We start from the raw sequence: 72,089 nt of genomic DNA on the forward strand, positions 1-72,089 counted from the left end.
AAGTCTCAAACCAGGGGACATTACAGAAGGGAACATTCATTTTAAAACAAAATGTAAAGATTTTTTTTTCTCTCAGTGAATTGCAACAATTTTCCAGCCCAAGGAATTGTGAAAGCTAAATGTGGTAGGCGAATGGGTCTTGGTTTACTCTTTGGAGGGTCAGTGTGGCTTGTTGGGCTGAAGGGCCTGTTTCCACAGAGTAGGGAATCTGTGATTCTAGACAATAGACAATAGGTGCAGGAGCAGGCCATTCTGCCCTTTAAGCCTGCACCGCCATTCAATATGATCATGGCTGATCATTCCTAATCAGTATCCTCTTCTTGCCTTATCTCCATAACCCTTGATTCCACTATCCTTGAGAGCTCTATCCAACACTTTCTTAAATGAATCCAGAGACTGGGCCTCCACTACCCTCTGGGGCAGAGCATTCCACACAGCCACCACTTTCGAGGAGAAATGTCTTCATCCAATCTCTGTCCTAAATGGTCTACCCCGTATTTTTAAGCTGTGTCCTCTGGTTCGGCACTCACCCATCAGCAGAAACATGTTTCCTGCTGCCAGAGTGTCCAATCCTTTCATAATCTTATATGTCTCAATCAGATCCCTTCTCGGTCTTCTAAACTCAAGGGTATACAAGTCCAGTCGCTTCAGTCTTTCAGTGTAAGGTAATCCCGCCATTCCAGGAATTGACCTTGTGAATCTACGCTGCACTCCCTCAATAGCCAGAAGGTCTTTCCTCAAATTTGGAGACCAGAACTGCACACAGTACTGCAGGTGTGGTATCACCAGGGCCCTGTACAGCTGCAGAAGCACCTCTTTGCTTCTACACTCAATTCCTCTTGTTATGAAGGCCAGCATGCTATTAGGTTCTTCACTACCTGCTGTACCTGCATGCTTGCTTTCATTGACTGGTGTACAAGAACACCCAGATCTCTCTGTACTGCCCCTTTACCTAAATTGATTCCATTTAGGTAGTAGTCTGCCTTCCTGTTCTTGCCACCAAAGTGGATAACCATACATTTATCCACATTAAACTGCATCTGCCATGCATCTGTCCACTCACCTAACTTGTCCAGGTCACCCTGTAATCTCCTAACATCCTCATCACAGTTAACCCTGCCACCCAGTTTTGTATCATCAGCAAATTTGCTAATATTATTGCTGATGCCATCTTCTATATCATTAACAAATATTGTAAAAAGCTGCGGTCCCAGCACTGATCCCTGCGGTACCCCACTGGTCACTGCCTGCCATTCCGAAATGGAGCCGTTTATCACCTTGGTTATGGAGAGAGATAGGTGCGCACAACAAGGTAGATTTTACAATTGGGGAAGGGAAATTATGATGCTGTAAAACAGGATTTGAGGAGCATACGTTGGGAGCATAGGCTGTCAGGGAAGGATGTGGTGGAAATGTGGAACTTTTTCAAAGAGCAGATACGACGTGTCCTTGATATGTATGTACCTATCAGGCAGGAAAGAAATGGTCGTGTGAGGGAGCCTTGGTTGACGAGGGAGGTTGAATGTCTAGTAAAGAAGAAGAAGGAGGCTTACATAAGGTTGAGGAAACAGGGTTCAGACAGAGCAGTGGAGGGATACAGGATAGCCAGAAGGGACCTGAAGAAAGGGATTAGGAGAGCTAAGAGAGGGCATGAAAAATCCTTGGCGGATAGGATCAAGGATAACCCCAAGGCATTTTATGCGTATGTGAGAAACCTGAGAATGACGAAAACGAGGGTAGATCCGATCAAGGACAGTAGTGGGAGACTGTGTATTGAGTCGGAAGAGACAGGAGAGGTCTTGAACAAGTACTTCTCATCAGTATTTACGAACGAGAGGGACCGTATTGTTGAAGAGGAGAGTGTGAAATGGACTGTTAAGCTAAAAGAGATACCTGTTAGGAAGGAAGATGTGTTGGACATTTTGAACAACTTGAGGATAGACAAGTCCCCCTGGCCTGACGGGATATATCCTAGAATTATGTGGGAAGCAAGAGAGGAAATTGCAGTACCGTTGGCAATGATCTTCTCGTCTTCACTGGCAACGGGGGTGGTACCAGGGGACTGGAGAGTAGCGAATGTTGTGCCCCTGTTCAAAAAAGGGAATAGGGATAACCCCAATTACAGGCCAGTTAGTCTTACTTCTGTGGTAGGCAAAGTAATGGAAAGGGTACTGAGGGATAGGATTTATGAGTATCTGGAAAGACACTGCTTGATTAGGGACAGCCAGCACGGATTTGTGAAGGGTAGGTCTTGCCTTACAAGTCCTATTGAATTCTTCGAGGAGATGACCAAGCATGTGGATGAGGGTAGAGCAGTGGATGTAGTGTACATGGATTTTAGTAAGGCATTTGATAAGGTTCCCCATGGTAGGCTTATGCGGAAAGTCAGGAGGCATGGGATAGAGGGAAATTTGGCCAATTGGATAGAAAACTGGCTAACCGGTAGAAGGCAGAGAGTGGTGGTAGATGGTAAATATTCAGCCTGGAGCCCAGTTACAAGTGGAGTTCCACAGGGATCAGTTCTGGGTCCTCTGCTGTTTGTAATTTTTATTAATGACTTAGATGAGGGAGTCGAAGGGTGGGTCAGTAAATTTGCAGATGATACGAAGATAGGTGGAGTTGTGGACAGTGAGGAGGGCATTTGTCATTTGCAAAGGGACTTAGATATGATGCAGAGCTGGGCTGAGGATTGGCAGATGGAGTTCAACCCTGCCAAGCGTGAGGTTGTCCATTTTGGAAGAACAAATAAGAATGCGGAATACAGGGTTAATGGTAGGGTTCTTAGTCAGGTGGAGGAACAGAGGGATCTTGGGGTCTATGTACATAGATCTTTGAAAGTTGCCACTCAAGTGGATAGAGTTTGTAAGAAGGCCTATGGAGTATTATCGTTCATTAGCAGAGGGATTGAATTCAAGAGTCGTGAAGTGATGTTGCAGCTGTACAGGACTTTGGTTAGGCCACAGTTGGAGTACTGTGTGCAGTTCTGGTCGCCTCACTTTAGGAAAGATGTGGAAGCTTTGGAGAGGGTGCAGAGAAGATTTACCAGGATGTTGCCTGGAATGGAGAGTAGGTCGTACGAGGATAGGTTGAGAGTTCTCGGCCTTTTCTCGTTGGAACGGCGAAGGATGAGGATGAGGGGTGACTTGATAGAGGTTTATAAGATGATCAGAGGAATAGATAGAGTAGACAGTCAGATACTTTTTCCCCGGGTACAACAGAGTGTTACAAGGGGACATAAATTTAAGGTGAAGGGTGGAAGGTATAGGGGAGATGTCAGGGGTGGGTTCTTTACCCAGAGAGTGGTGGTGGCATGGAATGCGCTGCCCGTGGGAGTGGTAGAGTCAGAATCATTGGTGACCTTTAAGCGGCATTTGGATAGGTACATGGATGGGTGCTTAATCTAGGTTAGAAGTTCAGCACAACATGGTGGGCCAAAGGGCCGGTTCTGTGCTGTATTGTTCTATGTTCTATGTTCTATGTACCCTTTGTTTCCTATCAGCCAACCAATTTTCAATCCAGTCTAGTACTTTGCCCCCAATACCATGCACCCTAACTTTGCTCACTAACCTCCGATGTGGGACTTTATCAAAAGCTTTCTGAAAGTCCAGGTATACTACATCTACTGGATCTCCCTCGTCCATCTTCAGAGTTACATCCTCAAAAAATTCAAGAAGATTAGTCAAGCATGATTTCCCCTTCATAAATCCATGCTGACTCTGTCCTATCCTTTTACTACTATCCAGATCTGCCGTAATTTCATCCTTTATCATAGACTGCAGCATCTTTCCCACCACTAAGGTCAGATTCTATCTCAAATTATTTTAAAAGAGGGCAGATACATTTTTGAAACATTGAGCAGTTGAGGGCCATGCGAATCAAGCATAAAAGAGGTGTTGAGGCCTGGGTTGGCCCAGCCATGATCTGACAGAATGGGGGAAACAAGCTGAAGGGGATGAATGCCGTACTCATGCTCTGATTCCTTGAGCCTCCATTTCATGCTTTTTGTCTCCAAAGAAGAGCATGATACAATGTGCTAAAGATCTCAGATGTTGTGAAAATGGGGTGTTTATGTATTGATTCATCAATCACAGCGATACAGACATGAGTAGGAAGGGAATTCCCTCCATGAATAAAGGAAATCTACTGCAGAGCTCACACAAAGGGAATTCTTCCCTTCAGAGCAGAAAAGTGTGTTGCTGCAAAAGCACAGCAGGTCAAGCAGCATCCAAGGAGCAGGAGAATCGACGTTTTGGGCATAAGCCCTTCTTCAGGAATGAGGCTGGTGGGCCAAGTAGGCTAAGATAAAGGGTAGGGAGGAGGTACTTGGGGGAGGGGCATTGGGAGTGCGATAGGTGGAAGGAGGTCAAGGTGAGTGTGATAGGCTGGAGAGGGGGTGGGCGTGGAGAGGTCAGCAAGAAGATTGTAGGTCAAGAAGGCGGTGCTGAGTCTGAGGGTTGGGACTGAGATAAGGTGTGTGCAGGGGAAATGGTTGAGGCTGATATAAGGTGGGGGGAGGGGAAATGCACGAAACGTTGATTCTCCCGCTCCTTGGATGCTGCCTGACCTGCTGCGCTTTTCCAGCAACACATTTTTCAGCTCTGATCTCCAGCATCTGCAGTCCTCACTTTCTCCAATTGTTCCCCTCAGTAAACTCTCCCATCACATTACCCAACATATCAGCTCAAGCAGGATGCACTGCGCATGCTCTTGCCAACAAAGGGACCCCGGGTGATTGATGTCAGCACGGGACCAATGGAAGGACGGTGGGCGGAGCTGGAGGTCCTGGCTGGGCGGTTGGTCCTCCAACCAATCAAAGTGAATGATGGGCGGAACTGGACTAAACCACGTGATCACCCTTACGCGCGGCGCAGAGTCGATGTAATGAATACTCGGGAAGTTATGGACCGAAAGGATACGGTAAAGAAAGAAATAAACTGTGTTCCTATGAGAGGCGAAGTTTTATAAACAAATTGTGCACGTCGGAAAACACAAATTTGAACGTCCCAGTCCCGTGTTTGCAGTCAACGGGGAATTGCCTCAGCGCAGCTCCAGGGCTGAGTGAGCGCCGCCATCTTTATTCGGGGCAACGATTCACTGGACACGTGCGGAGCCGCCATCTTTGTAGGGGGCAAGGTGCAGCGTTTCTCTGGTAAAAGTCATAGGGCAGGATTTACACAGAGCATATTCAAACCTAGAGAGATGGGTGTTTATTTCTGGATTTGTTTCGTCATTCAATTAAATGATTTGGATGTCAACATAGGAGGTATAGTAAATAAGTTTGCAGGTCATACAAAATTGGAGGTATTGTGGACAGGGAAGAAGGTTACCTCAGAGTGCAATGGGATATTGATCAGATGGGGTTTAATTTAGATAAATGTGAGGTGCTGCATTTTGGAAAAGCAAATCAGAGCAGGACTTATACACTGAATGGCAAGGCCCTGGAGAATCTTGCAGAACAAAGAGACCTTGGACTGCAGGTTCATAGTGTTAAAAACAAAATCAATAAAATTTAGACGAGACCACCAAAACTGGAAACGAGACCCATTTATTCTACGATCTTGCAAGAATCTGACTCCAGTTGTACAGAACAATTGAAGTGAGGAAAAATTCAAATTACTACACCAGTTGTATCTTTGAGTTGTGTGAGGTCATCTCTACCGACTATGACTGGCTCCTATACTACCCAATCTTTTTTTATTGATTTCTATTAATGCCTAGCTATGCTCCACCCTTATTGCCCCCTTCTCTCCAAGTTGGCAACTTTCCCCTCTGTAAGTGCTGACACAAGGCTAAACCGCTATCTTGATGTTCCTTCTCACTTGTCCATTGACCATTATCCATAGGTACATCATGATCTGGTTCAACATTTTGTATCAACTCTCCTGGCACATTCCATCCCTGCATATTTCATTGTCTTGTATAGCTCAAACATTTTGGTTATCTCAGCGTTTTGCTGAAAACACGAGTTTTAAACAAAACTGATTTGAACTTTATTTTAAACATTGAACTTATTTGAAACTTATAATAATTACACACAAAAATTAGTATTTAATTAACCATAATTATAGATTCTCTTCCCTAAATACTTATAGAGTTAATAGTTCTCTTGCTGTACCCCTTTTTCTATATCTGCAAAAACAACACTTTTCCCCATTTCTAACAATAGTTCATTGCCAGTCAAGTTGCAGGTAGATAGGATAGTGAAGGAGGTTTTTAGATTAGATTAGATTACTTACAGTGTGGAAACAGGCCCTTCGGCCCAACAAGTCCACACCGCCCCGCCGAAGCGCAACCCACCCATACACCTACATCTACCCCTTACCTAACACTACGGGCAATTTAGCATGGCCAATTCACCTAACCTGCACATCTTTGGACTATGGGAGGAAGCCGGAGCACCCGGAGGAAACCCACGCAGACACGGGGAGAACGTGCAAACTCCACACAGTCAGTCGCCTGAGGCGGGAATTGAACCCGGATCTCTGGCGCTGTGAGGCAGCAGTGCTAACCACTCTGCCACCGTGCCACCCACTGAGATGTTCAGTATATTTTCCTTTATTGGTTACAGCATCGAATATAGGATGTGGGAGGTCATGTTGCTGTACAGGACATTGGTTAGGCCACTTTGGAATATTGTGTGCAACTCTGGCCTGCCTCCTATCAGAAGGGTGCTGTTAAAGTTGAAAGGTTTCAAAAAAAGATTTACAAGGATGTTGCGAGGTTTGGAGGATGTGCTACAGGGTGAGGCATGAAAGGCTGAGGCTGTTTTTCCGGACTACCATAGGCTGAGCGGTAATGTTATGGAGGTTTATACAATCATGAGGGGCATGGATAGGGTAAATGAACAAGGTGTTTTTCCTCGGGTAGTGGTGTCCAGATGTAGAGGGCATTGCTTTAGGGTGAACGGGGAAAAATTTCAAAGGGGCCTAAAGGCCAACTCTTTAATGCAGTGGGTGGAATGAGCTGCCAGAGGAAGTAGTGAAGGCTGGTACAATTAAAACATGTTAAAGGCCTCTAAATAGATACATGATATGATTAGGAAGCGTTTACAGGGATATGGGCCAAGTGTTGGCAAATGGGAATAGATTAGGTTAGGCTATCTGGTTGGTATGGATGAGTTAAACCGAAGGGTATGTGTCGGTGCGAGACAGCTCTATGACTGTGGGATCATAACAGCTAATATTGCTCTGATTCACCCCTGGGCTCCCTCATGGCCACTTTGTCAAAACTAGCTTCCTCAGTCTTGAACAATAAGTGTATTTTTGGTCTGTTTAGTATTTTACTATTACTTTAACAGAGATTCTTGTAAGTTAATTTTTCACTGCTGCCCAGCCCCTGACCATGTGCTGCTCTATTATCAGATTATTTTTTTCTAGAAAAACTTTGACAGTCAAGAATTCTTTTTTTCAATAAGCACGTGTATTTTCCTTCCGTTTCTGACTATCACATTCTGCACCATTTTCATTCCCTGTAATCCATTTTGCACTCCCTGAAACATCAACTGTGTTCCTCCTTCCACAGATACCAGTGATTAATGCCAAAGCCCTGTTGCCTGTGGAGAGGGTGATGTTTGGCTTTCTTGTACAGCTGCAGTTTGTGTGGTGAAGGTGCTCCCACAATGTGGTTGGGTCAGAGACATTACAGAGTATTCATTACAGCAACAGTGATGATTTGAAGATAATGTCCAAATCAAGAAGATGCTTATAATTTCACAAAAATATTATTGGGAACTTTAGACATGAGGCCAGAGAAGGATGATATTAGGTCAGGTGACCAAAACCATTGCCAAATAAGCAGGTTTTGAGGAAAGTCTGAAAGGAGGAAAACAGATCTGTGAGGTTTGGACTGCGAATTTCAGACCTTGTTGCTTTAGCAACTGTAGAAACAGCCACACAGGTGAAATAATGATTTAACAAATCGTTGGGAGTCTCGAACAGAATGGGTTGTCGAGGTCTCAAAGGGTGTGTGATGCAGCGAGCTAGGAATTAAATCAAGGGTGAGAATTTTAAATTGGAGGATGTGGGCCGGGTGCTGACAGGTGAGACTAGATTGGGATATCTGGTTGGCATGGATGGGTTGGATTGAAGGGTCTGTTTCCATGCTGTACATCGCGGTAGCTCTATGTTGTTGATTATGAATAGGAGCCTTTTTATTGATCAACAATTTTTGGTACAAGGGAGTACTTGGGCAGCAGAGATTTAGGTTTTCTTGCGATTACAGGGAGGTTGAATGTGGGAAGCTGGCCAGGAGTGTGGTTGGATAATGACGTCTGGAGATAATACAAGGCAGATGAGAGTTTATGAGCTGAGATGAGGGTGGAGTCAGCTAGTAATAGTGGTCTTAGACTTGGGACTGAGCTATCACACTCTCCTCACCTCTGGGATTCAGCTGGTTGTCAGGTTGTGAATCAGGGCAGTATCACAATTGGGAGCTGAGTGGCCCTGGTGGAGCCTAAAATGAGTGCCGCTCAGCTGCTGGTTGATAGCCCTGTTGATGACGTCTTCCATCACTTTACTGCTGATCGAGTATGGACTGATAGAAAGAAATTGTCTGGGTTGGATTGCCCTTTGTTTTTTGTGTTGAACATCCCTGTTCTACATTGTTGGTCGATGTCAGTGCTGGAGGGGTACTTGGCTTGGTGGGTGGCAAGTTCTGGAGCACAAGCCATCAGTATTATTGCCAGAATATTGGCAGGGCCCATAGCCTTTGCACTACTTAACCATTTCTTGATGTTATTCAAACTGAATCGAAATGGCTTAAAACTCACATCTGTGATGTTGGAAACCACTGGAGAAGGCTAAGATGGATCATCCACTTGACACGTCTGGCTGCAGATTGCTGCAAATGCTGTCATCTTATCTGGTGCATGGGGTGTGAGGCCCCTCCATCAGTCAGGGTGGGGATATCTGTGATGCTTCCTCCAGTGAGTTGTTTAATTGTCCATCACCGTTCACAACTGGGTGTGGCAGAACTGCAGAGCTCCGATTTGTTCCATTGGATGTAGGATCACTTAGCTCTGTTGCTTGCTGCTGATGCTGTTTGAAATGCAGATAGTCCTGTTTGGTAGATTCAACAGGTTGGCACTTCATTTTTAGGTATGCCTGGTGCTGCTCTTGGCATGCCCTCCTTTACTGTACATTGTGATGGGTGAGAGCGGGATTTACAAACCCATGAGATTATAGATTGTGCTGGAGTACAGTTCTGCTGCTGTTGATGTCCCACAGTGCCTCAGAGATACCCAGTTTGAGATCCTACATCTCTTCAAAGTCTATCCCGTTTAGAACGGTGATAGTGTCACTCAACACAATGGAGGTTTTTCTCAACTTTAAGGCAAGACTTCTGTCTCCAAAAGGAATGTGTGATGGTCGCTCTTACCAATACTGTCATGGACAGATATATCTGCAGCTGGTCAATTCATAACAATGAGATCAAGTATGTTTTCCCCTATTGTTGGTTCCCTCAGCACCCGCTGCAGACTCAGTTGAGCAGCTATATTCTTTAGGACCTGACCAGCTCAGTCAGTAATTCTGTTGCAGAGTTAGTCTCGATTGTGGACATTGAAATCCTGTACCCAGAGTACATTTGACACCATTTTATTGCCTCAGTGCTTCCTCCAAATGTTGTTGAACATGAAGGAGGAGTGATTCATCCTCCAAGGGAGGACGGTACGTGGTAATCAGCAGGAGCCATGAGACTTCCTGGTCACCGGAGTCAATGCTGAGTACTCCCAGGGCAAATCCTCCCTGTCTGTACACCACTGTGCCACCACCTCTGCCTGGTCTGTCCTGCCGGTGGGACAGGACATATCCAGAGATTTCAGGAGAAAGTGAAGACTGCAGATGCTGGAGATCAGAGTCGAGAGTGTGGTGCTGGAAAAGCACAGCAGATCAGGGTGATGAAGGGCTTAGGCTCGAAACGTCGATTCTCCTTCTCCTCGGATGCTGCCTGACCTGTTGTGCTTTTCCATCACCCCACACTCTATCTAGGGATGGTGATGGTGGTGTCTGGTCATTGTCTGTAAGGGGTTACTCTGTGAGTATGACTATGTCAGGCTATCCCTTGATTGGTCTGTGAGACAGCTCTGCACATTTTGGCCCCAAAATCCAGATGTTAGTGAGGAGGACGTTGCACCATCGAGAGGGCTGATTCTGTGGTTGTATTAAATGGTGCCTTGATAGATACCAAGCGGTCTATCCAGTTTCATTCCTTTGTTGAGACTTTGCAGTGATTAATACAGTGAGTAGCTTGTTGGGCGACTGTCGGGTTGGCAGGGCTTTTTTCGCCATTGACAATGGTTCCATGGAGATCAGGAAATTCCTAATTCCAGTTATTTTTTTCTTGAATTCAGACTCCACCATCTGCCAAGATGGGATTCGAACCAGGACTTCAGTCGTTTGTTTTAATATTCTGGATAAAAGTTAAATACATCAGGTTTGTTCACTCACTTCAAATATCACTTACCCAGGTTTTGTTTCTTTGTGAAACACTGTCCATCGTCCTGTCTCCTCCAACATTCTCTCCAATAACAAGAGTTTGGAGCACATGTAGTTTCTCTGTCACTAAGACTGAGATAATCCGATCTGTTGCTTCCCTCCCTCCCACTAACCCACTGAGTCAAAGTGCATCACGTAGTGTTCCTGGTTTTTGTCCTAAACTTACATCTTTGTCCAATCTCATGTCAAGCCTTATCAGAGCTCATCTTGACCCTTTACTCTAATCTCACTAAACTACAGACTTTCCAACTCCCTTTCCTCCTCCTCCTTATCAGTCCCCCTCACCGATTCACAGATATTGTTCCTTGTTCTGTCTTTTCTGGTTATGCCCTTCTCTTCCAAAATCCTGCTCCATCTCCACTCTCCAACTCCTTTCTGAATTTCTTGCATTTGGTGTCCTTGGTCCCTCCTGTATCTCACATACAATACCAGGAAGTGTCATTGTGCAAAAGCACCGTGTTAGGTTTCACATGTACACTGACGATGTCCAGCTCTCCCTCCCCATCATCCCTCTCCATTACTCCAATGTTACTCAGTTATCAAACTGCTTACTTGATTAGCTGCAGTTTCCTCCAATGAAACATTGTACTGGTTAAACCCATTGCCTTACAAATTCCTTTCCCTTATTGCTGAGCTCCTCCCTCTCACTGGGAACTGTCTGAGGTAGAACTACACTCTTCACAATATTCCTCTCATATCTGACCCCAAGCTGACCTTCTGATCAGACATCTACACAATCAAAAACATCAGGAATTCCAATCTCTTGAACGTTGTTTGTCGCCTCACCCCAGCTCCATTGCTACTGAAACCCCTTACCCGCGTCGGTGTCGCCTTAAACTTGATGAATCTGAAACGGAACCCTTGATTCCGTGATGGGAAATATCCTCTCACTATTTATCCTGTCAAACCCCTGAAGAATCTGGTGGTGGAGTTTGATTGTAGGTGGTGGAAATGGCAGAGGATGATGTGTTTTATCTGGGTGGATGGTAAGGATTTGGGGAGGGTTCTATCCTTGCAGTTGGAAGTGTGGATTTCAAAGACAGAGGTGCGGGAAGTGGAGGAAACACATTCGATTGTATTGACTACGTGGGAGGGGAAATTGCAGTCCTTGAAAAACGGGGCAATTTGGTATGTTCAGGCTTTACTGGAACACAGCAGTAAGCGTTAGACAGAGATGTTGGCCAGGGAACAGGCTCGTGTGTTAAAGTGGCAGGCAGCTGGAAGTTCGGGGTTTGTTTTTGCAGCAGAACGTAGATCATCAGTCGCCATTTCCGCCACCTCCACTGAGATGCTGCCAGACACAGGTTCCTGTCCCCTCCATTAACAGCTATGCACCCCCCCAGCCAGAACGTAATCCACTCCTTTGTCTTTCCAAATGTTCAAGTCTCTCTTTGGGTTTGGTCCCTGCCTATTATTTACTCTTTAACCCCTATCTCCTGCAATACAAAGATCTGCAGGTTAGTTGAATTGGCCAAGCTACATTTCCCATAATATTCAGGGATGTGTGGGTTAGTTGCATTAGTCAGGAGAAATGTAGAGTAATAGGGTAGGGGAATGGGTCTGGGTGGGATACTCTTCGGAGGGACGCTGTGGACCTTTTGGGCCGAATGGCCTGTTTCCACACTGTCAGGATTCCAGTTTTCCCAGCTCCCATCGGTTCTGAGGAAGGGCCACTGGACAGATTTCTGTTCCCAGATGCTGCCAGACCTGCTGAGCTTTCCCAGCACCTTCTGCTTGTTTTTCCTGATTGACACCATCAATACACCTTCCGGGTTTAATTCAGATAGGGGGAGGATCCCACCACTGACCTCACAATGGGGTCCAGCTGATTGATGGCAGCTTCAGACCAATAGGAAAAGGTCGAGGGACTGGTGGACCAAGTGGAACCAGCTGGTCATCCAAACAATGGGAGTGATTGAGGGGCGTGGCCAATGGGATGACACGTCACTAGTAATTCTGCTGATGCAGTGCCACGTGACACGGCCGTTGGTGAATGTGGGAGTCGCAAACAGGGAAGGGGAGAGTGGCCTCGGAGACGGAGATAATGAGTCACTTTAGACTGGGAAGTTTTAATTACTCTGTGCGGTTCGTTAGTCTGAATTAGAAACTCTGGGTCCCGTGTTTGCAGCAGATGGGAAAACGGCTGCGGCCCTCAGGCGGTGATAGGACCTGGGATATGGTCGCCATCTTTATTCGGGGCAAGGTACAGGTGAGGCGCATGTGCATGTCCCCTTCCTAGGATGGGGGCTGCGATTTGAAGAGAGGCATTTACACATCAAGCACATACCAAGAGAAAAGTATGTCTTTACTATTGTTCCTGCACTGACTGTGAGTTTTGTTTTGTGAATTCATTTCATAGGATATTAAATCAGAATAATTGAGGCTGGGATGTCAAAGCAAATTTTTGCAGTCAATGGAGTCATCAGGATCTGAACATCATTGGCATTTAACTGTGGAAGGAGAAGGGTTTGTTCTGTTTGCGGGAAAATATTTTTGTTAAGCAGAAAGATGTACAAATTCGTGGTTGGATCACCCTTTGGGTATGCGCTGCCTCCTGGGCCCTGCAGCTGAGGAAGGAGATATTGGCCTGAGAGGGAGCACGTATTTATCCAAGCTACACCTCGTCTCTTTTTAAGAACTGTCAGATTTCGATCCAATCACCCACTTCATGATGTTAACCTATAAAATCTTTATTTTCAATCACCTGCAAACTTCTCATTAAAACTCCTTTTGGACTCAAATTCCAGCACCTTTCCAGGTGGAATGTTCCAGATTCTACCAACTGTCCATTCATCCAGAAACTGCTGAGGTCCATGTTGACTCTGGGGTTACAAAGGGCTGAATTGAAAGATGAGGTGCTGTCCCTGAGCTCCCATTGAGATGCATTGGAACAGGACAGGAGGCTGAGGGTAGTGTAGGTGTGAGCAGACAATGAAAATGACAGGGCTGCACTGTGAGGGCTGCTTGGCTCAATGAGTGGGTTTTGGAGTTGGGTGAAAACAGAGGGAGATGAGACAGGGAGAAGGTGATGCTGAAAATCAGTTTTGGTTCAGGCCATTCAGAAACTCACATGATCCCAATGGGAACAGCCAATTTTTAAGTGATACCTGCGGAGTATTTCTTAACAGTTTTTAAAGTAAAGCATAACAGGCTAAGTAAAGATTGGTGCTTTTGATTTTAATAGAAATGTTTGTGTGAAGGAAGGTTGCTAGTTCATTTAAATTCTCTTAATGGGAGTAACTAAATGAATAAAGAGAGACATTGAGATAGGAGCCCTCAGACCCGTGGTGTGCTACTCTTGCACAATGTGGGAAATAAGGGCCGCTTCCAGTATCCCTGACGGCTATGTATGCAGGAAGTGGACCCAAATGCAGCTACTGGGAAAGTGCTTTTCAGAGCTGGGGCTGTGAGTGGAGTCACTGTGGAGCATCTGCAATACTGAGAATGTTATGGTCAGCACGTTTAGTGAGCTAGTCACACTGCAGGTGAGGGTTACACAGGCAGAAAGGGAATGGGTGACCATCAGATCAATAAAATAGATAGGAAGGGTGTGCAGGAGTGCAGGAGTCCCCAGTGGTTATCCCCTTCTCAAACAGGTACACATATACCACTTGGGATTCTGTTGGGAGGTTACGGGTGGAGTAGCCTCTCAGGAAATCAGCAACAGTCAGGTTCGTGACACCACAGAAAGGTCTGCTGCACAGAGTGGGAGGAAAGAGAGTGGCAGGGCTAGAGTGACAGGGGATTCAATAGTCGATGCACAGACAGGCACTTCTATGGCCACAGACATGAATCCAGGATGGTATGTTACCTCCCTGGTTCTAGGATCCGCAATAGCTTGGATAGGCTATCGGACATTGTGGAGCTGGTGGGTAAACAGCCCATGGTGGTGGAATCTTCTCACTATGAAGACCATGGATCATTTACATACTCCACTGCTTCCCACTCCTATCTGCTTCGAAAAGAGAGAATCACAGAGAAACACGGAATAAAATGGGGTCAGTGTCTCTGATATAAAACTGTTTAACACAGTGCCCCCATCTTATCCATATTGGTCATCAAGCACACATACCCTGTATGATCATCTAATACCTTTTGATATTAGAATAGATGATACATGATTAGTTAATGTTTTGATGAGGAAAATGAGCAGAGAGGTTTAGTAATTTCTGGAGCTCAGGGTGCATGAATCTGAATTAAAAATGGGCTATCCTCAAGGCTGGAATTAGAGAAAGGCACTTAGCACAGAGATTTGTGAGACTCGAGGAGATTACAAATACAAGGAGGATTGTGAGAATGGATGATGTTACAGAGACAGATGTTTTGTGATACCAGAGATAGTGAGGGTTCTGAGGCTGGAGAGGAATTACAGAGATAAGGAAGAGATGTGAAGCTGATGAAGTGACAGTGATAGAGAGAGTTATGAGCATGGAGCAATTTACAGAGACACCGAGAGTTAGAGTCTTAAAGTTATTCAGCATGGAGACACACCCTGTGGTCTAACCAATCCATGTCGACTATAATTCCAAATGAAACTAACTGCACCTGCCTCCAAATATTTCCTATTTATGAACTTTTGCCCATGGTCTTTTAAAGATTGTAATTGTATTCACAGCTACCATTTCCCCTTGCAGTTCATTCCACAAATGTAAAAATATCCTAATATCTGTTAGGATATCTATAAAACATCCTAAAATCTATTTAAAACCTTTCTCATCTCTCTTCAAAATGTATGCACCTGAGTCTTCAATCCCCCTGCGACCCCCCGGGCATTCATCTTATCTACACTCTCCGTGATTTTATAAACCTCTAATAAGTTCACCCCTCAACCTCCTATACTCCAGTGACAGAAATCTCAGCCTATCCAGCCACTCCTTCAACACGACCCCTCCATTCATGGCAACATCCTGGGAAATATCTTCTGAACCTTCTCTAATAACATCCTTCCTGTAACGGGGAACCAGAACTGGACGCAGTATTGCAGAAAAGGCCTCACCAGCATCCTGTACAGCCTCAATATTATGTCCCAACTCCTCTACCTAAAGGTCTGAGCAATGAAGGTATGTGTGCTAAATACCTTCTGAACCACCCTGTCTACATATGACAAGACCTGAAACACTCGGTCTGTTTGTTCTTTGTCACTACTCAAGGCCTTACTTTTAATTAGTGAAATTAATTAATGAGGCTAAAGGTGATGTCTGTTTTATCAAAATGTAATAGCTTACATTTATTCAAATTAAACTCTGTCTGCCCCTCTTCAGCCCATTCACCCAATTGATCAAGATCCTTTTGTAATCATAAATAACCTTTGTTACTGTCCACTTTAACAGTTTTGATGGCACCCACAAACAAACCATACTTTGTATATTCTTACCCAAAACATCTACACGCATGGCAAACAAAAATGGACCCAGCACCAATTCCTGTAGAACACTACTGGTTACAGGCCTCCAGTCTGAAAAGCAACCCTCCACTATTACACTCTGTTTCCTACTGTTAAGCTAGTTTTGTATCCAGTTGGCAAGCTCTTCCTGAATCCCATGTGATCAAACTTTACAAATCAGTCTCCCATGCAGAACCTTGTGAAAGGCTTTACTAAAGTCCAAATAAACAATGTCTAACGCTCTGCCCTCGTCGATCTTCTTGGTTACTACCTTAAAAAGCTCAATCAAGTCTGTGAGACACCCTCTTGTGTAACCATGTTGACTGTCCCTAATCATTCCTTAAATCTCCAAATAGATGTAAACCCTATCCTTCTGAATGAGCTCCTACAGGTCACCCACCACTGAAGTCAGACTCCGAGGTCTACAGTTCCTGGGCTTCTCCTTCTATCCCTTCACAAGCAAAGGTACAACATTATCCACTCTCCAGTCATCAGGTAGCTCACCCGTAGTTATCGATTATCCAAATATTTCTCCATGGTGCCCACAATTTCCTCCCACCCAAACTGTTCCCATCCTATCACTTCAGTCACTTGCCCTGTCTGATCAGCCAAGAAAAGCTCAGGTGTTGCTTGCTTTCTGATAGGAATATTTACATATTGATAAAGAACATTTTCTTGGACTCGTTTAACAAATTCTTTCCCAACCAAACCTTTCACACTATGGTCGTCCCAGTCAATGTTTGCAAAATTGATTCGTCTACTATTACCACCTTATTATTCTGACTTTATATCTGAGATCTCTCTGTATGTTCCTTTAGTTCACTCTGATTATTGCGGCATCTGTAGTGCCATCCGACCAAGGTGATCATTTTTTTAAATTTTGAAAACACAATTTTATTTTTAAAAAGCTCTCCTCCGCGATTTAAAAATAAATCTCTTTTTGTTTATTCACTCAGTTGATGTGGGTGCTTACCTTGAGGGCAGTTGAGAGTTAACTACATTGCTGTGGGTCTGGAGTCACTTGTCGGCCAGACCAGGTGAGGAAGACAGTTTCTTTCCCTAAAGGACATTAATGAATCAGATGGGTGTTTTCTAACAATCGACAATAGTTTCATGGTCATCATTAGCCTTTTCATTCTCGATTGTATTGAATTCCGATGCCACCATCAGCCATGTTGGGATTCTAACCCTAATCCTCGGAACATTACATATATTACTCGTCTAGCAAGAATACCATCTGGCCATTACCTCCCTTTTTAGCAGAGTTTTTAAAAAAAAAGTTCCCTCATTCTACATGTATAATTTGTGATAAAATACTCAAATGTCCATGTGTCGGCCTCTCCAAAAGGTCACTCAACAGAAATCTGTTTGGGTGGAAAATATTTCACTCTTTTTTTTTGTCGGGGGGGGGGGGGTTATTTTTCATTTTTGAGGTAAAAGAAACAGCAATGAATCCAAATAAAAATCTTACATCAAGGACATGTAATTTCTGAAGCTGGAGGGGGATTACAGAGACAGGGAGGGTGGTGAGGCTGGAGGGGGATTACCGAGACAGGGAGGGCAGTGAGGCTGGAGGGGGATTACAGAGACAGGGAGGGTGGTGAGGCTGGAGGGGGATTACAGAGACAGGGAGGGTGGTGAGGCTGGAGGGGGATTACAGAGACAGGGAGGGTGGTGAGGGTGGATGGGGGATTACAGAGACAGGGAGGGTGGTGAGGCTGGAGGGGGATTACCGAGACAGGGAGGGTGGTGAGGCTGGAGGGGGATTACCGAGACAGGGAGGGTGGTGAGGCTGGAGGGGGATTACAGAGACAGGGAGGATTGTGGGGCTAGAGGGTGATTGTTGTCCAAATATCACTGTGGTGTACATGGACTGCAGCATTTCAGGAAGACAGTCTACCACCACTTTCTCCAACACGAAGGTGGTCAATCAATACTGGTCTGGGCAGCAAAGGCAACCCCCAGTGAATAAAACCAAGCAGTGACCTCTCTGAGCTGACTGGCTGTGAAGTTATAAACATCTCTGGAAATGGAGTGGACAGAGAAGAGAAACAGTGACATTTCACAGCTGCCCTCAGAGAGTCCTCACCCTTGGAAGTACTCAGAGCCGGGTATCAGCTCAGTGGGTTTCAGTATCTTCAAACATCAATCTTAGTCTGCTATACTTTATTTAATCTACAATAGTGAGTAAGGTGAGGGTTTCTTTTTAAGGTCTTACAGTCTCTTGATTAAATGTTTAAAATATAAAACATAAGCATTGTTATTCTCGGGCAGTATTTTTAGAGCAGTAAGACTGTGCCTTTTTCTTGGTCTGTAGATTCTTAAGGCCGAGAGGTGGCCTGTTGTAGAGTGGCGTGCTGTTCCTGTCGGATGTGGGCGATTAGGGAGAATCTCCATGATCCTGTGGTTATGTCTGCAGGAAGTGTGATTGTAAATCCAATTGGATCGCATGTATTGGTGGAGGAGTGATTAAAGGCAGTGAGGAATTGACAGGAGGCCTGGGGGTGTGATAAGGGGCAGTCTCAGGATTGCAGGATACTGCAGATACAGTCAGGTAGGTGGGTTACCTCCAGGAAAGCTAGGAGGGGTAGGCAGGTAGTACAGCAGTCTTCTATGGCTATCACCCCTCTCAAACAAGTATACTGTTTTGGAAAATGTAGTTGGTAATAGACTTTCAGGGGAATGTAACACTGACAGTCAAGTTACTGTGACTGAGACTGGCTCTACTGTAATGTGAGGTATATCCAGCTCCACATGATCAATGGTGATAGGGGACTCTCTAGTCAGGGGCACAGTCTGCTGTTTCTACAGCTGACCGTGAGACATCAGAATGGGGTGGTGCCTGGGTCAAGGATGACTCAGAGATTTTTCAGAATCTTCTCAAAGGGGAGGATAACCAGTGGGAGGTCATTGTACATTGGTACCAATGGCATGGGAAGGGGAAAGCCTGGGGTCCTGACGAGCAGGGAGATTTGCTCGTGCCACTCGGGAGGCATTAAACGAGTGAGGGATTCAGGGTAATCCTAAAGAGATAGTGAGAAAAGAGGCGAGTCTGAGACTGGTACTGTTCACAGGTCAGACTGTCAAGGCAGGCAAGAGCAAGTCACAGAATGAGATGGGACGGACCAGTTACACTGCATTTATTTCAGTGCAAGAGACCTGACAAATCAGGCAGATGGGCTCAGGCTATGGTTTTGAACAACATGGCACTGGAATATTATAGCAATTACAGAGGCATCATTCAGAGATGGATAGGACTAACAGCTTAATGTTCCAGGGTATAGATGCTATAGCAAGGTTGGAAGGGGCAACAGAGCAGGGGGAGTGGCATCTTTGTATATTCCTTGGAGTACATCCAGGCAGTTATTTGGGTGGTACTGAGAAATGAGAAAGGGATGATCATCTTATTGGGATTGTATTATAGACCCTCTCCCAATAGTCAGCAGGGAATTGAGACAAAATTTTACCGAGAGATCTCAGTTATCTGTAAGAATAATGTAGTTGCAATGATAAGGGGTTTTAACTTTACCAACATAGCCTCGGAGTGCTGTAGTATTAAGGGCTTGGATGGAAAGGTATTTGTTCAGTATGTACGAGAACATTTCTGATTCAGTTTGTAGGATGTACCTACTAGAGAAGGGACAAAGCCTGACCTGTTTTCTTTATTCATTCACAAGATGAGGCTGTCACTGGCTCGGCCAGCATTTATTGCTGCGTTTACCCAGAGGGCAGTTAAGAGTCAACCACGTTGCTATAGGTCTGGAGTCCCATGCAGACCAAACCAGGTTAGGATGGCACTTTCCTTCCCTAAAGGTCATGAGTGAACCACATTGGTTTTTCCAACAATTGACAGTGGATTCCTTGTCGTCACTAGATGATTTTTTTTCCAGATATTTATTGAATTCACGTTCCACCATCTGCCGTGATGGGATTCAAACCCAGATCCCCAGATCATTATCTGGGTCTCTGGATTAACTGTCTAGCGATAATTTCACTCCATCATCAGGACATGAGGCAGGGTGAGTGACTGAGGTATCAGTGGGGCAGCACATCAGCACCAAAGATCCCACAGTATTGTGGCTCAGTGGTGAGCACTGCTGCCTCAGCACCAGGGACCTGGGTTTGATTCCAGCCTCAGGTGACTGCCTGTGTTCAAGTTCGCACATTCTCCCCAGTATCTGTAAGGGTTTCCTTCGGGTGTTCCAGTTTGCTCCCACAGTCCAAAGATGTGTAGGTTAGTTGGATGAACCACGTTAAATTTCCCATAGTGTCTAGATGCAGTATATGAGGTTTTGGGATGTGCAGGCAAATCTCTGCCTGATGTGAAAAGATCCTTTTGGGGTCTTGGACATAGGTCAGAAGGAGGTGTGGCCGCACGTTTTACATTCCCGTGGCGGCAAGGGAGGGTCAAGGGTGTGGAGCATGGGTTGGTGGGAGGGTGTGGACCGAACATGCGAGGTGCAGAGGGAATGGTCTCTGCAGAACACAGATAGGGGTTGGAGAGGGAAATTTGTGTCTGGTGGTGGGGTCTGACTTTATGTAGCAGAAATAAGAGGTTAATGCGCTGTATCTGGAGATTAGTGGGGTGGAAGGTGAAGACTGCAGGGTTATATTCTTTATTGTGGCTGGAGGGGTGGGGTAAAGGTGAAGGTGAGGGAAGTGGAGGGTATGTGTTGGAGGGCATTGTTGATCAAGTCAGAGGAAAATTACGGTCCGTGAAGTAGGCCTTTCTGGGATGTCCTGGAATAGAATCCAAAGAGATTAAACAAATATATCACAGACAAAAGATTAACTGGACCAGAGAATAGGACCCCTTAAAGGTCAACAAGGCTGTCTATGGAACCACAGCGGGTGCGAACGATATGCAAATATTTCACGTCATTTTTACTGGAGAAGTATATGGAAACTCTAGAGTTTTTTTTTAGAAATAAACAGTGATAACTTGAAAAGTGTCCATGTTACAGAGGAGGTGGTACTGGATGTCTTAAATCGCATCAAGGTGGATAAAGCCCTGGAACCTGATCAGGTGTATCCTGGAACTTTCTGGAAATCTAGGGAAGTGATTGTTGGGCCTCTCCTGGGGTATTTGTATCGTTGATAGCGACAGGTGAGGTGCCATTATTTTTAAAAGGTGGTAAGGAGAGGTCATGGAACAAGAAAACAGTGAGCCTGAAGTCAGTGGCAGGCAAGTTGTTGGAAGGGATTCTGAGGGACAGGATATCCATGTGTTTGGAAAGGTAAGGAATGATCAGGGAGAGTCAATGTGGCTTTGTACATACACAATTGGGTCTCACTAACTTGAGTGAGTGTTTTGAAGTGACAAAGAAAATTGATTACGCCAGGCGGTGAATGTTGTTAATATGGACATTCAACAAGGTTCCACAAAGCAGACTGGTTAGCAGGGTTAGATAACATGGAATGCAGGGAGAGCAAGCCATTACAAAACTGCCTGGAAGGTAGGAGACAGAGGATGATGGAGGGTTGCTTTGCGGACTGGAGGCTTGCAAGGGTGGATATAGGGCCCTTAAATAAATGACTTGGATGTGAATATATGAGGTATGGTCAGTAGGTTTACAGAAGACACCAAAATTGGAGATGTCGTGGATAGTGAATATGGTTAGTTCAGAATACAACAGGATCTTGATCAGATGGGCCAGTGGAGCAAGGAATGGCAGTAGGAGTCCAATTTAGATAAATGCGAGCTGTTGTATTTTGGAAAGGCAAATCAGGGCAGGACTTATACACTTAATGGTAAAGTCCTGGGGAACGTTGCTGAACAAAGGGACCTTGGAGTGCAGGTTCATAGTTCCTTGAAAGTAGAGTCACAGGTAAGCAAGGGAGTGAATGCAGCATTTGGTACGCTCCCCGTTATTGGTCAATGCATTGAATGCAGCTGTTGTGATGTCATATTGTGGCTGGACAGGGAACTGATTAAGGCCCTTCTGGAATTCTGTTTTCAGTTCCAATCTCCCTGTTCTTGGAATAATGTTGAGAAACTTGAAAGGGTTCAGAAAACATTTGCAAGGATTTTGCCAGGGTTGGACGGTTTGAGCTATTGGGAAAGGCTGAATAGGGTGGGACTATTTTCCCTGGAGAGTTGGAGGCTGAGAGGTGATCTTATAAAATCATGAAGGGCATAGATAAGGTGAGCAGTCAGGGACTTTTTCCCAAGTTTGGTGGGTCCAGAACGAGAGGGTACAGGCATAAGGTGAGAGGGAAAAGATTTAAAAGGGATCTAAGGGGCATCTTATTCATGTTGAGGGCATTGCAAGTATGGAATGAACTGCCAGAGGAAGGCTAGTACAATTGCAGCATTTAAAAGGCATTTGATTGGGTACATGAAGAGGAACGATTTAGAGGGATAAGGGTGAACCGCTGGCAAATGGGACTCCATTAACGCTCTCCGTTATTGGTCAATGCATTGAATACAGGAGCTGGGATGTCATATTGTGACTAGACAGGACATTGATTAAGCCACTTCTGGAATTCTGTTTTCAGTTTGAATTTCCCTGTTCTGGGAAGGATGTTGTGAAACTTGAAAAGGTTTGGACAAGATTTACAAAAACGTTGCCAGGATTGGAGGATTTGGGCTACTGGGAGAGGCTGAATAGGCTGGGGCTATTTTCTCTGGAGAGTCAAAGACTGAGAGGTGACTTCATGGAGATTTATAAAGTCACGAGGGGTGTGAATAAGGTGAGCAGCTGGCATCCTTTTTCCTCAGGTTAGGTGGGTCCAAAACTAGAGCACCTGGGTTTAAGTTGAGAGGGCAAAGATTTAAAAGGGATCTAAGTGGCAACGTTTTCAAGCTGAGTGTGGTGTGGGTATGGGAGGGGCTACCAGATGAAGTAGTGGAGGCTGATAAAATCACAACATTTAAAAGGCTTCCAACTGGGTACATGAATAGGAAGGGTTTTGATGGATACAGGCCAATAGCTGGTAAATGGGAATCCATTAGTTTAGGATTCCTCGTTGGCACGGACGAATTGGACGGAAGGTCTGTTTCTTTGATCTTAATAAATTAAGATGCATTCCTCTATTTTGCGGAGAGCTAGCTGAAGCACAGATAATTATCCTTGGAGCTGAGAAGGTGAAGCAGTGATTTCGATCTGGTGCAGATTTGGTTCCAAGATCTTGAATTTGCAGAGAGAGAGAGGAATTGTTCACACTGTCACAATTTTTAGTAACTACTTTCAAGTAATTGGCAAATAATACAAGGTGAAAATGTGAACACTATTTTACTCAGTAAGTTCTGAGCATCTGGAACAGTCTGAACGACACAGATTCAGCAGGTATTCTGAAACAGACTTGGAATTTTACTTTTTAAGGAAAGATTTGGGGGGCTATGGGCACATGGGAGGGGACTTGGGATGGATTTGCAGCATCTCCAGAGGGAGAGAGTACAGCCCCAATGGGCTGAATAGCCCCCAGGCCCTGTGCTTTGTGATACTGCCCCATTCACTGTGAATGATGAAGCTCATCCCAGGGCAGAAAGAGGGATTAGCCCTCCACTCTCATCACAATGGGGCCCGGCTGATTGATGGCAGCTCCAGACCAATGGGAGGAGAGGCTGTGTGGTCCTGCAGCCAATGGGAGTGAATGAGGGGTGTGGCCAGCAAGACAACACCTGTCCATGAGCTGTGCAGGTGCAGTGTCACTGGGTGGGGTTGGGAGACACAGCAGAGATTGGGACAGAGGCTGTGGGACCTGAATTACAAACTCCCGGTAAATTAAAACCAAAAGAACTGAGGAAGATGTAAATCAGAAACAACAACCAGGAGGTTCTGGAAAAGCTCAGCAGGTCTGGTAGCATCTGTGAAGAGAAATCAGAGTTAACGTTTCAGACCCAGTGTCCCTTCCTCAGGACAGATGTTACTGAGAAAAAAAGTCAGTTTATGTGCAGAAGTTAGTGTGGGGGGGAAGATAAAAGGAGTAAAGGATAGGTGGGGATAGAGTGAGAAGAACGGTTGGATAAAGGAGGGGATAACCGTCTGGCTGGGGGAAGGTGATTAGCTGTTAATGGAGACTGTTAGTGGCTAACCATAGGTAGTGTGTAATGGCAGGCTGTGAGAACAAGTCCTGGTGTGTGGGGTAGGGGGGGCTATGACGTGAGGTGGTTAACCTATGGTTAGCCACTAACTGTCTCCAGTATAAGCTGTTCCCCCCCTATATCACTCCACGATTGGAGTTGCCGAGGACACAAACCTTTCGAATATCCTCCCTAACTCCCTCTCTCCACCTTAAAGATGTATCTAAAAATCGTTCTCTTTAATCAACATTTCTATCATTTATGAAGCATTTTAGGAAATTTGTCATTGTGAAAGGCTCCATATAATGCAGGTAGTTGTTGTTGTTGTCTGACATCAGGAGAAACAGGGATGAGCCCTCTCTCTCTCATACCTGAGGAACAGCAGCAAAAGCAGGAAGCACTGAGCATGCTCCAGCCCACAATGAGCCTCGGATTATTGATGTCAGCGCAGCACCAATAAGAGTTGGGGAAAGGGGGCTAGAGGTGCTAGTTGGTCCTTCAACCAATCGGAGTGAATGAGGGGCGGGGCAATACTCAACCACGTGATAAACTTCACTGACAGCACACTGTTGTGCCCAAGGCATTGGAAATGTGTGAAGGTGAAGGGCAGGGGAAAGGAAAGACATATTGACCAGGAAGAGAAGGAAATTTTCATGGTATGGGATGAGAGGCTTTACAGAACTTAGTGCACATTGTAAAACACAAATTTCAAAATCCAAATTCTGCACCATTTTCCCTCCCTATAATGCATTTTGCACTCCCTGAAATATCAACTGTGTAGTTCTCCCTCCACAGATACCAGTGATTAATGCCAAAGCCCCATTGCCTGTGGAGAAGGTGATGTTTGACTTCCTTGCAGAGCTGCAGTTCGTGTGGTGAAGGTGCACCCACAATGTCGTTGAGTAAGAGCTGTTATAGATTATTCACTCAGCGACAGTGAAGAGTTGACAATGTATGTGCAAATCAACAACAGTTTTTTTTTTAATCATGGTTATAATTCCACAGAAATACTATTGAGAACTTCTGACATAAGGCCATATTAGTTCAGGTGATCAAAAGAAATGCCTAATAAGCAGGTTTTCAGGAATACCTTAAAGGAGGAAAGCAAGTCTGAGGCCGTTAGGGTGGGAGTTCCAGACCGTGTTGCCTTGGCAACAGTTGAGACAGCTAGACAGGTGAAGCAATGAATAATCATCGTTGAGAGTCTGAAAGAAAATGAGTTGTCGGGATCTCACAGGTTGTGTGGTTCAGGGAGACAGGGATGTTCACAACCAGGAATTACATCAAGGGTGAGAATTTTAAATTGTTGCTTGTTAATAGGAGCCTTTTGATGGATCAACAAGTTTTGGTACAAGTGAGCACTTGGGCAGTAGGGTTTTAGATACTCTTGAGATTACATGTAAGTTGAATGTGGGAGGCTGGCCAGGAGTGTGTTTGGATAATGAAGTCTGGAGATAACACAGGGATGGACGAGTATTTCAGTAAATGGGCTGAGACTAGGGTGGAGTTGGGTGATGTCACTGATGGAGGAATAGTGCTTTTGGAGTTGGGCTGCTCCTCCTCCTCATCACCCCCCCTCCCCAATTCACAGATATTGTTCCTTGTTCTACCTGTCTGTATTTTCTGGTTATGTCCTTCTCTCCCATTCTGCTACAAACTAATATTTGACCCCACCGTTTATGCAAAAACCTACTCCATCCCGACTCTCCCTTTCCTTTCTGAATTCCTTGTATTTGGTGTCCCTTAAGGATCTCTCCTCGGTCCCTTCTGTTTCCCACCTACATACTGCCAGGAGGTGACATTGTCCAAAAGCACCGTGTTAGGTTTCACATGTACACTGACAATGCCCAGCTCCCCCTCCCCATCATCCCTCTCCATTACTCAGTTATCAAACTGCTCATCACACTCCCACTACACGATTGGCTGCAATTTCCTGCAACAGAACATTGCAGTGGTTAAACCCATTGCCTTCAGTTGCTATTACAAATTACTTTCCCTTACTGCTGAGCCCCTCTCTCTCCCTGGGAACTGTCTGAGGCAGAACCACACTCTTCACAATATTGCTCTCATATCTGACCCCAAGGTGACCTTCTGATCAGACATTTACACAATCACAAACACCAGGAATTACAATCTCTTAAAATCTTTCTTGTCTCCACCTCACCCCAGCTCCATTGCAACTGAAACCCCTGACCTGTGTCGGTGTTACCTCAAACTTGACGAATCCAAAACAGAATCCGTGATTCCGTGACTGACCCAGAATCTGGTTCCAGACTCCCTCATGATGGGCAACATCCTCTCCGTATTTACCCTGTCAAACTCTTTAAGAATCCTACATGTTACAATGAGATCCCCTCTCATTCTTCCCAAATCCAGTGAGTAGAGTCCCAACTTCTTCAGCCTTTTCTTAAAAGATAATCCCTGTAAACCAGGGATCATCCCAGTCAATCTTCTGTGAAATGCCTCTGATGGAATGATGTATTTCCTTAAATAAAGGGACCAAACCTTCTGTCATTACTCCAGATGTGGTCTGACTCGCACTTTATAAAGTTCCTCTCAGGTCTCTCCTCCAAACAACTCCCTTTAAACTTGCACAGATGTTGTTGGAAATGCTCAGCTGGTCATGCAGCATCTGTGAAGAAAAATCAGTTAAAGTTTTGGGTCTGGTCACCCTTCCTCAGATACCTTAAGTCTAATTTCTTTTCACAGATGCTGCTAGACCTGCTGAGCTTTTCCAGAAACTTCTGTTTCTCTGCCTGGTTTCCACCATCTTCAGTTGGTTTCGGTTTTCACATCCTTTAAACTTGCCATCTCTCCTCTAGAATTTGTCATTTCCACCTTGGAAAAAAGATTCGTATTTGTTTGGTCTCCCCTACTCTGGGGGAAAAAAAAGAAACCATTGCTATCATTGCTCCTCATAATTTTATAAAGTTCAATAAAGCCACCTAAGGTGTCCAGTGCTGCAGGGAAATAGCCTCAGCCTATTCAGCCTCTCCCTATGGTTCAAATGTTCCAATACTGGCAACACCCTGGAAAAACTTTTCAGAACTCTTGCAAGTTTCCCAACGTCTTTCCTATAGCAGGGAGACTGGAATTGAAAGCAGTCTGGGGATTCCAAGTTTGGCTGAGCCAATAAACTGTACAACCGAAACATGATCTCCCAACTCCTATACTTAATGCACTGCCCAATAACAGCTAGCATACCAAACACCACTTTGACCGACCTGTCTACCTTCAACCACACTTTCAAGGAACGATCAACCCACACTGCATGGTCTGTTTGTCTGTCAACACTTCCCAGGAACTTGTCATTAAGACGTTGAGTCCTATTCTGGTAACATCTTTCTGAAATCAGGGAGACCACAATTGAATACAGTATTCTAAAACTGGCCTCAGCAATGCCCTACTCAGTCACAACGTGACCTCCTAATCCCTATACTCAGTGACAGAATCCCTACAGTGTGGAAACAGGCCTTTTGGCCCATGAAACCATACCAACCATCGGAACAGCATTCCACCCTAACTCTGTAACCTGCCATTACCCATAGCTAATCCGGCTAACCTGCATCTCTTTGGATTTGTGGGAGGAAATTAAGAGCACCCAGAGAAAGCCCACGCAGACACACAGGGAGAATGTGCAAACACCACACACAGTGGAATCGAACCAGAGTACATTTATTGATCAGCACATTCCATTCAATGGTAGTGTCCCAAATGCCACGTTGAGCACCTGATCTCCCTGAAACTCTACTTTCCAAGAACTACGCAGTTGTTCTGAGACTTTCAGAGGGAATTAAGGTGAGGAGGAGAAAACAGGAACAGGGTTGAGTTTTAGATCTATAAAATAACTCTCCATCTTCTCCGCATCTTCCCCTGCTCTGTCTGCTGTCCCACCCCCCCCCCCCCCCATCGGCCTGTCTCTCCCCCCTCAACTCGTCGGCCTGTTCCCTCTGCCCCCCCACTTCCCTCCTTTGTTGGTTGTCTCTCCACCCCACCCCCCCCACAGTCGGACTGTCCACATTCCCCTCAACCCGTCGGCCTGTTTTTCCCCCTCTGTCGGCCTGTTCCTCCTGCCATCTCCCCCCACCCCCGGGTCTGTTTCCCCTTTCTGTCATTCGCTCCCCCCTTTGTTCCCCCTGTCTGTTCCCCTCCCTTCTAATCCCACTTTCTGTCCTCATCTGTCTCTATGCCACCCCTCTCTGTCCCCCCTCTCTTTCCCCACCCATTTCAGTCCCACCCCTCTCCACCCACCCACCCCCTGTCTACCTGCCTATCCTCCCTCCCAGTCCCCTAGTTCTGTACTCCCCCACTGCAGGGCAAATATCTTGTCTATTTACCCTATCCACGCCCAGCCTGATTTTAAAAATCTCTTTCAGGTCACCATTCAGCCTCTGCCGCTCCTGGGAAAACAGCCTATCCAACCCTGGCAACATGCTATACTTCATTTCTGATCTCTTTAAAGTTTAAGAACATCCATCTGATAGGAAGGAGAACAGAATTCTATGGTATATTGATTCGGCACCTTTTGCAATGTCCGGTACAGCCGCAATATGACCTCCCAACCCCTATACTCAATGCTCTGACCAATAAAGACAAGCAGACCAACTGCCGCCTTCACTATCCTATCTACTTGCTACTCTACTGTCAAGGAACTATGAACCTGCACTCCAAGGACTCTTTGTTTAGCAGCACTCCCCTGGAACTTACTATTAACTGTATAAGTCCTGCTAAAGTTTGCTTTTCCAAAATGCAGCAGCTTACATTTTTCTAAACTGATCTCCCCAGCCCATTCACCCATCTGATCCAGATCCTCTTGTACTCTGAGGTAATCTTTTTCACTGTCTACTACACCTCCCATTTTGGTGTCATCTGCAAACCTACTTACAATACCTCTTATGTTCACATCCAAATCATGGATATAAATGATGAAAAGTAGTGGATCCAGCACCAATCCTTGTGAGACTCCACTGGTCACAGGCCTCCAGCCTGAAAAGCTCCCTCTGCCTTCTACCTTCAGGCCAGTTCTGTACTCCATGCGATCTAACCTTGCTGACCAGTCTCCCATGAGGAACCTTGTCAAACACGTTACTGAAGTCCATGTAGATCATGTCCATGCTCTGACCTCAGCAATCCTCTTTGGTACTTCTTCAAAAAAACTGAGTCAAATTCATGAGATATGATTTCCCATGCACAAAGCTGTTATTAGTATCCAGGATTTAACTCTGTACATTGGGGTCTGCGTTGCCCAGTTATAGGTGTTAATATTCTGGATGAAGTTCAAGTACACCAGCATTTTGTCAGTGACTCTGTATTGAGTCTTGTTAATGTCACCAACACAGGTGAGTTCCTTTTGAAAGGCAGTCTCTTTATCCCTTGCCCACCAGGAAATGGTGGTGTCCTTACCTCTGGACTAGGAGGATCAGTCTCAGAGTTGAGAAACAGCATCTTTGAAGAGGCTGATTAGTAAACCTGCCCAAGCCCTCAGGCCATACAGTCTCCCAGCTGTCCCTGCCTGAGTCTCCAAACAGAACCTTCCTGTAGTTTCTCTCCTGTCAGACTCTCCCATTGCTCAGTTTGTCCAGGATCCCCTCCTGCTGCTGCACTGATCCTGTCCCTCACTGACCTGTCCATCGCCCAGTGTCCTCCACTTTCATTCACTGTTCACAATCCCATTCACCCAGTCCTCCCGCCCCGCCCCCTCCACTCTATAGAGACTGCTCAGTGGTTAGCACTGCTGCCTCACAGCACCAGGTACCCGGGTTCGATTCCGGCCACGGGCGACTGTCTGTGTGGAGTTTGCGCAATCTCCCCGTGTCTGAGCGGATTTCCTCCCACAATCCAAAGATGTGCAGGGCAGGTGAATTGGCTATTTGAAATTGCCCATAGTATTAGTTACATTATTAGGGGGAATGGGTCTGTGTAAGTTACTGTTTGGAGGGTCGGTATGGACTTGTTTGGCCGAAGGGCCTGTTTCCATACTGTAGGTATTCTGATATATTGGGCAGCAGCTGCTGTCAATCACCCAGACTCCTGTATGATCGGGAGCACGTGCTGTAGGAGGGGAGACCAGTGCACGGGCGCAGTGCTGACCAATTGTGGGAGTATGCGCAATATGGGTCAGTGCCTGGGAAGGAGGCTGTGGGTGTGAGGGATTAATCTATCATTAGCAGCTTCATCCCTCTGGGAGCAGGACCCAGGGGAATGGCCCTTCTCTTGCTACCCAGACATGTGATCAGACTATCAGTGGGGCAGCGTTTTGCAGAAAGTTATCAGAACTCTTTTGTGAAGCTTCAGGGTTGTTATGGAAAGAGACAAGGATGGGCCTGCAATTAAAATTCTAATTTGACTCATTTTAGTAAGATGGGTCTTGGCCAGAGTGAGCAGGAAGCAGTGTATGCAGGATGGTTCTCATCAGGAGCTAGGAAACTGAATTCGAAGAAAGTGTGTGTGAGAACTGGGTGTGGAGGAAAGGAGTGGGGGGATTGGTTTGGATTTCAGTTCACAGAAGAGAGAAATTGTGAGACTGAGGTTTAAAGCTTTGGGGGAACAAGGAAACTACAGTTTAATACTACAATTGTCTTATGAATTTCCATCCTGTATTAACAGTGGTAACTTGTGTGCTCTGTTGTATGGTACTGAAAGGGTTGATTTGCGGATGAGAAATACAAATTGAACTTCATGTTCAGATCTGATGGTTACTTGATCTGTGCCGATCTGAATATCATTGGCCTTTTCATCTGGAAGGAAAGGTGTGCATTCTGTCCGTGGGCAAATATTTCAAATCTCAGTGTGACTGGAAATGTACTGAGACACTGCCAAGTCCATGTCAGCATGGTGAGTGTGGAGAGAGATTTCATTTGCTTTTGAAAGTCTGGAAAATCATGCCACATTTCCCAGGAACAATTAAGCCACAACTTTGCTTTGTAGAAGGACAAGTCTTTCTGGCTGCATGGTTCATTAAAGACACAAGGATACCTACACCATGGGAAGCACTATGAAAGCAGGATTGTTGTCAAGGAGTTCATTCTCGAGCATGGATTGTAATCCATTGGCATTGTCACGTTGGTTCCAGCGCTGTGGGGAAACACTGGAAATATGATGAATGTAATGTAGGTTTCAGTTATTAAACTGTAAAAAGTGCAGAACAATTTACAAGGATGTTGCCAGAGCTCAGCGGTCTGAGTTATAGGGAGAGGTTGGAGAAGTGAGGATTTTATGTTTAGAGCAGAGGAAACTGAGGGGGTTCTTTTCTAGAAGTGTATAAGACCATGAGAGGCATGGATAAGGCGAATGCACTCAGTCTTTTTCCCAGGAACTCAAGGATTGGACGGCTTGATTGGATCAGTTTAAGGTTAGAGTAGAAAGAATAAAAGGGAAGCTGAGGGGCAACTGTTTTACACAGAGGGTTGTATGAATATAGAATGAGCTGCCAGTGGAAGTGGTTGAGGTGGGTACACTCACAACAGGTAAAAGACATTTGGACAAATACATGGATAGGAAAGGTTCATAAGCAGATGGGTCAAGTGCAGGGAAATGGGGTTAGTGTGGATGGACATTCTGGTCAGCATGGGCCAGTTTGGGCCAAAGGGCCTTTCTCTGCTGCAGGATGCTATGACTCTAAGTGCATCTGCTATTTCTCCCACTAACTCTGTTGGTATCCTGGGATGTATTCTATCAGGGCAATGAGACTTGTTTACCTTTAGCTCCATTAGCTTGCCCAGCTCTAACTCTTTCACGATAATGGTTATTATCTAGGTCCTCACCTTCCTCAGTCTCCTTATCAATTACTGGCATGTTCTTCATATCCTCCACTGTGAAGACTGACTGCTGTGTCCTCATCTTCCTGAACCCTACTGGATAGGAATAACTAGGCACAGAACTCTGAGAGGTCTTCTTTGAGTCTTTATTGATGAAACATGGCAGTTACATGGATAGTGTACATGCAAAACACCTCCAGGCAGCATCAGGTAACCCCCCGCCTGTCCGATGTACGGCTCCCATTCTTATACCTTGGTGGTTTGGGACTTTGAATAGAGACTGTCTCTCAGTATTATCTCCATGGCAACGGCAATTAGAAAGTCCAGTTCAGTTTAGCACTTTGTGGTTAAAACACACACCCCTCCCCCCACACCCCTGTGGCTCCCTCAAGTATCTGACAGACGCTTCAGCTTCAGTGGGGTATCTCTCAGGATTCTGGTGTGGAAGAGCCGGTGGTGGGGTGGGGTGGACAAACTTATAAATCACACAACACCAGGTTATAGTCCAACAGGTTTATTTGGAAGTACAAGGTTTTGGAGTGTGGTGTGATTTTTAATTTGATCAGGATTATCTCTATGGTAACAGTTAAGTGCTTCAACAATTACAGAGGCCATATGTTCCACACACAATAGGTTCCCCTCTGGCAGTGTAAGCAGCTATTCCAGCCCTGGGGATAGTTACTCATCACTTTTTTCTCCCCCAATCCCATTTCGCTTTCTGTTCTTTAAAGTTTTTCTAATCTCCTAGTTTCTCCTTGGTCTTTGCCAATTTGTATGCCTTCTATTTCAATTTGATAGACTCCCTTATTTCCTCAGAAACCCATGGCAGATTACGCCTTTTCCTACAGTCCTTCCTTTTCCCTGATATATACTTTTGCTGAGCACTTTGAAAAATTGCTTTGATATTCCCCCACTGTCCGACAACTTTCCCATACATAAAGCCTTTGCTTCCAGTCTACATTAGCCAACTCCTGCCTCATCCTATTGTAGTCTCCTTTGTTTAAGCACTGGATCTTGGGATTGGATCTAATCTTCCGGCATTCCAGCTGTATTCTAAATTCAACCAGATTTATCAGAAGTCTTTTATCAGATTACGAGGTGCGACAATGTTACCTGGGTGTTTTGCATTTCATTCTCAAAGACCTTGGCTTTGTAGTAAAGTATAGGATAGATATTCACAACAGAGTATTCTGGACGGTGTGAATGTACTGCACAGTCGAAAACTATAAATCACTGTCCCCCTCAGTTTAAAATTGCAAAATCATTATCTCCTACACGCTTCCACACTACCTAAATTTGGAACGCTAATCCACCTGACTATCCTGCATTTTCCCAAATCTCCTTTGGTGAAGATGGTGAGTTTTAATTCAGCATTCCAGTTATTACCGTAAGAAGATAAGCCCTGGGCACAGGGGAGGCAATGCAGCCCTTTGAACCAGCTCCACCATTTAATACCATGTTGATTGAGCTCACCTCGGTCTCAGCTGGATTTTCCCACCTGTTCTCTCTCACCCTTCATCTCATTGCAAAATAAACATCTGCTTCGCTTCATTAAATCTACTCATTGTCCTGGCGTCCACCGCATTTTGAATAGGGAATTCCACAGATTTGCAACACATTGAGACAAGTACATTCTTCTTCATGAGAATATAATAGAGTCCCTGTAGTGCAGAAACAGGGTATTCATCCATGGAGTCCACACCAACCCTATGATGAGCATCCCATTCAGACCCACTCTATCCCTGTAACCCTGCATTTCCCATGGCTAATGGCCTAACCGGCACATACATGGACACTGTGGACAGTTTAGCATAGGCAATCCACCTAACCTACACATCTTTGGACTGTAGGAGGAAGCTCGAGCACCCGAGGAAACCCACCCAGACATGCTGAGAACGTGTAAACTCCACACAGTCGACTCTGGCTGAAATAAAAGCCGGGTCCCTGACGCTGTGAGGCAGCAGTGCTAACCACTGAGCTACATCTGCATAAAATCTGCTACCCCTTATTAACCTCCCTACTCCGCAATTGGCTAAATCAATGTTCCTTATGTCAGAAATCAGGTTGTGGAAGCAGATGTCTCAGTAAAATCCAGTACCAGCCCGTGTCTGAATGGGGATCCTATACACAAGACCCTCCATCCCTCACTTTTCATTCACTATCAATAAACATATCTCCAGTGGCTTCATGGGGGCTACATCTCCCACAATCCCTGAGGCAGGGACCACGCGTGTGTGGGGAAGCCTAGCACTGCACATGTACAGAATATGGGCGGATTTTGGAGCATGTGCTTTGGGGTAATTAGCGGAAAGCATTTGACGTTGTGATTTCCTGGAGAAGGAACGTATCAGCTTGTAGTATTGATGGGTTGGGGGGGGTCAAAGTGTCACCACACCCACATGGGCCCAAGTTCCATCCCCAACTTGTCATAATGCTGGGAATCGACCAATGGGAAACAAAGAAGGGTCTTACCCATTCTCCCAGACTGAAGGTTCCTCTTCTGTACAGGATCTGCTACCACCCTTTCTGTTTCCTTTTGATTTATTCTCCTGTTACATTATTGACTTGCAGTAACTGAATGGAAATGGAGTAAACCCAGAAAGGGTGCAGAGTCTAACCAGGGACGGGAAGTGGTGGCATGGGTCTGTTTACCAGTCACTCCATGAGAATGGGGAGGGTGTACATTAGGGACAGCAGAGGCAGAATGGTGGGAGAGAGTAATAAGTGGGCTGGAGCATTACAGCTTTGGGGGGAGAAAGGGGGAAAGGATATTCCAGAGAAGCTAGAATTGTCTGTTCTGAATTTCTAACCTGTACATATTCCTTTATACAGGGTGCTAGATGGTGAAGATTTGCTGACTGAAATCTCAAACTCATGTGCCGATCATGATAAAGTTAACCAGCATTTGAAGAACCAAAGATAGAGAATCACTTGACCAAAATCCTGCAACACTCTCCCTCACAGGATTGTCGGTCTATCTGCGCCAAATGGACTGTGAATGGTTCAAGACAGCAGCTCACTACCATCTTCTCAAGGGTAACGAGAGATGGGGAATAAATGCTGGCTGAGACCGTGATGCCCACATCCTGGAAATGGTTTCTATCTCTAGTTGCTGAAACCCAGTTGATGTTACTGCAGGATGATGAGGGAGGCTGAGTGCGTCTTCCAGGAGGCAGCACCATCACATTACCCTTGCCTACACCCACACAGTAACACAGCAACGTCACTGGAACAAAAGCAGTGAAGCCAAAGGAGAACATAGATATAGTTCTTAGAGATAAAGTCATAAAAGGGGATTGGAACGCAGCAAGAAAAGGAGACTGAGCTGGATGGTCACCTGTTTCCCCTTGAATGGTGGAGCAGGATTGAAAGGCCGAATGGCCTCCTGCTATCTCCAGGTCTGTATATAGCCATGGAGCACGCGTAGGAATAAGTAGGCAGGGATTCTCCAGGAGATTGCACCTCGACATCCGTTTTCTGTGAGGGTTGGTTTGATGGATTTTATTTCACATTTGTCTTTAACAGAAGGTTTGTGAATATGATATTAAAATATTGTAGCTATTTAATCCACAATAAATAAAACTAAAAGAAAAGAAATGAAACTATCTGAACATAGCAGTTTTTAAAATTTTCAAACGCCGTGTGAAACAAAATCCTGTCTATTCCCGGACGCCATCACTTTCCAGTTATTCCAGCTGCAGGGAAATATTCCCTCCCTGTCTGAACCTTTGGTTTGATTTAACTTCTTTTCAGTTCTCCTTTGAGCTGTGAAGCGTTCTTTCTCCGCCCCCCCCCCCCCCCCCCAGAGGTTATCTCACACAGCTGAGCAACCTTCCCACGTTCATCATTTCGCCATTTTGGGTTTTTGTTAATATATGATCACCAGCAGTAAACCACCCATGTAACCAATTAAATATTTACAAACAAAGCCCATTACAGGCAAAGCAAACCATTACAAATGACAGAGTGGGAAGGGACCAAATCAGAGTTAGGGGTGAGGGGGCAGCAGTGGAGATAAAGCACTGTATCCCCTGCGATGCCCACCTCTATCTAAAGGCATCGAGAGCATTGATACATACCAATTGCTGCTCTCCAAGGACACCCTGCTTTATCCTCAATCATAGAATAGCCTTTATCCTCAATCATAGAATAGAATCCCAACAGTGTGGCAGGACAGCATTGGCCTATCAAACCCCACCAACCATCCAAAGAGCATCCCACCTGGAGCACTCCATCCTTGTAACACTGCATTTCGCATGGCTGCTCCACTGAGTCTGCACAATCATGGAGACTGTGGACAAGTCCACACCGACCTGCCGAAGTGCAACCCACCCATACCCCTACATTTACCCCTTACCTAACACTTCGGGCACACACAGAAACACAAAAGATAGCATGTGTACCTGAGTTGAATGAACCTGGACTTAGGAAAATGTGACAACAATCACAACTAGTTAGAATTACAGAATCCCTTAGGCGCACAAAGAGACTATTCGGTCCATCAAGTTTGCAATGACCTGCTGTCCCACCCTACCTCCATAACCCCACATTTAGCATGGCTAACCCAACCCATCTAACCTACACACTACAGGCCATGTTAGCACGGCCAATCCATCAAACCTGCACATCTGTGGGAGGGTCACATATTATATCTAAGTGCTCAGGATTGTGAATGAAGGATCGCAAATACTTGACTCTGACGCAAATCCTCTTTTATTTTCAAAAGAAAATCTGGAGGATATTGCAGCCAGAAAGATTTCCGATTATCTAATGAGGAAGAGAATTCAAAACTCGTGCCACTGACCCAGGGGGCGCAGTGAAGTCACAGAGGTCTGGGAACCATCAGAAATGTAACAAGTTGTGAGCAAGGTGGGAGTGAGACAAGGACAAAAAGACAGTCTGTCACACGGGGGAAGGCAGGAGAGATTAAGATGCAGAAATGGTAGTCCCTCAAGGCCATGGGGAATGGATTTAGGGCTGGGAAAGAAACCAGGAAACAAGGTGAGCAGCTGTGAAAGAAATACATTGAAAAAACAGATTATAACCACATAGAGGGCAGAGTACACAGTCTGAAATTGTTGCTCTCATTGGTGAGTACAGAACGCTGTAAAGCCTGGGTCATTCTATTACAGCCAACACATGCAGGATAGGCCAAGTGGCCTCGATCTGTGCTGTAACTTTCTGATAAATTTATTCGGACATTTGGAATTCAGGTCAGATGATCATAAATTCTCAAATTGGACTTGAGTTTAATATTCTGGAGAAATGTTAAATAAATCACAATGACCCCATTCTGCAGACTTTAGTCCACAGCCCTGCATGTTCCAGCATCTCAGTTACATACATGTCCTTTTATTCTAATGTGATGCTGGTTACTGCCTCTGCCACCCCATCAATGAGTTCCTGCTCCCCACCATCTCTGAGTGAAATGAATTCTCCCCTCCCCTTCTTTCTGGGAATTAGTTTCAATCTAAATCCTCCAGTTTCTGACCTCTCAGTTAATGAATAGCTCCTTCCTATCCACTCGATCTGGATTCCTCAGCATTTTATCACTTCAATTAAATCTCACCTCATCCTCCTCGGAAATCATCCCCAGCCTATCCAACCTTTCCTCAGAGCAGAAATTTTCCAATTGTAGAAACATTCTGATCAATCTCCTCTGTACCCTCTCTGGTGTGATCACATCAACCCTGGAATAAGGGGATCAGAAGTGTGTGCAGTACTTTAACTGTGGTCAAACGAGTGTTCCTGACATTTCCCGTGTCACGTCCGTGTTCTTGTGGTTGTCGCTCAGACAAGAAGTGTCCTGGTTTTCCCACATGGAACTGGATGTGCACTCCATGGGGCTGGGATTCCCTACCATGTGTTTATTTGTTAACTAATCCTAAATTAACTTCAGATTAAAACAACATTATCAGCTGCTCAAGTCACCTTTTTAAAATCTCTTTAAAATTATTACTATCTAAACACAACAGGCTTTAAGTTACTGATCCAACTATTCAGATGTCTCCACTGTTACAATCACTTGAAGATTATCTTTACCTTCAGCTACATTTGGTGAATTGAAAACTGATTGTAAATATATGAATATCAAACAGATTTGAGTTTTATGATAATTAACCCAGTCTGACATTCTTGTTGGTTAATGTCTTGAAGAGAACTGTCCTCAGAACTCCAGCTGTGCTCTGACTTCATTCACAACTGGATGTGGCTGGACTGCAGATCTTAGATCTGTTCTGTTGTTTCCTGGATTGCTTCACTCTGTCTATCACTTGCTGCTTATGCTGTTAGGCACAAGTAGCCCTCTTTGGGAACTTCATCAGGTTAACACCTCATTCATGCTGCTGTTACTGACATGCCCTCCTGAATTCTCTCAGTTGAATGAGGATTGATACTCTGTTTGATGGCATGAGGTAAGTTGGGGAAAATGGGGGGCCGTGATTCTGTAAGTTTTGCTGGAGTACAATTCTACTGCTGTTGTTGGAAGGAAAGAGCTAAACTCTTGCACTCTTGACCCTATGTACTACATGCAGTATCATGAACACTGATAGGCCAAGACATGAAATACGAGCAACACTGTACAATGATGCAGAATCACAACTGCAGCAAGGGGAGTTCAAGATCCAACTTGACATAGGAGTTGGGAAAGAAGCAGTTGATCAGATTGTCTCATTCATAGTCACAAAGAGACTCTGTGAGATTAATGTATTGTTGGAGGTGAGGGTGGAGGAGGTTGGGGAGATAGAGAGCCCTTCAAAAGAAACTAATCTGCCTGAGAGTTGTGAGATAGAATTGATTGCCATGCATTTAACAGAAAGCTAATTGAAACTGTTTTTATCCCCAAAAGATAACAAGACTGATGGTGCTTCCAATCATCCCCAGAAACACACCCCAGAATACATGGTTCGGAGATGGATGTCAATAGCCCATCAACATCCAACTCCTGTAATCATTGAGCAAACATATGTGTGATTACCCTGTTCTGATGAACCAGAAAATCACTGTTCAATCTGTGCAGATGTACAGCGATGTGGGGAAGGATTGGCCTCATGGTGTTGTCGTGAGACAGTTAATCTAAACCCCAGATAGTGTTCTGGAGAGCTGGGTTCAAAGCCTGCTGCAGCAGATGAGGGGGATTTGAATTCAATAAAAAAGCAACTTGTGAATTTAGAGTCTAATGATGACCATTAATCGATTGTCAGAAAAACCCATCTGGATCACTAATGCCCTTTCAGGAAGGAAGCTGCCATTCTTACCTGGTCTGGCCAACATTGTGACCTCAGACCCACAGCAATGGGGTTGACTCTTACCTGCCATCTGGGCAATTAGGGATGGGCAGTAAATGCTGCCGGACCAGCGACACCCTCATCCTGTGAATGAATAAAGGAAAATAAAAGTCTCTACCCAGTGTGAATCTGCGTGTTCAACGATGTTGTGAACATTTCCAAAACTAAGATCTCTATGTGCACAACTTTATGAGCTGCCAAAACCATTGTTCATTACTTGGTGTGAAAAAGAGAAAAAAAAATCCTTCAATTGTGGCTATCAGTAAATTGACTGGGGTCTCAGCAGGATGGATGCCGAAGTGAATCCCTTCCCACCCCACACACACACAGAGCAGGTGAACAACTCCCTAGTCTGACTGGTTTGGCCAGTTTCCAGGTGGGATGGGTAAAGAATTCCCTACTGGCATTCCCCACATTTCCAGGGTCTGTCCCTAGTGTGGCTGCACTGGTGTTTTGCCATTTCAGATAAATGCTGGCAGACTGTTACACACACCGTTAGCCTGCCCCCAAAAGAACCCAGTATGAAGCAGTAAACATTATCTCCTGCTGTGGAGGGACAGACTGTATTGGTCTGAGTAGGAACATTGAACAGATTTACCTAAATGACAACGTAATCGGTGGCCAGAGCAAGTTAAGCAAGTCCAAATAAAATGCATTATAGCACAGACAGAGGCCCATCAAATCCAGGCTGGCTCTCTGTAGCAGAATCCCATATTCTCATTCCCCATACGTACCCCAAACTCTGCAAGTTTATTTCCCTCAGAACTGATCTAATTGTTTTTATCAATCATTGATCTTCTCTACTTGCACCACCATCGTAGGCAACATATTCTGCATATTTCCAGCCAATACAGTCAGCAGAAACACTTGCTCATCTCCCACTGTCTCAAAACCTTACATCTGACCTTAACTCTTGTGCCATCACCTATCAAATACAGATATTTTTGTCTGCTATATCTAGGTCTGTTATAATCTTATACAGCTCTATCGAAAATATATTTAACTAGTTTATTTCAAAGAAAATAGCAATTTCTTCAAATCAATCCAGTGACTGCATTTTCTTCATCAGTGAACCACTCCAGTAAGTCTGTACTCCACACCCTGAAGATCACTCATATCCTTCCTTGTTCATGTCTGTTTTGTTCCACAAATCCAGCCGACACAAGTTTTCTGTACAACAGCAGTAGCTTTATTATTGGACAGCTGGCAAGAATTTCAAAGCATCTCTAAAGTAGCCGAATGTCTATTTGTACAGACTCATCTTCACAAATCTCTGCCTTACGCACAGAGACAGTATATTTAATAAGAATTAGACAAAGGCATATCAGTCACATGGGCGATTGCCATTACATAGTTTAAAGCTGGTAATTATGAATTTACAAAGCTTGATGAATACCATTGTCCTGTGATAATGTGTGATGGATTACAGAAACTGATTATCGTATTGTCCATGATTATGTGTTGACGGGAAGAGATTAAGGCAGAAGGGTTCTTCCTTCAGTAAATGGGGGATTCACTTACCTATGCTCATATGGAGGGGAGGTAAGACAAGGGAGCAGGAGGCAGTTTAACAGGGTTGTGCCCAGGGCTCTCAGTCTTGTTTGGAAAGGGCAAATTGCTCTATCTGGGGTTATGGTGGAATCCACATGTGTGGCTCCAAGAGGTTCTAATTCGAAGATACGGTCTGCCTCACCCCTACTGAGGTGTTCAGATTGTATTGGAAGACTACAGGCCTTGTACTCTTACAATACGTCAGGAAGACCTTTGGCAGGAGAATGTTTAACCCTTGAGTCACCAATGCATCCTGAAAGAGCAGCAAAGTATGGAACAGGCCCCTCTGTGATATTTTAACTTCCTCATCCTGACCAGGAATCTGGTGACCACAATTGGATGCAATGATTGACTGTGACCTAACTAGAACTTCGTCAACGGTCAGCATCTTTTCCATGAGTTGTTATCATTCCCTCTATTAATGAAGCCCAGCATCCTATACGTTTACTCAAAACACTTTATGTTATCTCTCCTTTAAGGATTGGTACACATTGTCCCCCATTCCTGCTGTCCTGCTCTCTATGTCTGTGCCATTCAAATATATATTCCCTTTCGACATTGCTTCTCTCAAAATGCATCAACTTACTGTGTGTTCTAAAGAAGAGACATATTATACTCAAAATATTATCTCTCACTCCACACATTCTCCCCCCTGGAAAACAGAACAGTGCAGCACCGGAATAATCAACCCACCATGTCTGTGCAGACCATGATGCCATTCCAAACTGATTCCATCTGCCTGTATATGATCCATATCCCTGCCAACCCATGGCTGCTTATCTGTCTGTCCAAATGCCTCTTAAACATTGTGATTGTTTCTGATTTTACCATCTTTCAGGCAAGTACATTCTAGTCACTGACCACCTTCTGCATAAGAAACTTGTCTGACACAACTCCCTTTAAACTTACACAGATGTTGTTGAAAATGCTCAGCAGGTCATGCAGCATCTGTGAAGAAAAATCAGTTAATGTTTCGGGTCCAGTCCTCCTTCCTCAGAAATGTTAACTAACTTCCCTTCACAGATGCTGCTAGAACTGCTGAGCTTTTTCAGAAACTTCTGTTTTTCTTTCTGGTTTACAACATCTGCTGTTCTTTCGGTTTTCATTTCCTTTAAACTTGCCCCCTCTCCCCTTAAATCTATGGCCTGTGGAATTGGTAATTTCCACTTGAAAAAAAGATTCAGATTATTCACTCTGTCTGTGCCTCTCGTATCACTCCACAGCCACTGACTTTCCAAAGACAACAATCCAAGATTTTCCAACCTCTCCCAATCCAGGCAACATCCTGGTAAACCCATTTCCACCCTCTCCAAAGCCTCCACATCCTCCTTATAATGCGGTGCTCAACACAGCCCACAATACACCAAAGGTGGCCTAATGACAGTTTTATATTCACTCCCCTGACAGAAGAAGGCAAGCCTGCCATCCACCTCCTTCACCACATTCAGGGAGCTGTGAACTTGCACCTGAAGATCCCTCTGTGTATCAATGCTGCTCAGGGCACTTCCTTTTAGTGTATACATTGCTCTTACAATGAGCCGCCCAAAACGCATCACGTCACACTTGTCTGAATTAAAATCTATCTGAAATTTCTCCGCATAACCTTCCAACTGATCTCGTCCTTGATGTTTCCTTTGACAACATTCTTCACGACTCACAACTTCTTCACTTTGTGCCATCTACAAACTTGCTAATTAAATCATTTACATTTTCAGGCTAATCATTTATATGTATTACAAAGGACAGATGTCCCAGCTCTGACCCTTGTGGAACAGAGGCACTGGTCACAGACCTCCAGCCACCAACATACCCCTGCACAACTGTTACTGGGAGAAATATCAAAGAGGAGCCTTGAGTTCTGTGCTGAGCAGCACGACCAATGTTTATTCAGAGCTCCTTACGAATGCATGATGGAAGAGTTCCCTCTCTGGAATTCTGTGGCTCCCCCAGCCAAGTCCAGCATTTTGATGTGTTTCTTTCATACGTTCCACTAATATTTCCCCCCCCCCCCCCCCCCCCGACCCGATCTCCTGGTTTCGGGATGTCAGCTCGGATGTTTATGAGCTCCCTTTCCCAGTCTCTGATTCTCTGTCCATCTGCAACTTCCCCTCTCAGCTCATGCAGTTGCTTTGTCAGTTCTTTCACAAATTGTTTCATCCTATTCTTGCCATTGTACATCTCCTGCCCTCCCACTACCATACCCTCTGGCAGCTGCATAGTCCAAATTCAAAGGGGGATTGCTCAGTTCCCTTTGCTGGGGTTGACGTCAGTTTCATTAGGATTGTGGGGAGTACCCTAACCCATCCCGGCCTGTCTCTGTCAGGGCCTTAGTCAGACTAGCTTTCAGTGTCTGCTTCATTCCTTCTACTGTCCCTGAGCTCTGGGGGTGGGATGTGAGATGGGATTTCTGCTCAGTACCAAACAAGCCACAGAGCTGCTTAACTTCGTTTCCTGGAGCATGTGTCCCTTGGTCAGAATCTGCAAGGGAATGCTTCCACCCAATGAGTAAACCTGTTTATTAAGACCCAGCAGGATTTCCTTCCCTGGGATTGGGATGGGGGTGTATGTAAAATCCATCTGTAATTGTTCCTGTGGGCCCCTGGGTCCCTGCTGCTGCCTCCATTTTATCCTGATTCTCTTCCCTACCTCACACTGTGTACAGACTACACCCCTTCGACAAAAACTTCTTGTTCCAGAACACCCCTGTAGTTGATCATCCGATATTGCATTTTATCCTGATCAATTTGGGCCATTCCATGATATGTTTTTCATCATGTTTGTCTTATACAGTGGCACTGCTGGATCATCCTATGTCCTATTACTGCCCCACCCTTTTCCCATTCTTGTTTCTCCTGCTATGGGACTGTTTCTGGAAATATCTTTAAACTTTCCTTTCTCGCTTCTGTAGGTACTGCCACTGCATCCTCCTCAAATGTCTGCACTGTTTCAATAAGTATGCTCACCCACGCTCACCAACTACCCCGTTGGTATGGGGTTTCTACTTTCCTGTGAGCTCTAATCTTCATTAATGCTGTTTCACTGGGAAAGTTAGCTGCTTCCACTAACTCTCTGACCTGTTCTTCATGCTCAATGTGGCCCCCGACAGGGTGGTATACCTTCACCGAGCCCAGTCATGAACTATACCAAAGGCATGCTGACTGCGTGCATTTTGCCTCCCTCACCCCTGCTTAATGTCCGCGCTTCTGCCAGGGCTCCTGATGGTTCTCTATTTCTGGATAATTCCAAAACAAAATTCTCACAATAATTAAACAATCCTAAAGTTTGCCTGATCCCTTTACGGTGTGTGGGTAGATAATTTTATACTCATAGTTTTTGTTCCCTCTCCCTTCCTGATTTGATGTCCCAGTTCCGTCTCTCCCTACTTTCCCAGTTACACTCTCTGTGTGTTAATGTTAAGCCTGTCCTGTCTAACCTGACCCAATACTCTGTCTAATATCTGAATATGTCCTTTCTCACTGCTTGAGGTGATGAGGTATTGGTAAGATCAGTGTGACTCAATCCATCAAACACACATCGGTGGGATATACTGGAATATTGTGGGATCCCTGAGGTAATAGTATCCTGGTGGACTGTTCTCCTCGGTCAGTAAATACCACTCTCTTCTGCCATTCAATGTCCACAGGTATTGACCCAGACTATTTCCAGCTTCTGTCAATCTATCACTGTCACAATTACTGCCTCTTCAGCCCCAGCTTTGATGAGATCCCGTTTGTGTGGGGAGTGAGAGGGCCCTCAATCTTTACAGGGTCGATAGATAACAACCCACTTTCCTGTTTGAGTTACACACACCGCTGAGTGGGTCTGAGCTATAACCCACCAGATTCTCTGACTGTCCCAGTCTCCTTGCAATGTAGCTACTCCGGAGAGGTTGCATCTCCTTTTCTTTCTGTTCCAGTCCTGGCCGGAGCATCCCCATGTTTAAATTCGGGTGTTGATGTCAATAGTTGCCATTTTAGAATAAATAGGAGCAACTCCCAGAATGGTCTCTTTTTGAGTGTCACACCTCCATCCCTGAATACATTTTGTCATACTCCCGGTCGACATCGGAACAGGTTTGCTTCATCCAGCTCCCTCGGTTCCCTCTCCGACTGCTCTCATTTTAGTAATTGAGGGGGTGAGGGGTAAATCCTTATCGGTAACTGACAAAGATGCTCCGGTGTTAGAATCATGCAAGTGTTGGCCCCTTAACAGCACGTCAATGAATATTCATGGGCTATGCATATATCGACATGAATACAGGCCACTCACAATATAAACAACTATCTCCCTCTCTGTGCCTATGTTCCTTGTCTATGTGCCCTTTCCTGCCTCACTTGTAACATTGTGGGTCTGATTACCCTCCCTGTACTGCAGCTATTCCCCTGTGTTTCTGTGTTTGCCTCAGCTCTCATGGCCCAATTCAGAGTGTGGTTAGAATTATCTCCCACTGAGAGTCCCATGTTTATAATTACAGGTAATTGAGGTCCTATGTCATCTTTTAAATACATCAAATCGATTTCATCATCACAGGTTGGGGTTTGGTAATCCCCCGTGGTCCTTACACACCTCAGGCTTCCTCTCTGTATGATTCTCAATGTTACCCTTGATTCCCTGAGACACCAAGTTTATTTTAGCCCATTCAGCCTGTCCCCTCCCTAGTGTGTCCCTGTAATATCTGTAAATGCCTGGCGCCATAGATCAGCTGTACTCTGGGGGGATCCGGCTCACACCCCCATCCTCTCATTGCAGGTACAGTTTCTGCTGTACACTTCAGGGCATCTTGGGCCGAGGGAGGGTCCGTACATCATCTTCGGTGAGACTGTGTACCTCTACTAATTCATCCATATTGTCCCAATAAGGCCCATTATTACCATTTCTCTATCAGGCTGGGTGTTCATTCACCAACATCTGTTATTCAGCGGGTGAACGGTTCAGGTTTGGTTTCTGTCAGTTCCCTTTGTTGCTCCCTACTGTCTAAGTTGAACTTTCATGTCCCAGTGGTGCCATAGAGAGGGCCTTCTGGACCTTATAGGGCGGTGGGTCATCCCACCCATTGCCGTCCCTCTGTCCATACGTGGGTACTTTGTCATCTAACCCATTCCAGCCAGTGTCACCATCCTCACTGTCTTCTGAGGAGAGCGGGGCACTAGGTACTTCCCCCCATTGTAACTACCACCTGGCCCTTTGGCTTTAAGGCCTCACGTCTGAGAGCCACCACCTTTACTTGTTCCTGTTTATCATAATAATGCAACATATTCCGTCATTCCTGGATTCAAACAGAACATAATGTAAATTTGGTTTGACTTGAAATATTAATAATTTGACATTCACTTTGCATATCTATAGAGGTGAAAATTCTACTGTGATTATTTAAGTGAATTTAACGTGATCATACAATGAAAATAACTGACAAGCTTCAACAATGAATGAACTAAATAATATATAATTATTTGTACAAGTTCTTGCAATGAAAATTCAATTTTATTTAATGTTTGTCACCCATTACACCATGGGCATTGTTATTAGGGAATAAAGTAATGGAAGGATATCAGAGAAAATAAATAGACTTTAATTTTAGCTTCACTGCAATAATGAGCCAAAACAATATTTGGAAATATGGTTAAACTACATAACAAAGTTTCCAGTGTCATTATTGACATGAAAACTACTTTAGTTTGCAAGTCGTTTTGCACTAAGAATAATTGGAAATGAATTGTGATTTAGAGTACACCATTTAAAATATACTTTGAAGAGAATAATCAGGTACATTTTTTGGAGAAAATTAGGAATGGAAATAAATATATATTCATTGATATTAATAGTTTTAAAATGTTTAGAAGTTGACTAGGATTATTTGATTGAGAGTGGCTGCATGAGTATAAAGACCAATTCGCCGTTTTCATTGCATTGTTGGTTTCACTAGAATCTGTTGTGGTCTGAGCTCTTGCTGTGTGCAGTGGACTGTCACTAATAGCTTAATTAACCTGCGAGTCTCAGATCAGGTTTCTTTTGTCTGTAAGTGAGCAACACACCTCCTTTTGTGAGGGGAAACAGATTCTCTTCAAAGGAAATAAGTGGCAGTTCACCCTGAGAATGGTTTCTAGCACACACCATCAGCAGGGAAGAGTTTTTTTTTAAAGATTTCCAATCTTTATCTACAAATCTGATTTGTCAGTTTGTGGAGGATTCAGCCCCTTTGTTCAGAGCTATTTTTATACAAGAACTTGGTTCATTCTGTCTTTGCCAAGAATGTTGTTTACTTTCCACTTTTACTATGATTCTACAGGTTCACATATTCTGTGAGTCAATAATGTTCAGTAACTGAACATTGAATGGTTTTGTCTCTAACAGAACAGTGGCCTTATTTTCAACTAATTATTCACTTTCCATTTCCTGGTTGTGTTGAATGTTCCAGAACCAGACTCTGAGCAATGTTTCCATTCACTTGTGTTGGATTCACTGACAGCCACGTGGTCAGTCAGTTTCAGTAGTTTGAATTCAATAATCATCTTGAATTAAGAGTCTATTGATGAAATTATTCTCGATTGTCAGGAAAAACCCATCTCGGTCACTGATGTCCTTTAGGGAATGAAGCTGCCATCCTTACCTGATCTAGCCTACATGTGACCCCTGACTCACAGCAATGTGGTTGACTCTTCCTGCCCTCTGGGTAATAAATGCTGCCCATAGCCAGTGGCACCAACATCCAGTGAATGAATTTTCAACAAAGCTCTTAGTCCTGTGTCATGTGAGAAAGAAGCAGAAGGTGACCTTTCAGCCCCTCAAGTCCATCCACCAATCAATAAGGCCAGGCCTGATCTGTTAGTGATTTGTGTTCCATCTTCTCCCAACATCCCTTAACAAGAACCTATCAACCTGTGTCTTAAAAATATTCATTGAGCCCACCTTCTGGGGCAGAGAGTTCCAAAGTTGCACAGCCCTCTGAGAGGAAATAAATCTCCTCATCTCTGTCCTGAAAGGATGAATCTAATTTTAAAGCAGTTCTCTCGAGTTCACGTATGACCCACAAGAGGAAACATCCTTTCCACATCCTCCTTAACAAACCAAGCAGGATCTTAGACACTTCAGTCATGTCACCCCTCACTCTCCCAAACTCCGGTTGAAACAAATCCAGCCTGTCCAACCGATCCACATTTTATTACTGTTACGCCGGGTTGAAATGTTGTATTGTGTTTATTATGCAGTGAATGTGTTGTTCCACTGTGTGGGGTCTAAGAGTCAACGTGAGCCATACTAACTTTCCTGTCTCACTGTGTTACATATATCTTACATCACTGTGGTGATCCCATCCCTCCCTACCTCATATAACCAAAAAGAATGGCAGAGAGAGATCAAGAAAAGTTGTTAGAAAATTTGTTGTTGCCGAAAAAGTACTTGGTCTGTTTGTAGAGATTGCATTGTAATTGAAGTAACTAGTTAATGAAAAGTTACTGACAAAATATTTTAAGCAGAGTTGCTGCTGGTGATGGAAATGCTGCTGGTTGGTATAAGAGAGGGCTGGGGGGAATACTGTACTGATGAGAAAGTTGAGCAAGGTAACCTTTTATCTTTGTCAATAAGAAGAGGCAGAGACTGCAGCTAGGACAGTGTTGAAGCTGTTTTTATCTTGCAGACATTATTTTAATATTTATTTGATGTGATTTGGGTGTCACTGGCTGAGCCCAGCATTTATTGCCCGTCCCGAGTTACCCTTGAGAAATTGGTGCAGAGCTGTCTTCTTGAACCGTTGCAGTCTACCTGCTGTGGGTTGACCCATGATGCCATTGGCGTGGGGATTTCCAGGACATTCACCCACCGACAGTGAAGGAATGGCAATATATTCCCAAGTCAGGGTGGGTTAGTACCTTGGAGGGGAACTTGAAGGTAGTTGCCTTTCCATCTAGCTGCTGCCTTTGTCCTTCGAGATGGAAGTGGCCATCAGTTCCTTGAGTGTTGTTAGGGTGGCACTAATCCAGGCAAGTGGGGAGTATTCCATCACACTCCTGACTTGTGCCTGGTAGCTGTTGGGCAGGCTTTCAGGAGCCAGGAGTTGAATTACTCTTGTAGCCACTGTGTTTATGTGGTGAGACCAAATCAGTTTCTGAGCGATGATTATCCCCAGGATAATGTTGATAGTGGGTGTTCAGTGATGGTAACAGCACTGAATGTCAAGTGATGGTAGTTAGGTCATTTCTTATACGTGATGGTCGCAGCCTGCATTTGTGTGGCATGTATGTTACTTGCCCCTTGTCAGCCCAAATCTGGATATTGTCTAGATCTTGTTGTTCTTGGGGTTGGACTGCTTCAGTACCCGAGGAGTTAATTGGTTAACAATGTTCAATAATTACAAGATTATGCAAATTCCTTTTTCTATCAAATGTCATGGACTGTATCTTGTGGTCACTCTAATATTAACTTTCGTTATCTCCTTATTTTCTTCCTAATTCAGACACAAATGTTTGAACATCGATCAGGATAAAATTAAATAATTTAAAAACATACGTTTCTACATGTAAACTAATTGAATGAAATACATTACTTCTGTATTGTCTGCATTTTGAGCAAAAGTCATTTCTTTTCAACCATTACCGAATGGCTCATTTATTGTCCTCAATCCATCAATCCAGCTGTTAGATTTTAGTCTTCAATTTACCGATCTTAATGATGTCTAATCAACATCAGAGCAAAGTGCTTTTTAAAATGTTGAGTCAGCTTGTTTGTTCTGATTACAACATTTATTATGAATTCATTATCCTTATAATAATTACAGAATAATTTGTTTGTCTTTCTAACATGTATAGTCAGATCCATATTTTAATTTAATCCATTGTTTCATTTAATCCATTGTATCAATACTATTTTTTTTAGGTCAAGTATCCCACAATGGAACCAATGATTTTGCATCCAACATGCTTTGAAAACTGACTTTTGCTCATTTGAATAATTACAGTAATCTCAGCCTTATAAATTCAGAGAACTGTAATTACTTTTCACTGCAGTGATTGCTGTTCATGTCTACACATTGCACAGTCACATAGCAACATTAAATATCTCCTTCTTTGAAGTGCACTGATATATTTTCAAAAATCTATGTGTTGCTAATATGTAACTCTTGTTCAGTTCAGTAAGGGGTATAAATGTGCAATAATAGCTCAGTACGTGAACTGATGTGAATATATTACAGTGTACAAACTCACAATCATTGTGCAAATCAATTTTTATTTTAACCATGGAAACACAGTTGAATTAATTCAATTATATTTCACTTTTGTGCTTGCATTCATTGTATTTCTAATCACAGTAAGAGTGAACTATTTCATGTGACACAATTATTTAAAATTCATGTCACTTTTTTATGGACACAAAATAGAATTAATACCCGTTTTTGCTTTCCTTTACCTTTCACAGTCAAGTTTGAATTGTAGAAAGCTAGACTGATACAGCACGGAAACAGGCCATTCAGCCCAACTTGGCATTCCGGCCAGGTTTCCGAAACTAAACTAGTCCCATTTTCCTGTGTTTGTCCCATATCCCTCTGGAAGTTTTCTATCCATGTAACTGTCTGAAATGTTTTTTAGATGTTGTAATTGTACCAGCCGCTGCCTTTCCTCTCACAGCTCATCTCAATATGCCAAACACATGTTGTGAAAAGAGTTGCCCCTCAGATCCCTTTTAAAACTTTCCCCCTCGCCTTAATAACATTCATACTTTAATCAGTGACCTGAAACAAATAAATTAAAGATATTGTGACCATTATAATCAACAACAGATACAAGTTGAGAAAATGTTGGATTGAAAAGTAATTCAATTGACACTTAGATATGTTCTAATCAACTCTGAGGTGCTTTGACACATCTCTGTTTAAGGTAGGAATTGAACGCCTGCCTCATGGTCTATTTGTACAGACATTACCAGAGCCCTCCATAATGTTCCCATGCAGGAAGGGCAGGACTATAATCACATACTTACTGTGGTTACTCACAGGGAAAACTGCTCAGATATTTATCGTGATAATTGGACTAGGATTATATTAGACACTTCCAGTGTGTAATGGATAAAAAGAATTCCTAATTTCTCGTAATGATGGAACGAAGCGACAATGATCTTAAATAAATATAAGTCTCATGATAATCAAATAATTTAATATGTTTGAAGCAGTTATTCATATACATAAATTAACATTGACCTGCTTTGTAACTCACATGAATTGGAAATAAAGCATTCGCCATTCAACGTGACTACTCAGCAAAAGACAACTTTCCTCACTTTCACAAAATTGTGATTTCTAAGAATTCAAGATTTATTGTAAAAGAATAGATCAAACATTTGTAAATTCAGGTTTGTGTACACAAGAATCACATGAAATTTAAATAATGTTTAATGTGAAAAATAGTTAGCTCTTTTGTAATAATCAGAAATATAGAAATGTTAGCATTGAAGTGAAAAACAATCAGTACAAGAACGCAAAAATCTGTGGATGCTGGAACTCAGAAACAAAATCAGTAATTGCTGGAAAACAACACAGCAGGTCTGGCAGCATCTGTGGGAAGCATTCAGTGTTAATACTTTGGGTCCAGTGACCCTTCCTCAGAATGTATTTTTGCTCACAGCCAAGTCAATCCAACTAAGCTTCCATACTGAAAATTATTTTGCTAAGATTAAAAGATTGTCGAGTGCAATATTGTTTGTCAGTTGATGTATTGAGCCATTGTTCCACATCGACAGCTGGATATATTGCATTTAAACAATGATTACCAGTTAGACATTAGTAATAATTAGTTTTAAAATGGCTGAAACCAAATTTAAGGTTGATAAGAAAATCCTTATTGCAATGTAATTGTGCAGTATATCTGAAAAAACTGAAATATTGAAGTGAAAAATAATTAGCCATTTCTTAATTGATAAGGCTGATTAATAATCCTTCCATTAATGTGAGAATTCAAATGAAAGAGAATGAGATAGTTACTATGAGTGTTGGGTGAGAAAACTCTGGTTGATTGCATGTGTGTTGACCTGAAAAGAATGTTAATATTTCATCGCGATACTGGCACTAAGAAATAATGGATTCAACTAAAATGTGAATCTCATGATGATATGAGAATTGAAATGACAATCAAATAATAATTAATGTTAGAACTCAACGCTTAAAATGATTCAATATATTCAAAGCAGTTTGTACTGGATATTCATTAAGATTAGTAAACTGAGAATTAAAATATTGGGTTAATTTAAAACAAAAATCACAACTTCAGAGATTATTCATCAGAATTGTTTTGTCATTGAAAAAAACACATTTATTCAAGACATTTCCCTCATTTTCTGTCTTTTTTCCACAGGGATCTGTACTGGAACCCTTCTGGTTATGATACAAATATATAGAAGTGACATGAATTAAAACCTAATTGGGTGAGTTAATAAGCTTGCAGATGATACAAAGTTCAGTGCAGTTGTGAATAATGTAGAAGGTTGTCAAAGAATGCAACAGGAAAAAGATAAACTGCAGCTATGGGCAGAGAAATTAAAGGTAAAGCTTAATCCATACAAGTGTGAGGTGTCACACTTTGGGAGCTCAAATATTAAGGAAAAGTAGATAGTTAATGGCAGGACCCTGAACAGCTTTGTTGTTCAAAGGGATGTTGGCGTTCAAGACCATGGCTCCCTGAAAGTGTCCATGCAAGTAGATAGGGTGGTAAGGAAGGCAACTGGCAGGTTTGCCTTTATTGGTCAGGGAACTGGTTACAAGAGTCAGGATATCATTTTGCAACTTTGTAACACTTTGGTTAAGGCATACTTAAAGTATTGTATTCACTTCTGTTTGCCACATTTCAGGAAGGGTATGGAGGCTTTGGAGATGGCACAGAGGACGTTTACCGGGATGCTGCCTGGATTTGGAGAGGCTGCTTTTTTGTGAAGTGGCGGTGGCTGAGGGGAAGAATTGATTGAAGTCTATGCAATCATGAGATACATAGGTAGGGTTGTCAGTCAGGACGTTTCTTCCCAGAGTTGAAACGTCAAAACTATGAGGCATGTATTTAAGGTTGTGGGGGGTAGTTCGAGGGGCATGTGAGGGACATTTACTTTTTACACAGGGAGTGGTAGGTGTCTGGAATGAACTTCAAGGGTTGGTGGTGGAGGCAGATACATTAAGGCTATTTAATGTTCATTGAGATAATTTGGACGGATATAGACCATGGATAGGCAGAAGGGATGAGTTTCTTTTGCATTATATTCAGCACAACGTTACGGGCCAAAGGACCCATTCCTGTGCTGCACACATCTTTCAGAGAAAACTAATACCTCACTCATATGACATTTAACCTAATCAATATTTAGCCACTGGTGTCAGAAATAGGAAGAAAATAAGTAGAGAACAAACTTGACTATAATCTAAAGATAGAGTCCAGGACATTTACAGCGGAAATTTTTTTGGGTTTTTTTGAATGATAAGATTAATAACTTTGGAGATGTGTTGAAAATGTTTGCAGTTACTGATGTGCTGAGCCAAAATTACCCTTTTTAAATTGAAGATTGGACTAGAAACCTTTTAGAAAACTTGAAAATATTCAGTAAGGTGTGATGCACATCATAATTTAATCCATTGATTATTTCTGCTAATGCTACAATAAAAAAAATTCAGCTCTACACCAAAAAGCATCAATTTTCCATCCAATGCTCATTGGAAATATTGGAATGCTACTTATTTCAACAATCAAAGTAATCACAGCCTCATCGATTAAGTGATATCTAATGACATTTCACCAATAATTACTGTTTATTTTGACACATTGCTCGTTCAAACGGCAATGTGAAGTTTCTCATTAATATTCAGTTCACTGACAGCATATTAATAATTGATTTATTGCTAATATCTAACCATTGATCAATCCAGTCAGGGATAGAAAAGTGGAAATATGGCTCAGTACATCAACTGATGGAAAGATATTGCAGTGCTCACTCTGCCAATTATTGTGAATATCGATGTATATTTTGATTTGATTTGATTATATTTTTCTTCAACACAAAGATTTATTGTAATTCTGATGTCAGTAAGATTATTTAAATTTGTGACTTTTTTGTAAACAAAAAAAAATAGAATTTTCAGGCGTTTGCTCTTTCCTTTATCAGTCAGAATACATTTGGAATTGTTGCAAGTTATACATTTGTGGAAGGAAGAGAAGATGTCTGCAGCTGAATAGTCACAGTGAATGACCTTTTCTTCCGATTCCGTCCGACTGCTAAACATTCTCATTGTCTTTTTCTTTATAAGAAAAACTGCTTTAAACGTATTCAGCAGTTGTATTTTTTATGAATTTACAATAAGCTCATGATATGTCGATTTATCTTTCTTCCCATTATTCTGATATTAATTTGTAAGTAAGAGCATATGTGCTTAGTACCATTATTATTGTGAATTACTATTTCATTCTCAGTCCATTACACAGAAACAGTCTAATTCTCGGAATGAACACTGGTTAGTTTTCATTTGAGGAATCCCAATTGATTATAATCCCACCCTTCCTTGTTGGGACGATAATGAAAGGCACTTGTGTATCTCTAGTAGTGTCTCTCCTAAGAGACCAGATCACCAGATGCAGAGCCATAGCCTTTAAAGCTAGTGCTTATAAATAAACCTGTTGGACTATAACCTGGTGTCATGTGATTTTTAACTTTGTCCACCCTAGTCCAATACCGAGATCTCCAAATTATTGTTGCACAAAGGAATTCTCGTAATTTTTAAAAGAAAATATGACTTTAATTAAGATCTTTAACACACGATTATTAATCCCTTCCTATATTCTTAAAATATAGTTGTAATTGAAAAAAAATGCTCACTGAACACGGCACACACAGCTACACAAATGTCTTCCTGGTCATCTAATTACTGCTCCAGAGAAAAACCTGAGTAAGTATCTTATTGTTTCTGAGAACAAGAACCACAATAAACATTTGGTGAGCAGTTCCATCCAATAAATGCACTTGATTTCTTATATTTCACTTCAGTAATTGCACACGAAATATTTTACTAAAAACAATAACAATGCTTGTTACAAATGAACGAGGACACTAACGTCAGCATACATAGCAGATTTCCAATCCAGTTGAAGTATCGCAAAATAAAATGATGTATTTTGGCTTCGTACAACTGTAGGTGAAAACACTTTGAGCTTGCACCTTAAAAATCTTTATCTGCTTATTCAGAGAAAATAATGAAAGATGGCACTGTAAATTTATTTTGACTTTCACTCATGAAAATACTCGTGTGAATCGCTTCTCATTTTCTTCCTAGTTCTGATACAAATGTCGAAATATTTACGATAATAAAACTTTAGGAATAATAAGAGTGTTCTTTGCAAGAACGACATGAAGATGTTCAAGGTCCTCGAATTCCTGTTGAGTAGAATCCCCTTCATAAGGGTCTTATTGTCTCGCCCCGATGTTTTTTGTGACTGGGGACTGATGTGTTTTCAAATCATGTGCACTGCAGAAAGATTATTTTAATTTTCAATTTGTTATGAGCAAAAAAACTGCTTTGAACACGTTGATTTACTTTTTTTACTCCAAAGTTATTTATCAATGTACAATCATCACAAAATTATGGAAGTTCCCTGTATCTTATGTTCACTGTCATACGTACTTTCACTATATACTTATTAACTTCCTACTTCTGACAGGAATGTCGAAACATTGGTCATGATCAAAAGTATATAAATTAAAAGTACGTCTCAAGAAGCAAACCAATGGATGGTAACATGTCATTCTTGTAATCCTGCATGTTTGACCCAAAAACAATTCTACAGAATAAGAACTGAATGGATCATTTTTGTGAATCCATAAAGCTAGCCATGATATTGTATTCCTCAGTTTATCGCTCTTAATGAATATCCAATAATCATCACAGCAAAGTGCTTTTAGAATATTAAATCAATTTATTTTTTCAGATTATAATGTTATTTTTCCAGTCACTGCCATTACGATAATTGCACAATTATTGGAGTTAATCTTTCTAACAAATATAGTGAGAATCGCATTTTAATTGCATCAATTGTTTCTGAGTACGAACCCTACAATATAAAAATCAATTTACTGTTCAGCTGAACGATCCCATAATGGAACCAATGACTTCCCATTCAATGCCTCATTGTAAATATTTGATGATTGCTCATTTGAATGATAACGGTAATCTCAGCCTGAAGCGTTCAGAAAACTGTAATTACTTTTCATTAGAATAATTCCTGGACGTTTCTCCACATTGTTCAGTGAAATAATCAACTAAGATTTCTCAGTATTCTTAAATTAACTGATAGAACTTTGACAATCCAATTGCTGCTATTATCTAATCATTGTCCAATATAGTTCAGGGTATATCTGTGGAATTATGGCTCATGCATGAAATAATGTAAAGATTTGCAGTGTGTGTTGTAAATATCAATTTTTATTTTAACCCTAGCAAAAGTTGAATTGATTTAATTATGTTTCACTTACATGTTAACATTTACTGTATTTATAAACACGATACAAGTTAATCATTCTTCATGGAACAAAATAATTTAAAATTCTTGTGATGTTTTGAAGTACAACAAAAGGACCTAACATTGTTCCATGAAATAGTCACAGTACATTTTGAACTTTGGGAATTTGAACATTTTGGGAAAGAAGGGAAGCTGTCTTCAGATGAATAGTCGTATTGTGTGACTAATTCATTTATTTTCCTATTCATTTATGTTGCAAAAGCATTTTAATTTTCTTTTCATTCTGTGAAAACTTGCTTTGAACATATGGAACTATTTGATTGATTTTTGTTCATCAGTGTACAATGATCAAATGATTAGGCTTTTTTTCCTATCATGGATCATCATGAGATTCATATTTAATTAAAGTCATTATTGCTTTGTTACACCTTTACTGTAAATTACTAATTCATTTTGTCAGTTCATTACACACAGAAAATATGTAATTAATTCCCATACAAATTATTACAATAAACATCTGATTCGTTTTCATTTGTGTTGCCACAGTAAGCATGTGACTATGGTCCTACCCTTCCGGGGGTGGGGACATTATGAAGGGTCCGTGTGGAGCTCTGACAGTGTCTCTACGACAAGATCAGGAGGAATGATTTCAATTCCCACCTTCAGCAGAGATGTGTCAGAGCAGCTTCAAATATTCATGAGAAAATACCTGGCATAGATTGAACTGCTTTTCAAAACAACATGAAATATACTTCAATCTGCTGTGCATTTCAATCATCACCATATCTACTACTTAATTTCTTCAGGTCACTAATAAAACGTATCATATCTGCTAGTTCAACATTCCTTGAAAAAGTAGTTGAGAATGTTGCAATCTTAAAGTTGGAAGAGTCTAAGAAATGATACTCACTGATTTTTTTTTTCTCTGTTTGAAAGAACCTAGTTCAGACATTTCAAGCACATAAATACTTATTCTCCAGTATTATAAAGATGAAAAAATAAACAGTCAAAATTCCTCTTCAGCAAAATAACCAAATGCAACTTCATATTATTCATTGATCAGTTGATCACCTACAATTGTAACTAAATATTGCAATTCATCTAGATATTGTTATGTGCTTTGAACAAATTAAATTTCTTATTACTATTCATTCTTGAATTGTCAGGAATATGTTTTTATTTTCCATCCACCAATTCATAATTCATAAGATTGATATGCTTTCAAAATATCGACGTGTTCATTTGAACATTTAATTTGTCTCTCTCTCACTTATCTCACTTCATGCATGACAGCTTCAATGCATTTTGCTAACTAACTCTACGAAACATAAAAATGTTGTTGACTTTACTTCTTTTGTACGCAAGAAAACAATGTAGGTACACCCATTTGTTCTTTAGCTCAAATAACACGAAATTTTAAATTATTGAAAAGACTACACTGGGGGAAAAAACGATTCTTCATCTCAAATATCACATTAAATGACACTTTTTCAAATCAATACAAAATAATTTGTATTTTAATTTCATTATAAGAAAAAAAAACCTGCTTTGGAAATGTTAGAATCTGTTTCTTTTACTTCCAGCATTAGTTGTCAATGAACAATAATTACATAATTATCAGTCATTTTGTGCAAAATAATTTTCTGTACCAAATGTCATTTATTTGACCTTTTGTTCACAATAGTACTCACTTTCCCGGTCTAATTATTTTCTTCCTTATTCTGACATAGATGTCTAAACATTTATCACGATAAAAATTAAAAAAATAAACATGACTCAACAAAAAAACCCAATGTTGAACTGTGTCAATTGTTGCAGAGTATTTTTTATAATTATTAAAGTGACTTTTTATATATTAATTTTCTGTTTATCAATCTTAATTATGACGCAATCGAAGTGCTTTCAAAATATTAAGTTAATTTATCTATCAATATTCTAGAAACAATTAACAATTACAATAATTACGCAGCACTTTGTGCTTGTTACGAAGTCTACATTAATGTGTTATTAATATTTTCCATATTTCTTATTGTGAATGCTACAATATAAAAACCTGTTTGGTCGGGCCAATACACCCAAAAAAAGACTAATAACTGACCTTGCGACATCCTGTGTAAATATCTGACTTTTGCTCATTTGATAGATCACAGTCATCACAGTCATTGATATTCAAAGAACACCAGTTACTTTACACTGCAATATTTCTTACCATTTCTGCACATTACTCAGTGGAATAGTAAGATGAGATACCTAATTATTCTTAAATTCATTAATAGTAGTTTTAAAATCAATTTGTTGCTAATATTAAATAATTGTTCAATTTGGCAAAGATTGTAAGTGTGGAATTATGGTTCCATATAATAACTATTGCAAGGAATTAGCAATGTAGAATCTCTCAATCATTGTGAATATTGCTTTTCATTTTAAACTTGGAAACACTTCTGAAATGATTTGATTGTAATTCACTTCAATGTTAACATTTATTGTGCTTCTAATCACAATAATAGTTGAATATTTTTCTTGTGCACAATTATTTAAATTCTGATGAATTTTTTTGAAGTACACAAAAAAAGGATTGACATCTTTCTTGTTTCATTAAACAATCACAGGAAATGGTGTCTTCTTAGAAACCAGACATTTTCAGAAACAATGAAAGTTGTCTTCAGCTGAATAGTCCCATTGACTGACCAATTCATCATTTTGTTCCAAGTTACATGTAGAACAAACAAAATTTACGTTGCATTTTATAAAATGAGAAACTATTATGAACATGTAGAATGATTGTATTCATTTTTATTGATCAATTTACAGTAATCACACAAATCTGTCAAGTTGTCATTCCACAAATTATCATAAAATCATATTTAATTAAGACATCTGTTAATTCCCATCATTATTGTAAATTACTATTTAATTTTAAGTACATTACACACAGGATCCATCCATTTAATTCCAATCCAATTATCACAATAAACATCTGATTATTTTTCACTTGAGTAACCACAGTGAGCATTTGATTGTAGACCTGCCCAGCCTGGTTGGGAACATTATGAAGGAATGGTGTGCAGCTCTGATAGTGTCTCTGTTACCAGACCAGGAGGCACAGTTTCAATTCCCACCTTGCACAGAGTTGTGCCAGAGCAGCTCTGAATGTTGATTAGAAAATATCTAAGAATCAATTGAGTTGCCTTTCAATTTAATATTAGATATGTTTCCATCTGTTGTTCATTCCAATAATCACAGTATTTGCTATTTATTTTTTCAGGTCACTAATAACAGAATGTATCTAATTCCACTCAATCAATATTCGTTGGAAAATATTTGAGAATGTTGCAGTCATACAGATGAAATATACAAAGTAATGATATTTGATTTTCTTTTGTTCTGAAGAGCTGAGTTCAAACAGTACATAGAACTTGATGCTCCAGTGCTATAAAAATGAGGAGAAAAAATAAATTTCTTGTTCAGTCAAATAAACAAATGCCAAATCCTTTTATTTATCCATTTTTAATTATTGATCTGTTTATAAATTGTGTGAAATTTGTTTTTCGTTTTCCACTCATCTATTTATATTGAATGTGAGATTGAACTGCTGTGAAAATATCCAAGTGCATTCATTTGAAATTTGACTTTGCATATTTATCACTGTGTGCTATATGTAAAGCAGCGTTACTTCTGCAATCATAATTGTTTATTCAAGGTAAATAAACTCACACCAATGTATAATTGCTTCAGCCAAGAGCCGAATTAACAAGAATGAAAACTATGTGAATGAAATATATTATTGCTTTTGTATTAGCTAAAATGTGCATACAAGAATGAAATGTGTCTGCAAATAATGGTAGATGTTATAGACAAACAGTTAAGGTGCTGTGAGGAGAGGGGTGTAGGATAAGCTATATATGCCTGTACAGTTACAAGCATCTGTTTCCCGCTTCAGCAGGAATAAAAAAAAACCATCAAAAGGTCATAAGGCTCGGTGTAAATAAAGAATAAAAAGAAATTATGCTTTGGTTAGCACGGAAACAGATGGCAGTGAAGAAGGATAAATAACAATAAGACCACAGAGGGAGGTGGTCAAACGGCCTTATGAGGCCAGAGATAAACATTTTGTCAGGGACGAGGCTGGATGAGTTCAGAGATAAACAGCCGGTTTAGATTAGAAATAGATGTAAACAGGGGACGAGCAATGGGAGGAGGGAAGAATAACGAATTACATAAATATTGTGTACTCGTTAAATTCAGTGTGTGTGTGTGCCTTGTGGACAGTGGGCACCACACCCCTCTTGCAACAGCGTAATAAACGATACTACTGATTCAGGTCTTGTTCCAGACTGAAGTTATTGAAGTGACTGAACTTCATTTCTCACAATCACTTATCTCATTTATTGCATGATGTCTGAAGTGTGTTTTGCTCAGCAATTCTATCAACTATTTAAAAAGTCTAATCTTAAATAAGATCCTTAACACCCAAATATCAATCTATTCCTAATTCATGTAAATATCTCAATTTATTTGAAGTCAATGTTCACACAACAGTGCACATAAAGCGACACAAAGATATTCATCATCAGCTAATTACTGTTCAGTGGAATAACCTGAGTATCTTATTGTTCCTGAGACTAATGACAACAGTAAGCATTTGTTTACTCGTCCATGCAGTAAATGCATTTGATATCTTACATTTCAGTTCCGTCGTTAATGAAAATTTTTGTTGTTTAAACCAATAATTCTAATTTATCATGGATAGTGACTGTAATACAATAACACTGGAAACATTTTTAAAAAATATTATAACAATCTTTAAGCTCCTCTTCTGTTGTGTGTGTGCAAAAGACAATTCAAATTATAACCATTTTGTTGCAAATTCAACAAACGCTACATTTTGAATTTATGAGCTTCTTACAGTTTTGCAAAAAGGTTAGTCTTCACTGTATGTCATATTAAAAGACTGCTTTTTCCAATCATGCATGCTACAAAATGATTATTGCTTTCATTGCATTGTAAGAAAAGAAGTGTTGATTTTTTTGTTGTTTCAATTCCAACATTATTCATCATTGTGCAATAATGACACAATTTTTACAATCGCTTTATATACCACCCAGCAGTGACTTCATTGTTTGTTTATTTTCATGCTCATTTTCATGATCTATTAATTCTCTTCCTAATTCTGACACTTTGATTATAATATTAATCAACGTACCATCTCTACAAGGAATCCAGTAAAAAGAAATTCGCAATTTGTATATTGCATATATTTTTGAGTTCAGAAAAGAATTTTGTTCAATAATTACTGAATGTCTCATTTTTTCTTTAATACATAAAGCTAGCTACTATGTTTTATTCCTTAGTTCACTGATCTTAATAAATACTCAATCGACATCACAGCAAAGTGCTTTTGAAATATTGAATCATGTTAATTCTTCATATGTATTGCACTGTACAATCTCTCATTCATTGTAACAATCAATATTTATTTTACCTGTTGAAACATAGTTGTATTAATGTAAATATATTTCACTTCAATGCTAACACTTAAGACTTAAGCATTTTTCATGCAACAAAATCCAATGAAAAAGCATCAGCATCTCTTTATTATTTCATTAAATAATGACAATAAATTTTGAATTTTTGAAAGTTGAACATTTTTAGAAAGAAGGAATGTTGTCTTCAGTTGAATGTTCGTATTGAATGACTTCTTCACAGTATGTGCTGTTTATTCTCTTCTTCGGGTTCCCAAGAAAAGAAATTAACTAGTTCTGCTGGTTCTAAATTCCTGAAAAATATTTGCGAATGTTGTGGTCTTAAAGGTGAAATGGCTCAGTGATTGTAAGTGATTAGTTTTTTGTTCGAAAGAGCTTGATTCAAACATTTCGGACATTCACATTGTTATTCTGCCGTGTTACAAGGAGAGAAAACAAGTCGCTTTCTTCGTCTGTAAAGTAAACATATGCCACTTCCAATTATTCATTAGTCAGCTCATTACCTACATTTGTTATTAAAAATTGCAATTCATCTAAATATTGGAATGACATTTGATCAAATTAAATTTCTAATTATTTTTCATTCGTGAATTGTTGGAGTTTTTTTTGTTTTCCATTCATCTATTCGTATTGAATGTAAATTTTATGTGCTTTGACAATAGCGGAGGGTGTTTATTTGAAATTTGTCTTTGCTTACCTCTCACTGATTTTACTTATTGCATATAGTTGCACAGTGGCTCAGTCATTAACAATGCTACCTCACAGTGCCAGTGATCTCGGTTTGATCCCATCCTTGGTGACTGTCTTTGTGTACTTTACCCATTCTCTCCAAGTCTATGTGACTTTGCTGTGGTTTCCTCCCACAATCCAAAGACGTGCAGGTTAGGTGAGCTGGCCATGCTAAACTGCACATTGTGTTCAGGGATGTGTATATTAGTCAGCAGTAAATGTAGAGGAGTATGGTTGGGAAAGTGTTTGGATGGGTTACTCTTTGGAGGGTCATTTTTTTAAACAAAATGACCTGTTACCACACTGTGCTAACAGGGATTCTACAATAGTTTAATTGTGTTTCTCTAAGCAATTCTAACTTTTTTAAATTTGACTTTAGTTAATACCTTGAACACTTGATTATCAGTGTTCCTAAATCTTGTAAAATATCTCAATATTTTTAAAATCATTGCTCACACAAAACACTAAACATGAGGCCACACAAAGTTCTTCATGACCATCTAATTACTGTTCAGTGGAATAATCAGAATTGTTCCTGAGATCAATCCCCACTGCGACAGTAAGGATCTGGTTATCATTCCCTCCAATAAATGCAGAAGTTGTCCTCTGGTATTTCAGTTCAATAATTACACACGATACTGGTTGTTCAAAGCAGTGGTTATTCTTTATTATGAATGGCAAAGGATTCTAATGGAAGAGGTGTTCATATGTCCGAATGTGTTGCATGATCACAAACAGTTTTCAGTCGAAATATTGCACAAAAAAGTGTAAATTTGGTTTTGTTCAACTACTGAGGCTAACATTTTCAGTTCATGTCCATTACAAATATTTGGAGAAAGTGAGGAAAGCAGATGCTGAAGATCAGAGTCAAGAATGTGGTGCTGGAATAGCACAGAATGTCAGGCAGCATCTGAGGAGCAGGAGAAACCATGTTTCAGGCATAAGCCTTCATCGGGAATCTCCGGCTCCATGGATGCTGCCTGGTCTGCTGTGCTTTTCCACCACCACACTTTCGACATTAAAAAAAATTTGCTTATTTGGAGCAAATACTCTCTGTTTCCTCTATAATTTAAATTTACTGTGCTTTCTATTCACTCAAGTTCTCATTTTAATAGCTCCTCATTTTCGTCTTAATCTGATACAAATCTCAAAACTCCGGGCACAATAAAAGCGATATGAATTATTAACTAGCATCTGGACAAGAGAACCAATGAACAGCTACATAGACCTCTTGAACAACAAAGATATTAGAATTAAAAAAGCAATGCCTTCCAAAAAAATCTCTGTACATCTGTATCCTTTTTCAATTCAATAATCCTGCAAATAGCTGCAATATAATTGTCAGTTGATCTCTCTTAATGACTATCTAATCAATGTCATTGTAAACCACTGATAAAATTGAAACATTTTATTTGTTAAAATGCAAAGATTCATTCTCAATTCGTTATTACAACAATAAGTGAACCATATTTTATCTGTCCGCTAAGGTCAAGTGACCTGTGGCCCATAATTGAACATTCTAAATATTCCTACAGCTGGGGAAAGCAGAGCTAAAAAGGTCAAAGTAAAGGAAACAGTAGACAAAGTAACCAGCTCCAGAAAACAGTGGAAAGCCCGGTCAAAGAGCTCACAAAGGTTCGGGAGATCCTGTTACAACCAGCCCAAGAGCTGTGTTTTGGAGAGGTTGAAGCAGACTTCCTGGCACCTTGACTTCCAGCCAGTGCCTGAGCATTAGACACCTCACTTGAGAATGACGACAAGTGAAGGGTGTTTGCACGAAACACATTGAATGCTTAGAATCCAGAATTTTGGTAAAATGTTGTGAAACATTTCCCAGATCATGGAAATCAGCTCAACATTATTGAAATCAAAGTACTTGTAATGGTCTTCAAGACCATTAATTACTGGTCGGTGAAAAACACTTTGTACGTGCCTTATTGTGCTCAGGATGAATAATCATAGCAAACATCACAGTCTCACCAGATCCAAACATATGGAGGAGACACCTTATTATCATTTACACACTACATCTTTCCCAGACCCATGATGACATGTTATGACTACGTGTAACATGTATCGAGATGAAGCAAGTCCTGAATATAGGATTTATTTTCTGATAGATTTCCAATCCAAAAATTATGATAAAATGATATTGTGGTTCATTACATTGTCAACAGATCCCCATTAAACGTATTTATCCGTTTATTCAGAGACATTATTGAAACAAATACGTTGATAAATGCTGTTGACTGTATGCTTCTGTGAAAATAAATCTTCCTTATTGACTTATTTTCATTATAATTCTGACTCAAATGTCTAAATATTGATGATATGAAAAATTGCATGAATTAAATACAATGCAGAATTTGTTCTTGTTATATATTATATTTCTCCAGAAGACAAGTAGAGAAACCAAGGATAGAAGTCTTGAAGATCTGAGAATTGTGAATGACAAACCATTTCTGATCAACGTTCACTGAATGTCTAATGTCTTTCCATGTCATCACGCCAGAATTTGCATTCTCAGCTGACAGATTAAGAAATATCTAGTCAACATCAGAGCAAATCCATTTGGAAATATTGAATCATTTACTTTGCCAAAGTTCGAAAATTAATTATCAATTCATTGTCATTCCAAAAATCACACAGTAATTCAGTTTAGGTTTTGAAACAAACATCATCAAATTCACATTTTAATTTAATCCATTATTTCTTAGTGTCAATATTAAAAGAAGAATAATAGTTCTCTTATTCCAGGATAACGCAAACACAAACTAATTAATGATTCCCTATCCAACACTCACAGATGATATCTGTTCCCTTCTCATTTGAACGTTCACAGAAATCATTGGATTAATATTCGTCCTTACATATTAAGAGACGTCTGATTATTTTACACTCCAATAAATGCTGTTCATTTTTACACATGACGGGCAGCTATATGAGATTTCTAATCATTTTTAAGTTTGCTATGAAATGTTTTTAAGATTAATTGTTGCTTATATCTAATATTTAAGAATTGATCAAATCCAGTATATCCAGCTTTAAGTGTGAAATTAAGGCTCAGTAACGTAAACGTATTGCATTGTACAGAAACCAATGGTAGCGAATGGTGATTTTTATTTCAATACTTGAATCTTAGCTGATTTGCTGTTCTGGGCATGGCCTACCCCCACCTGCAATAGAATGGTCCATATTGGCTCATATAAAATGCCTGACAATCAAAAACACGCAGCCTACCTTAGAACTAAAATACAAGGTGTCAGGGGGTGATAAACGACACTAACATTCTGTTTCAGCCTTAAATTAAAAGAAAGCACACTACCAATGGACCTACTCCAACGCCAGGACTACAGCATTCCAGAAATTTCTTGATAACAGCATGCCGACATACAGACAAATGACCAATCCTGATCCTCATAAATGAAAGGATAATTGTCCCAGTAAATGAATAAACAGCAGCTGTAGGGTGCAGCCCAGTTAACTCACTAAGCAGCTATCATGACAACAGAAAAGTTCATTTGTCAGATATAGTTATTATTTTACAGTTACTCAGAATATTAAACAAAGGTTCTAATTACAGATTCTTGAGTATAATAGGGGAAATTTGCAACATAAGTTTGATATATGTAACCAATGCCTCCTAAAAACATTATAGAAAAGCATTTAGCCAGAGATTTGAAGTTAGCTAGTTTTAGGAATTAACTTCACGGTATGATGTTGACTGCTCATTAATTATAAAGTCCTGACAGAAAGAGTAGCTGTATAATTTTACACAATATAACAAACTTTATAACTAAGTCATATTACTAATCTTATAGCAAGTAAGCTAAAATTAACTGTCTTTTCTATTTCTTTGTACTATATAATTAAGACAGTGAACGATATGAGGAGTAATTGGCTTTGATAAAATAAAATATAATGAATAGCAGAACTCAAAATGTCCCAACTGATAAGATATCCTGAGAGGCCTGAGGGAGTTCAGGAATAACTTTGGAATCTAAGTCAATAAGATGCATGGAATGATCCCAATAGGAATCTGGGGATGTCCATTAGAATGCCCATCTGCGATTATGTGTTTCAATTGGGTGGCTGGATGAGGAGGGAAGGGCTGTAATCACATTGCATGTGGCCATTGTGATGCAGAAAGTCCATAAAAATGCTGCTTTTTACTGTACATGTTACAGTGTGTTATGGATCTCCCTTCCGAGATTGATCTCGGGGGATGATCCCTTCATTAACTGATTGCTGCATGAGTAAACATCTTCCACATGGCTGAGCTCAGATTGCCTCCTGAGTCCTCATTCCCTGCCAGTGAAAACAATTCTACAGCTATGATGACATTTCAATTCAACACATACATTTATTGTGTGTGAAATGATTACATTCAGAGCGATATAATTTTCATGATAAAATTGCTTTACATTTACTTTTTTTGGTGTACAAGAAAACATTTCGATTATATCCATTTGTTCTTTTGTTCAACCAACACTAAGTTTTAAATTATTGTGAAGACTACAATGGGGGAAACGGGAACGAGTCTTCAGCTCAAATGTCATATGAAATCACTGTTTCCTTTTTTCAAACAAATTGCCCTACAAAATTATATTTATTTTCATTTCATTATAAGAAACAAAATTGCTCGGAAATGTTGACAATTCTCCTTTTCCTCCCATATTAGATGTCAGTGAACAATAATCACACAATTATGAGAATTCCTTTCCGTATCAAATGTCAGTGACCCTGTATTTTGTTCACAATAATAGTCACTTTCATGGCCTAATTCTTTTCCTCCTAATTCTAAAATAAATCTCGAAACATTTATTGTGGTAAAAATTACATCAACAAAATTGACATGACTCTTCAATAAAACTATTGGAACCATATAAATCTTGCATTGCCTGCATTTTTAAACAAAATCATTTTTTTCAATTGCTGCTGAATGATTTTTTCACATCATCCAGCTAAGTTTTATGCTTTAATTTTCAGTTTCTTAATCTTAATGAATATCCAATCAACATCAGAGCAAAGTGTTTTCAAAATATTAAGTCAATTTATCTGTCAGGATTCTAAAAGCAATTATCAATTACAAGAATTGCACAGCAATTTAACATAGACTTTGTAAAAATGCAGTGTTTTTTTGAAAATGCCATTCATTCTTTCTTATTGTCAATGCTACTATATTAATACCTATTTGTTCAGGCCCATGCACATACCAAACGACCAATAATATCCCGTGCAAAATTCTTTGTAAATGTCTGATTTTTGCTCAGGTGAAATATAACAATTATCTCAGCCTTTGAAATTCAGAGAACTCCAATTCCTTTTCCCTGCGATATTACTCTTCATTTCTACATATTACTCAGTCTAATATCAAGATGAGATATCTCATTATTCTCAAATTCACGAATATATATTTTTAAAATCCGTTTGTTGCTAATATATCTTATATCTAATAATTGTGCAATCCAGTAATGGCTACAAATGTGGAATTATGCTTCTGTACAATAAACACTGCAAGGACATTACAATGTACAATCTCTCAATCATTGTGAATATTGTATTTATTTTAAACTTGGAAACATTTTTGAATTGATTTGATTATAATTTACTTTGATTCTGACACTTACTGTATATCCAATCACAATATCAGTAGATTATTTGGAGGTCTCATCGTCCATTCCAATAATCACAGTATCTGCTATATACTTTCTTCTAGTTACTCATAGCAAAATGTATCTAATTCCACTCAATCAATATTCCTCAGAAAATATTTGAGAATGTTGCAGTCATAAAGCTGAAATATACAAAGTCATGATAGTCATTAATTTTCTCTTGTTCTGTAGATCTTAGTTAAAACAACACAGAATTTTATGTTCCAGTGCTATAAATATGAGAAAAGATCAATTACTTCTTCAGTAAAATAAACAAATGTCACTTGCTATTATTTATCAATTTTTAATTACTGGTCAGTTTATGAATTGTGTGAGATTTGTTTTTAGCTTTCCAGTCATCTATTTATATTGAATGTGACATTGAAATGGTGTGAAAATATCAGGGTGTGTTCACTTGAAAGTTCAATTTGCATATCTCTCACTTATGCCATTGATTGCATGATGGTTTAAGAACGTTTCATTCAGCAATCCTCGTAAATATCAAAAACTGTCTGATTTTAAATCAGATCATTCGCACCCAATTATCACTCTGTTCCTAATTCATGCAAATACCTCAATTTTATCGAACCCAATGTTCACACTGAACAATACACATAAAGCAACACAAAGACTTCCATCACCATCTGATTATTGTTCAGTAGAATAACCTGAGTAAGTACCTTATTGCTCCTGAAACCAATGACAACAGTAAGCATTTGTTTACTATTCCATGCAACAAGTGGAACTGATATCTTCTATTTCAGTTCAGTAGTTAAAGATGATTTATGTTGTTTAAAACAATGCTTCTACTTTATCACGGATATTGACTGTAATACAATCATGCAAACAACAAACGTTTTGTCATTCTAAAAATCTTTAAGATTACCTATTTTAAATTTGTGTGCAAGAGATATTTCAAATTACAACCGTTTTTGTTGTATAATTCAGCAAACCTAAGTTTTGAATTTGGGAAAGTTTCCATTTTTGCAAAATGGAAGTAGTTTTCAGTTTATATAACACAGTAAATGACTGGGTTTTTTTTCCAAATCACGTGCTTTGCAAAATGATTATTGGTTTCATTTAATTGTAAGAAAAGAACTGTTTTGAACATGTTAATTCTTTGTCTTTTCTATTCCAACATTATTCATCACTGTACAATAATGAACAATTATTATAATTCCTTTATGTACCAAATGTCATTGACTGTATCATTTGTTCACTTTCATGCTCACTTTCATTATCTATTAACTTTCTTCCAAATTCTGGCAAAAATGTCTGAATTCTGACCATAATATTTATCATCTAAATTAAAATAACATGTCTCTATGATGAAACCATTTGATAGAAATTTATATTTCTTGTGTTACCTTCAGTTTTTAGTAAAGAAAGAAAAAAATTTCTATAATCACTGAATGGCTCATTTTTTCTTCAATTCATAAAGGGAGTTACTATACTTTATTCCACAATTTACCAATTTTAATAAATATCCAATCAACATAACAGCAAATATTTTGAAATATTGAATCATTTTAATTGCTCATATAGCAACATTATCAAGTCATTGTCATGGTAATAATCGTGCAATTATTTAAGAAAGTCTTTTGAACAAGTAAAGTGAGATTCACATTTTAATTTAACCAATTGTTTCTGAGTACCAACATTGCAATATGAAACTTTATTTTCAGGTCAAGTTTCCCACAGTGGATCTAAGGACTTCCCATCCAACATTACTTGTGAATGTCTGATGTTTGCTTATTTGAATGATCTCCGTAATCACAGAATTTAAATTCACAGACCTGCAATTACTTTTCATTGCAATAATTCCTGTTTGTTTGCACATATTCCTCAGTCACATAGCAAAACGAGATTTCTCATTTTTTCTAAATTCATTGATCGAATTTTATAATTCAGTTGTTGCTCATACCTAATAATTATTCAATCCAGTACGTGCTGTGAATGTGGAATTATGGGTCTTTACATGAATAACTAATATAGTGTGCAATCTCTCAATCATTGTTAATATTAATTCTTATTTTACCCGCAGAAACATAATTGAATTCATTTAAATATATTTCACTTTGATGCGAACATTTACTGTATTTCTAATCATCATAAGATTGAAGTATTTTTCATGACACAAAATCATGTATAATTCCTGCGTTTTGTTAAGTCAAATGAAAAAGAATTAACATTTCTGTATTGTTTCATTAAACAATGACAATGGATTTTGAATTTTTCAAAGTTGAGCATTTTTGCAAAGATGGGATGTTGTCTTCAGCTGAATAATCACATTGAATGACTAATTCACAGTAAAAGACCATAAGACCATAAGACATAGGAGTGGAAGTAAGGCCATTCGGCCCATCGAGTCCACTCCGCCATTCAATCATGGCTGATGCGCATTTCAGCTCCACTTGCCAGCGTTCTCCCCGTAGCCCTTAATTCCTCTAGACAACAAGAACCTATCAATCTCGGCCTTGAAGACATTTAGCGTCCCGGCTTCCACTGCACTCCGTGGCAATGAATTCCACTAATTCCTGCTGTTTATTCTCTTTGAGTTCCCAAGAAACCAAATTAACTAATTCTGCTAGTTCTAAATTCCTGGAAAGTATTTGATATTGTTGCAGTCTTAAAGATGAAGAAGTCAATGTGATTGTACTGATTTCTTTTATTGGGAAGAGCTTAATTCAAACATTTCAGGCACATAAATTGTTATTCTGCAGTGTTACAAAGATGAAAAGCAAGTCAATTTCGTCATCAGTGAAATAAACAAATGTCACTTCCCGTTATTCATTAGTTAGCTCATTCCCAAATTTGTATTTAAACAATGCAATTCACCTGAATATTGTTGTTCCCTTTGATCATATTAATTTTCTAATTATTGTTCATTCATGATTTGTCAGGGATTTCTATTTTTTGTTTTCGATTCACCTATACATATTGAATGTAAGATTGATACGCTTTGGCGACATCAGAGAGTGTTCATTTGAAATTTGACTTTGCACGTCTCTCACTTATCTCACTTCTTGCATGGGGTTAGGCATTGAGAACAGAGGATCAGTGGTTAGCACTCGTATCTTACAGTGTTATGCACTTGGGTTTGATTCCATCCTCGGCCACATGTTTTTGTGGAGTTTGCATGTTCTGGTTAACTCCCACAATCCAAAGATATGCAGGTTAGGTACATTGACCATGCTAAGCTGCATGTTCTGTTCAGGGATGTGTAGGTTATGTGCATTAGTCAGGGGTAAATGTCCAGTAATCGGAGAGCAGAATGGTGCTGAGTGGATTATTCTTTGGAACGTCAGTGTAGATTTGTTGGGCCAAATGGCCTGTTTCCACACAGTAGGGATTCCATAAACTTAGAATTGTGTTTTGCTAAACAAAACTGACAATTTTTTTAAATGTTGCATTTAAAACTTATCTTTAACTGTCAATTGTCAATCTTGTAAAATATCTCAATGTTACTGAAATCAACGTTCACACAAAACACTGCACATAAAGCCGCACAAAGCTCTTCATGACCATCTAAGTACTGTTCAGTGGAATAATCACAGTAAAATGTTATTGTTTCTGAGATCAATCACCATTATCACATAAAGGATCTGGTTATCATTCCCTCCAATAAATGCAATTGTTGTCCTCTGGTATTTCAGTTCAGTAGTTATACACCATACTGGTTGTTCAAAGCATGGTTATACTTTATTATGAATGGCCAAGGGTTCTAACGGCAAGAGGTGTTGTTTGATCTGATTTGTTGCATGTTCTCAAACAGGTTTTCACTATAAATATTCCAAAAAATGTGTTAATTTGGTCTTGTTCAACTGCTGACGCGAACATTTTCAGTTCGTGTTCATTTAACATAGTTGGAGAAAGTGAGGAAAGCTGTAGCATTGGAAAAGGGCAGGCATATCCAAAGAGCAGGTGTATCAACCTGTTGGGCATTAGGCCATCATCAGAAAAGATTCCTGATGAAGGGCTCATTCCCAAAACGTCGATTCTGCTTCTCCTCGAATGCTGCCTGACCTGCTGTGCTTTTCCGGCACCACTCTCTTTTGACATTAGAAATATTTGACTGAATATTCAGAGATAATACTAAAAGTTGCCTCTGTCAATTTAATTTACTGTGCTTTCTATTCACTGAAGTTTTCATGTTAATTCTTCCTCTTTTTCTTCTTAAATCTGATGCAAATTTCAAAATACGAACACATTTGCATTCACATGAATTATAAATTTGATTTCTCGACAAGAAAACCA

The 72,089-nt window shown here is 41.0% G+C and overlaps 1 long non-coding RNA gene across 4 annotated transcripts; it reads left to right on the forward strand.

Annotated features, from left to right (window-relative positions):
* The first annotated feature begins 4,832 nt into the window (after window positions 1-4,832).
* LOC140487224 (uncharacterized) lies at window positions 4,833-24,766 on the forward strand. 4 transcript variants are annotated; one of them, XR_011962797.1, is made up of 7 exons: window positions 7,527-7,628; window positions 10,349-10,431; window positions 12,853-12,959; window positions 16,695-16,737; window positions 16,833-16,913; window positions 19,554-19,661; window positions 24,698-24,766. It is a non-coding gene; the product is annotated as an uncharacterized lncRNA (long non-coding RNA). The 4 variants fall into 4 exon arrangements; XR_011962798.1 differs by lacking the exon at window positions 16,695-16,737; XR_011962796.1 differs by lacking the exons at window positions 7,527-7,628; window positions 12,853-12,959; window positions 16,695-16,737 and adding an exon at window positions 4,833-4,917.
* The last annotated feature ends 47,323 nt before the right edge of the window (window positions 24,767-72,089 follow it).

The sequence above is a fragment of the Chiloscyllium punctatum genome, chromosome 16, assembly GCF_047496795.1.
Source record: "Chiloscyllium punctatum isolate Juve2018m chromosome 16, sChiPun1.3, whole genome shotgun sequence".
Lineage (NCBI taxonomy): Eukaryota > Metazoa > Chordata > Chondrichthyes > Orectolobiformes > Hemiscylliidae > Chiloscyllium > Chiloscyllium punctatum.